Source organism: Xyrauchen texanus, chromosome 44, assembly GCF_025860055.1.
Source record: "Xyrauchen texanus isolate HMW12.3.18 chromosome 44, RBS_HiC_50CHRs, whole genome shotgun sequence".
NCBI lineage: Eukaryota > Metazoa > Chordata > Actinopteri > Cypriniformes > Catostomidae > Xyrauchen > Xyrauchen texanus.
Genome location: NC_068319.1, coordinates 7,046,524 through 7,118,612, shown reverse-complemented (window position 1 = coordinate 7,118,612; position 72,089 = coordinate 7,046,524). Strand labels below are relative to the sequence as shown.

The 72,089-nt window shown below is 40.9% G+C and overlaps 4 protein-coding genes, 1 long non-coding RNA gene and 2 pseudogenes across 6 annotated transcripts; 6 read left to right on the top strand and 1 right to left on the bottom strand.

The window, feature by feature from the left end:
- Nucleotides 1-2,297: 2,297 nt before the first annotated feature.
- LOC127636353 (trace amine-associated receptor 13c-like) lies at nt 2,298-4,680 on the top strand. The gene is made up of 2 exons (XM_052116805.1): nt 2,298-3,290; nt 4,639-4,680. The coding sequence occupies exons 1-2, from the start codon at nt 2,307-2,309 to the stop codon at nt 4,678-4,680; spliced, it is 1,026 nt and encodes a 341-aa protein (XP_051972765.1). The 5' UTR covers nt 2,298-2,306.
- Nucleotides 4,681-7,246: 2,566 nt separating this feature from the next.
- LOC127636352 (trace amine-associated receptor 13c-like) lies at nt 7,247-9,522 on the top strand. Its single transcript, XM_052116803.1, has 2 exons — nt 7,247-8,239; nt 9,481-9,522. Exons 1-2 carry the CDS (start codon nt 7,256-7,258, stop codon nt 9,520-9,522), a joined length of 1,026 nt encoding a protein of 341 aa, XP_051972763.1. The 5' UTR covers nt 7,247-7,255.
- Nucleotides 9,523-9,530: 8 nt separating this feature from the next.
- LOC127636351 (trace amine-associated receptor 13c-like) lies at nt 9,531-14,897 on the top strand (annotated as a pseudogene).
- Nucleotides 14,898-39,576: 24,679 nt separating this feature from the next.
- LOC127636350 (trace amine-associated receptor 13c-like) lies at nt 39,577-40,577 on the top strand (annotated as a pseudogene).
- Nucleotides 40,578-53,930: 13,353 nt separating this feature from the next.
- Nucleotides 53,931-54,989, top strand: LOC127636349 (trace amine-associated receptor 13c-like). The gene has a single exon (XM_052116802.1). The coding sequence runs from the start codon at nt 53,931-53,933 to the stop codon at nt 54,987-54,989; it is 1,059 nt and encodes a 352-aa protein (XP_051972762.1).
- Nucleotides 54,990-55,634: 645 nt separating this feature from the next.
- On the bottom strand, nt 55,635-62,048 carry LOC127637133 (uncharacterized). Of its 2 annotated transcripts, none has more exons than XR_007969671.1 (3): nt 61,938-62,048; nt 58,251-58,375; nt 55,635-55,863 (listed from the first exon to the last, which is right to left on the bottom strand). It is a non-coding gene; the product is annotated as an uncharacterized LOC127637133 (long non-coding RNA). The 2 variants fall into 2 exon arrangements; XR_007969670.1 differs by having other exon boundaries at nt 58,258-58,375.
- On the top strand, nt 59,387-60,458 carry LOC127637132 (trace amine-associated receptor 13c-like). Its single transcript, XM_052118053.1, has one exon. The coding sequence runs from the start codon at nt 59,402-59,404 to the stop codon at nt 60,398-60,400; it is 999 nt and encodes a 332-aa protein (XP_051974013.1). The 5' UTR covers nt 59,387-59,401; the 3' UTR covers nt 60,401-60,458.
- Nucleotides 62,049-72,089: the final 10,041 nt, after the last annotated feature.

Below are 72,089 nucleotides of genomic sequence, written 5' to 3'. Positions count from 1 at the left end.
TTGAAACACATTGAAGGCTGATATCAATTTGTGGAATTAAGTGATTACATTTACATTTACATTTATGCATTTGGCAGACGCTTTTATCCAAAGCGACTTACAGTGCACTTTTTTCAGGGACAATCCCCCCGGAGCAACCTGGAGTTAAGTGACTTGCTCAAGGACACAATGGTGGTGGCCGTGGGGCTTGAACCAGCGACCTTTTGATTAACAGATATGTGCTTTAGCCCACTACACCACCACCACTCCAAGTGATTTAAAGTGATTTATGCACCTGAGAAAACAACGGTTTCAGAGATTGAAGCAACCACAGATTCAGGTAAAGTTTAGGTGTAATTTCAGAGGCTTGTATAAATCTCACATGTTTCATTTTATTTTTATTACAATTAATTGTTAGGATTAATCAAGTATTATGAAAATGGAAACATAAGAATGAACACATAGGCTATTACTGTTGACAAGATAGTTTAAGGCAGCTACAAGTATTATGCCGTTAAATCTCAATATAACTTTTCTAAACTGCTTAATTGACCTAAATTCACTTTCAATAGATATTAGAGTTGTGTGGGGGTGGGGTTAATGAAGCTCGATATGCTGTCACATTACAATTGAGTTGCATTGTGGTATATGGAGCTGCCTGAATTGTACATCAGAGTAGGCTCGCTCCCTCTGTCAAAATCGAGGAGTTGAGGGTCTGTCAGTAGAAACTTTCATTGCTCACTGAACAAAGTGGAATGGACTTCCAAAAATGTGGTGGGGATTCCCCTGAGGGAAGTGATTAGGGAGTCGATGTTAAAAGGGAAATGGAACGCAGCCCCAGAAATGTTTTGTTGACTTGTTGTTGGGCTCCATCCTATGACGTTTGTTATTCCGTCTGTTCCATGCACATGCGCACTCTTCAAAAACCTGCTAGAATGCCGCTTATGTGTTTACATGGAAACATAAGCAGCAGCATTCTCTGTAAGAAACCTAGGTGTGTTAAACGGCTTTGTCTTAATCCCTTAAAGGGCGTAAGGGAATCACTGTTCTCTTTTACATGATATTTCAAAATGCCGCTTTCTAAAAAGAAAACCATGGAATGACCCACTTTCTTAAGTGCATGTAAATGTGGTCAATGAAAAAGTAGATTTTGCATTAAAAAGATGTTGGGAAAACCTGGATGTCAGCTGGAATTATACTGCATACATTTTAATATTATAGATCTGCTTTGGGTGTCTGTTGGCTTTAGATATTGTTTACGCCGTCATTTTGTTGTTGTTATCTTTGAAGCATAGTGTACATAAAAACCTAGGCTAATGAACACATTTTAGCCAAAAGTGGCTTCACTTCAACAATCTGAGCTATTAAATATTTTTTACGATTACTTTATTAATCATCATAAGAAATGTCAGATTTATGGATAACCAAAAATATTGACAGTGATAGCCTTAGTTACAGCCACACAGCAATGGCAAAAGTCTTTTATTGCCCCCTGCTTGAAATCATGAGCACCTTGTGCATGCAGCAGCAAATAGAGGACACAGGTGCTTTGATAATGTAATCTTGGAGCAGAGATTCATTCACATGCCTTCACACAAATATCTACATACATGATGCTACATATACGCCATTAAAATCCATGAAAAATAAAGACCATCTGTATATGTGGTAGATGAAGGCCAGAGGTCATAAGGTCAGGTCACAGCTACCTAAACAACAATGTTGACATAATTACTGAAACTAAAACGAACATTTATAAATTAATGTTGGGGTAACTGAGTAGTACTGTACATGAGACCCCAATAACAGAACAATCCATAGATTATATTTACAACCTGTTATTGACAGTAAGATTATTCTCTGTACTTCTTCAGAACTGGCAAGTAAGGAGGAAAATACCTTTTCAAAGGAAATGAAGGTAATAAAATATGTTTTTTTACATTTACATGTTTACATTAATATTATGCAGCATCAGAATGGGTGTTACATGGGTGGGCCAGACACTATTTAAATGTGAATACAAGCATGAGAACAGAAAGAAACTTCTAACAGGAGAAAATGTATTCATGGCCAATAAGACAGAGTATCACACGACTCAATACTGCTTTCCTGCCTTTAACTCATCATGCAAAAAGTGAATGAATACAATGTAGAATATACTGTAACACATTCAGCTGAAGTGTTCATCATTTTAAATATTTAAAAAGTACTTGGCCAATTCATTTTTGTTTCAATTAAAAAGAAAATGCAAATTCTGTAGCATTAGTGGGTGGGTGGTAGATGGGTTGGGTAGTCTGATCCAGATACTGTATAAAAGAAAGGAAAATATGGAGAACAAAGTCCTAACAGAAAGAGGCTTACTCATGGCCAATGAGACAGAGGATCATGAGACTCAATACTGCTTTCCTGCAATTAACTCATCATGTATCAAGGGAAAACGTTCCACACATGAATACAATATCATGTATGTGTTTTTTTCATTGCTGTCAGCATGGACTGTGTTTCTGAACCTGTTGGTGATCATCTCCATCTCTCACTTCAAGAAGCTCCACACTCCAACCAACCTGCTCATTCTCTCTCTGGCTGTGGCCGACCTGCTTATTGGACTTATTGTCATGCCCATTGAGGCTACAAAATTGATTGAGACCTGTTGGTACTTTGGAGACACTTTCTGCAGACTGTTTTTCATCATTTTTGGTCTGTGCTTCTCAGCATCTCTCAGTAATTTAGTTTTAATTGCTGTTGATCGTTATGTGGCTGTGTGTCACCCTTTACTGTACCCACAGAAAATAACCATGACTAGAACCTTAATTATTGTATACATTTGCTGGTTTTGCTCTTTTGCTTATATCATTGCAATAGTTATCAGTATGTCAAACAGAATATATTCATGTTATGGAGCATGTACACTTATGATTAGTTTTGCCTGGAAAATCACTGATTTGTTCATGTCTTTCTTATTTCCCTGTACCGTCATCATAACTTTATATTTGAGGATATTTTATGTTGCACAACAGCAAGTGAAAGTTATAAACTCTCTGTTTAAAAGTGGAAATTGTGTAACTGAAGGTTCTGTGAGGAGGAAATCTGAGAGCAAGGCTGCTCTAACATTAGGAATCATTGTGACAGTTTATATTTTTTGCTGGATTCCATACTTTATTTTGACTTTAATAGACAACACAGAAATGGCTTCAACTACAGCCTATATTCTATTGTGGATTACTTATATTAATTCAGGTCTGAATCCTCTTATCTATGCTTTATTTTACCCCTGGTTTAAAATATCAGTTAAACATATTCTAACCCTTAAAATATTTAAGACAACATAATTTATGTTGGACTTGACCTTAATAATAATTATAACTCATGATTTACAGGTATTGTTTCCTCACAGATGTTTTTCAATGTGTTTACTACAAATTATTATTATTCATTCAAGACTAATTCCTTTTTAGAAATTCTGTATGTCTAAATTTGGAATGTTTCAAATCGTTGTTTGGACAGTTATTGATAAACCCATAGAATCATGAGAACTGCAGGCCAAACAGAGATAAATTATAGGCAAATTAAATAGGTAAACAGTATATAATCATTGATTTCTGCCATTTGTAATATATATGTAATAATATAAAAACTTCAACAGTAAAAGTAGTGTCAGTTTTCTCTTATATCAGGAGTTTTCAACCTTTTTCAGGCCAAGGACCCCTTGGTGGTATTTGTATTATTTGCAGTATTTGTAGATTATTTTTTCACATGTTTCTATGGTATACTGGAAAACAATGATAAGCATTTCTTAAGATTTAAAGGCTTTTATTGGCAAAAACATTCAATGTATGCAAAGAGTCAATATTTACAGTATTGACCCTTGTTCTTCATAACCTCTGCAATTCACTCTGGCATGCTGGATATCAGCTTCTGGGCCAAATCCTGACTGATGGCGATCCATTCTTGCCTTATTAGTGCTTGGAGTTGATCACAATTTGTTGGCTTCTGCTTGTCCACTCGCCTTTTGAGGATTGACCACAGGTTCTCTATGGGATTAAGATCTGGGGATTTGCCCCTCCAAGCCACTTCATTATCACTCTTGCCTTGTGATATGGTGCTCCATCATGCTGGAAAATGCACGGATCATCACCAAATTGCTCCTGGATCATTGGGAGAAGTTGCTCTGGCAGGATGTCTTGATACCATTAATTGTTCATGGCAGTGTTTTTGGACAGAATTGTGAGAAAGCCCACTTGGATGAAAAGCAACACCACACATGGATGGTCTCATGATGTTTCACTGTTGGCACGACACAGGACTCATGGTAGCGTTCACCTTTTCTTCTCCGGACTATCGATATTCCAGATGTCCCAAACAGTCGGAAATGGGCTTCATCAGAGAAAATAACTTTCCACCAGTCTTCTGCTGTCCAATCCTTGTACTTCCTGCAGAATTTCAGTCTGTCCTTGATTTTTTTCTTGGAGAGAAGTGGCTTCTTTGATGCCCTTCTTGACACCAGGCCATTGTCCAAACGTCTTCGCCTCACTGTGCGTGCAGATGCACTCACACCAACCTGCTGCCAATATTGAGGAAGCTCTGCACTGGTGGTGACACGATTCCGTAGCTGACGTTTCAGGAGGAGACAGTCCTTGCGCTTGCTGGACACTCTGGGACGTCCTGAAGCCTTCTTCACTGCACTTGAACCTCTCTCCTTAAAGTTCATGATGATCCGGTAAATGGCTCTTTCAGGTGCAATATTCTTTGTAGCAATGTCCTTGCATGTGAGGCCATTTTGATGCAAAGCAATGATGGCTGCATGTCTTTCTTTATAGGTAGCCATGGCTAACAAGAACACAATGATTGGAAGCACTTTTTCCCTCATTTTATAGCAATCAGTCTGCTCTTATAATCCAGACAGTATGATAGAGTGATTTCACCTGACTAGTACTCGTTCACACTTTCCCAGGTGCTGCTGATATGTTAGTGAAATGATGTTAGCTGGTAATTTTGTGCCAGGACCAAAAAAACGTGAAATTTGGTTTTTTGTGATAAATCTTTTTGCAATTATTTAAAATGCATTTGATCACTCTGCACAATAATCTAGAAAAATGTGAATCAACACCACAACAACTGAAGCAGAAAATGTGAAACACAAAATGTATGTCACTGCCAATACTTTTGGACAAGGCTGTACTTCATTTTCAAATTGTTCTTTCAATTTAGTTTAGTTTTATCTAAAATTATCCCAATCTCAAGAAATATTAGCCTATACTGAGATTTCTTTATGACTCTATCTGCTAACTTTTTTGGATAAATACATACAAAAGAGTCAACACAGTAGAAATAATTACTAGCTGAGGAGTTACATCTCAAGTTTTGACACTGGAAAAGCCCAATGCTAATATTAAAGCCATTTAACATGGACATAGTTTATTAGTGGAAAACGGCACAATGCGAGGGAGTTCTGCACGCTGCTCGTGCACCTACAATTAGAATGTGTCATTAAGCGTCTCGCAGCAGCAGATGCAGAAGAGTGGCTTGAGTGGCTATGTCTTTCCTTCTACAGCAGAATTGAAATGAAGATTTTTATAAGCACATCTCAGTTCTATATGTCCATACGTGAATGGGTGCCAGCTGTTTGACAGTCCAAAATGCATATTTAGGCAGCATAAATGTAATCCACATGACTCCAGTCTATCAATTAATGTCTTCTGAAGCAAAAGGTTTGTGTAGAAATCAAATCGACAATTAAAACTTAAAAAAAATGCTTCCTGCCATTAGTCGATGCATTACGAAGCTGTTGCATGATGTAAGTGAGGGAAGTCAGAAGTGTCCCAATAGAAAATGAACATCACGCAAGAGTTAGGTAATTTAAAAAAGTATCCCAGCGCTGGCAAGAAGTAACGATTTAAAGTTAAAAAACATTTTAATTATCGGTTTCTCTGTAAGAAACCTAGGTGTGTTAAACGGCTTTGTCTTAATCCCTTAAAGGGCGTAAGGGAATCACTGTTCTCTTTTACATGATATTTCAAAATGCCGCTTTCTAAAAAGAAAACCATGGAATGACCCACTTTCTTAAATGCATGTAAATGTGGTCAATGAAAAAGTAGATTTTGCATTAAAAAGATGTTGGGAAAACCTGGATGTCAGCTGGAATTATACTGTATACATTTTAATATTATAGATCTGCTTTGGGTGTCTGTTGGCTTTAGATATTGTTTACGCCGTCATTTTGTTGTTGTTATCTTTGAAACATAGTGTACATAAAAACCTAGGCTAATGAACACATTTTAGCCAAAAGTGGCTTCACTTCAACAATCTGAGCTATTAAATATTTTTTACGATTACTTTATTAATCATCATAAGAAATGTCAGATTTATGGATAACCAAAAATATTGACAGTGATAGCCTTAGTTACAGCCACACAGCAATGGCAAAAGTCTTTTATTGCCCCCTGCTTGAAATCATGAGCACCTTGTGCATGCAGCAGCAAATAGAGGACACAGGTGCTTTGATAATGTAATCTTGGAGCAGAGATTCATTCACATGCCTTCACACAAATATCTACATACATGATGCTACATATACGCCATTAAAATCCATGAAAAATAAAGACCATCTGTATATGTGGTAGATGAAGGCCAGAGGTCATAAGGTCAGGTCACAGCTACCTAAACAACAATGTTGACATAATTACTGAAACTAAAACGAACATTTATAAATTAATGTTGGGGTAACTGAGTAGTACTGTACATGAGACCCCAATAACAGAACAATCCATAGATTATATTTACAACCTGTTATTGACAGTAAGATTATTCTCTGTACTTCTTCAGAACTGGCAAGTAAGGAGGAAAATACCTTTTCAAAGGAAATGAAGGTAATAAAATATGTTTTTTTTACATTTACATGTTTACATTAATATTATGCAGCATCAGAATGGGTGTTACATGGGTGGGCCAGACACTATTTAAATGTGAATACAAGCATGAGAACAGAAAGAAACTTCTAACAGGAGAAAATGTATTCATGGCCAATAAGACAGAGTATCACACGACTCAATACTGCTTTCCTGCCTTTAACTCATCATGCAAAAAGTGAATGAATACAATGTAGAATATACTGTAACACATTCAGCTGAAGTGTTCATCATTTTAAATATTTAAAAAGTACTTGGCCAATTCATTTTTGTTTCAATTAAAAAGAAAATGCAAATTCTGTAGCATTAGTGGGTGGGTGGTAGATGGGTTGGGTAGTCTGATCCAGATACTGTATAAAAGAAAGGAAAATATGGAGAAAAAAGTCCTAACAGAAAGAGGCTTACTCATGGCCTATGAGACAGAGGATCATGAGACTCAATACTGCTTTCCTGCAATTAACTCATCATGTATCAAGGGAAAACGTTCCACACATGAATACAATATCATGTATGTGTTTTTTTCATTGCTGTCAGCATGGACTGTGTTTCTGAACCTGTTGGTGATCATCTCCATCTCTCACTTCAAGAAGCTCCACACTCCAACCAACCTGCTCATTCTCTCTCTGGCTGTGGCCGACCTGCTTATTGGACTTATTGTCATGCCCATTGAGGCTACAAAACTGATTGAGACCTGTTGGTACTTTGGAGACACTTTCTGCAGACTGTTTTTCATCATTTTTGGTCTGTGTTTCGTAGCATCTCTCAGTAATTTAGTTTTAATTGCTGTTGATCGTTATGTGGCTGTGTGTCACCCTTTACTGTACCCACAGAAAATAACCATGACTAGAACCTTAATTATTGTATACATTTGCTGGTTTTGCTCTTTTGCTTATATCATTGCAATAGTTATCAGTATGTCAAACAGAAAATATTCATGTTATGGAGCATGTACACTTATGATTAGTTTTGCCTGGAAAATCACTGATTTGTTCATGTCGTTCTTATTTCCCTGTACCGTCATCATAACTTTATATTTGAGGATATTTTATGTTGCACAACAGCAAGTGAAAGTTATAAACTCTCTGTCTAAAAGTGGAAAATGTGTAACTGAAGGTTCTGTGAGGAGGAAATCTGAGAGCAAGGCTGCTCTAACATTAGGAATCATTGTGACAGTTTATATTTTTTGCTGGATTCCATACTTTATTTTGACTTTAATAGACAACACAGAAATGGCTTCAACTACAGCCTATATTCTATTGTGGATTACTTATATTAATTCAGGTCTGAATCCTCTTATCTATGCTTTATTTTACCCCTGGTTTAAAATATCAGTTAAACATATTCTAACCCTTAAAATATTTAAGACAACATAATTTATGTTGGACTTGACCTTAATAATAATTATAAATCATGATTTACAGGTATTGTTTCCTCACAGATGTTTTTCAATGTGTTTACTACAAATTATTATTATTCATTCAAGACTAATTCCTTTTTAGAAATTCTGTATGTCTAAATTTGGAATGTTTCAAATCGCTGTTTGGACAGTTAACAATATAACAATATAAAAACTTCAACAGTAAAAGTAGTGTCAGTTTTCTCTTATATCAGGAGTTTTCAACCTTTTTCAGGCCAAAGACCCCTTGGTGGTATTTGTATTATTTGCAGTATTTGTAGATTATTTTTTCACATGTTTCTATGGTATACTGGAAAACAATGATAAGCATTTCTTAAGATTTAAAGGCTTTTATTGGCAAAAACATTCAATGTATGCAAAGAGTCAATATTTACAGCATTGACCCTTGTTCTTCATAACCTCTGCAATTCACTCTGGCATGCTGGATATCAGCTTCTGGGCCAAATCCTGACTGATGGCGATCCATTCTTGCCTTATTAGTGCTTGGAGTTGATCACAATTTGTTGGCTTCTGCTTGTCCACTCGCCTTTTGAGGATTGACCACAGGTTCTCTATGGGATTAAGATCTGGGGATTTGCCCCTCCGAGCCACTTCATTATCACTCTTGCCTTGTGATATGGTGCTCCATCATGCTGGAAAATGCACGGATCATCACCAAATTGCTCCTGGATCATTGGGAGAAGTTGCTCTGGCAGGATGTCTTGATACCATTATTTGTTCATGGCAGTGTTTTTGGACAGAATTGTGAGAAAGCCCACTTGGATGAAAAGCAACACCACACATGGATGGTCTCATGATGTTTCACTGTTGGCACGACACAGGACTCATGGTAGCGTTCACCTTTTCTTCTCCGGACTATCGATATTCCAGATGTCCCAAACAGTCGGAAATGGGCTTCATCAGAGAAAATAACTTTCCACCAGTCTTCTGCTGTCCAATCCTTGTACTTCCTGCAGAATTTCAGTCTGTCCTTGATTTTTTTCTTGGAGAGAAGTGGCTTCTTTGATGCCCTTCTTGACACCAGGCCATTGTCCAAACGTCTTCGCCTCACTGTGCGTGCAGATGCACTCACACCAACCTGCTGCCAATATTGAGCAAGCTCTGCACTGGTGGTGACACGATTCCGTAGCTGACGTTTCAGGATTAGACAGTCCTTGCACTTGCTGGACACTCTGGGACGTCCTGAAGCCTTCTTCACTGCACTTGAACCTCTCTCCTTAAAGTTCATGATGATCCGGTAAATGGCTCTTTCAGGTGCAATATTCTTTGTAGCAATGTCCTTGCATGTGAGGCCATTTTGATGCAAAGCAATGATGGCTGCATGTCTTTCTTTATAGGTAGCCATGGCTAACAAGAACACAATGATTGGAAGCACTTTTTCCCTCATTTTATAGCAATCAGTCTGCTCTTATAATCCAGACAGTATGATAGAGTGATTTCACCTGACTAGTACTCTTTCACACTTTCCCAGGTGCTGCTGATATGTTAGTGAAATGATGTTAGCTGGTAATTTTGTGCCAGGACCAAAAAAACGTGAAATTTGGGTTTTTGTGATAAATCTTTTTGCAATTATTTAAAATGCATTTGATCACTCTGCACAATAATCTAGAAAAATGTGAATCAACACCACAACAACTGAAGCAGAAAATGTGAAACACAAAATGTATGTCACTGCCAATACTTTTGGACAAGGCTGTACTTCAGTTTCAAATTGTTCTTTCAATTTAGTTTAGTTTTATCTAAAATTATCCCAATCTCAAGAAATATTAGCCTATACTGAGATTTCTTTATGACTCTATCTGCTAACTTTTTTGGGTAAATACATACAAAAGAGTCAACACAGTAGAAATAATTACTAGCTGAGGAGTTACATCTCAAGTTTTGACACTGGAAAAGCCCAATGCTAATATTAAAGCCATTTAACATGGACATAGTTTATTAGTGGAAAACGGCACAATGCGAGGGAGTTCTGCACGCTGCTCGTGCACCTACAATTAGAATGTGTCATTAAGCCGCCTCGCAGCAGCAGATGCAGAAGAGTGGCTTGAGTGGCTATGTCTTTCCTTCTACAGCAGAATTGAAATGAAGATTTTTATAAGCACATCTCAGTTCTATATGTCCATACGTGAATGGGTGCCAGCTGTTTGACAGTCCAAAATGCATATTTAGGCAGCATAAATGTAATCCACATGACTCCAGTCTATCAATTAATGTCTTCTGAAGCAAAAGGTTTGTGTAGAAATCAAATCGACAATTAAAACTTAAAAAAAATGCTTCCTGCCATTAGTCGATGCATTACGAAGCTGTTGCATGATGTAAGTGAGGGAAGTCAGAAGTGTCCCAATAGAAAATGAACATCACGCAAGAGTTGTTGCAAGCGCTGGCAAGAAGTAACGATTTAAAGTTAAAAAACATTTTAATTATCGATTTCTTTCTTAAACAAGCTTATCGATTTGCTACAGAAGACATTAATTGAACAACTAGAGTCGTGTGGATTACTTTTGTGCTTGGAGGCCTTTTGGACAGTCAAACAGCTGGCACCCATTCACTTGAATTGTATAGACATACAGAGCTGAAATGTGCTTATAAAATTCTTCATTTCGGCTCTGCTGAAGAAAGAAAGAAAGACACACATCTGTGGTGGATTAAAGGTGAGTAAATCATACGAGAATTAACATTTTTGGGTGAACTATTCCTTTAAGTTTAACAGAATGGTCCTTCGAAATGTCAATAACAATATGTGCATAAATTACCCAGTGGTAAAAATAAAATAAAAACTTTACAATAAAGATGTCATAAACAACTAAATTCAACTTGCTGCATGAAGTAGCTTCACACATAAACTCTCGAATAATACATTTGACATTTTATGCTTTGAATGCTTTGAAAATAGTTAATCAGTAATAAATAGTTGCTGTTTATCTGTTTAGAGTTGCTGTCTGCGTAACAGTGGCTCGGTTCAGCGATGTGGCTGAGAGGAACAGAGGTTACAGGAGTTACCTAGACGTTCCCTGTCTGTCGCTCACTTTACATTGTGTCGAAGAAGCGACACTAAGGGTCCATATTTAATCACGCCATGCGCTGAACCGTGTATGTGCGTTGCTGATGCAGAAGCGGGCAGGCAGTTGTATGCCATAGCGACAGGCCACGTCAGACTGCACATACCCTTCCCCAACGCCCCATAAAATCGTCATAACCTTCTGGTTCCCTACACCCCGAAGGAGGGAACAAGGCGACATGCAAAGCATGGGAGCAAGCCGCGCCAGCCAGATACCAGAGTGTGCCCGTCCCTGAGAAAGAAGGTCCTTCCTCAGGGGATTTCGCAAGGGAGGGGCTGTTGCGAGGAGCACAAGATCCGAGAACCAAATCCGAGTGGGCCAGTAGGGGGCCATCAGAATTACTTGTTCCTCGTCCTCCCTGACCTTGCAATTCACCTGTACAAGAAGGCTCACTGGGGGAAATGCAGTAAAGCATTTACCTTAAAAAACATAATCTTTTTGTATAATATTTAACTTGCTTTTACTGCCCCTTAATGGACATTTCACGACACAATTGCAGCAATAAGTGTAATGAACCATGTCATTTCATTTAAAAAAAATAATGCTTCAGTCAGGCTGAAATAAAGGCAGAGGCTATTTACTCTTAGTCTAAACAGTCGTAGTGGTTGACCGATATATCACAGAGGCCGATATATCCCAGAGACTTTTTTCATTATTGCATCTGCCAATAATTTTTCTGTTTGTCCGATATCTTTCTTGAGGTCGCTGAAAATCGCCTGCTTGCACGTGAAGCGACTGAGACATGTAAACGTCCAGCCACAGTTTGTGTTGTTGTTACGTGCCACCGTGTTACTACAATAATAGTGTGCAACACAGTCTCGTTTTCAACGGTCCGCATAGCAGTGGTGCAGCAGACACGTTTGAACTCATAATGTTAAAGTGCTTGCCCGTTTCATTCTCACTCTCTCTCCTCAACAGTTCCCTGTAAATTTTCCCTATTCAGTTCCCTATTTGAATATATTGTAAAATGCAATTTGTGATCAAAGCTGAATTGTCAGCATCATTACTGCAGTCTTCAGTGTCACATGATATTTCAGATATCAGATATTATAATGATATTTCATTATAATATACTGATTTTCTAATATGGGCATTTTACTCATTTAACCTGAACACATATTTGCAAGCACAAGCTTTGTTGATGATAATGAGGCAGCATAAACACTAGTTAAATTATCATATTATTTTTCTATCATATTACATATCATATTTATATCATACAGCATACAATTTAAATACCTGCTTTAGCCAAAACAGCATTTAAATGTAACTAAAACTTGCTTATTAGGACATATTTCAAATTTCAATATTCTGAATCCTGGCTGGCAAGTCTGGAAACAGTCCCACTAGTAAAATATGTGCATGTTTATATAAAGTAGCATGTCAACTAATTAAAACTAAATGACTTACTCGTCCGAAATTGTATCCTCGGCTGAATCAAGTCTCTCTTCAAAATACAAACGTTCATCTTCTGAGGAAACTCTTCGTCACTATCCAGGAGTTTTCTCACTTGTGTATTGTGCGATCTTCCAAATACGCAGAAAAGTGAATGAACTTTGTTTTTAAGACACAGTAGGGGGAGTTTACCATTTGCATTGATCGTCTCAGCACATTAGCGTATTAATGGCACCCTCTGCCCGTGGATGTGATCACATTAGAGATAATTCGCTGAGGCAGGAAAAATTGTACATCGCTTTGTTTCATACCAATTACATTGCAGGAGAATATTTAATGTATATTTGAATTGTTTTAATTGAATTGACATTTTAAGCTTTCTTTAGACATATGTTTCATGTTTGTGTGATAAGTATTCACGGAGTTTCAGTTCATTTTAGTGACGTGATTCTGAAATATGCTCGTGAACACAGAGACTGAAGGCTCACCCTTCTTATTTTCTTTATTTTACAAAAGCACAAGATTTTGTTGTTATTGTGAATGCAAACAATTCAAAGTAAACCCTTTATAGTCTCTAATGATGTCTTACAATTATCTGTATGTGCCAAAATGATGGAGAATTTTATGTAGTTTCCGCTGTAATCCAGCAGGACGCGCCGGCACGTCCGTCGACCCCATAGGGTTTTAAGTCATTCCAAACCTATTCAATGTCTTCTTTGGAGCACAAAGGAGCTGTTCAGCTGATGAACTGGATGCTTTTTTGTTTACATACATTGACGGTGAATCGTTACTGAGGCTGTAAAGCTCCAAAAAGGACAAAAAAAACACCATAATAATAGTTCATATCACTTGTGTGCAGGACTGAAATTTAAGTCATTCTCAGAAAATCTTCCCTTGTGCTATAGTTCTAAACTCTTAAACATCAATCCAGATTTGACTTCAATGGTATAAAAACATGTTTTTGGTAATTATTGGAATTGGCTGACCAAGACAGAATCTGCAAAACTTTTGTTGGTGTACTTATCTTGGAAATTAAACTACATGATTAAAAAATACGATGTCATTATGTTGAATCAAAGTGGGTGTGAGAAAGGTGGGCTAAAGATTATATAAATGAAAAAAAAAAAAGACAAAAAGGAGAGCAGAACAAACTTCCAGCAGGAGGAGACTTAGGAGCAGGAGGCCTATGAGACTGAGGATCATGAGACTCAATATTGCTTTCCAGCAATTAACTCATCATGCATCAAGGGAAAACGGTCTATACATGAATACAATATAATGTATGTGTTTTTTTCATTGCTGTCAGCATGGACTGTTTTTCTGAATCTGCTTGTGATCATCTCCATCTCTCACTTCAAGAAGCTCCACACTCCAACCAACCTGCTCATTCTCTCTCTGGCTGTGGCCGACCTGCTTATTGGACTTATTGTCATGCCCATTGAGGCTATAAAACTAATTGAGACATGTTGGTATTATGGACACACTTTCTGCAGACTGTTTTCAATCATCTTTGGTCTGTGCTTCTCAGCATCTCTCAGTAATTTAGTTTTAATTGTTGTTGATCGTTATTTAGCTGTGTGTCACCCTTTACAGTACCCACATAAAATAACCATGACTAGAACCTTAATTATTGTATACATTTGCTGGTTTTGCTCTTTCGTTTATATCTTTGCATTTGTTATCAGTATGTCAAACAGAACATTTGCATGTTATGGAAATTGTAACCTTCTGATTTTTGGCTGGAAAATCACTGATTTGTTCATGTCTTTCTTATTTCCCTGTACCGTCATCATAACTTCATATTTGAGGATATTTTATGCTGCACAACAGCAAGTGAAGGTTATAAACTCAATGGTAAAGGCTGGAAAATGTGTAACTGAAGGTTCTGTGAGGAGGAAATCTGAGAGCAAGGCTGCTCTAACATTAGGAATCATTGTGACCGTTTATATGTTTTGCTGGATTCCATACTTTATTTTGACTTTAATAGACAACACAGAATTGTCTTCCACTACAGCCTATATTCTATTGTGGATTTTATATATTAATTCAGGTCTGAATCCTCTTATCTATGCTTTATTTTACCCTTGGTTTCGAATATCAGTTAAACATATTCTAACTCTTAAAATATTGCAGCCAGCTTAATTTTGGTTGGAAAAAAAAAAAAAACAGGACTCATGATTTATATATTCATTAATTTATTTAATTGTTTATGTAAATGTACCAAAATAAAATAAACCACAGTAAAATATTGTCAGTTTTCTTATATGGGGGTTTAAGTCATAAATCCCTCTATGTCAGTCTGCAGCTTAATGATTAACAAAGTGATGAAAGAAGCTAAAAGAAATTGAAGGGTGAGGGTCAAAATCCCTTGTCTCTTCAGAGATATATATATATATATATATATATATATATATATATATATATATATATATATATCCTTTTATATCAATATCTATCTGTATTCTGTTGCTTCACTTCTTTAATAAAGTGATGAATTAACTATATGCATGATCACATAATCAATTCTATTTTCTTATGCATAACTGAAATATACTTTGAATCATATGTGTGTTGAATGCTAACTAGTCTCTTTTAGGAACATTCCAGAGTCTTTCTCTCTGTCCTGCACGTAGGCTGAAGGTCTTTTGGGGATAAGCTTATCTGTGATGCTCTCCAGCCTCTCAAGGGAGAATGCGTTAAACATAGGTTCCAGATGTATTCTGTGTTTGATTGTTACCTTTCCATGACTAATTATATGGTTTAAAGTCCTATGTAATAATACCTGAATAGTAGAAGTGTGATTTTCTCTTATTATTTCTTTAGGGAAGAAATGTATGTTATTTCTACCCCTCTACTCTGCCCGAGGAGTGAATATTTTATCTCTCTGTTTTGGTTTAAATGGCCTGATAACGTTTTGCTCTGGCTCTCTTGTGCCCAGAGAAGAACTGTCGTTCGTCAGTGTTTTGTGTGTGCGTTTGACCCTCTACCCAGGTTTTGAACCCAGGGATGCACACCAGGCCGACTCGAAGACGCCCCGCGACCATCTGCGAGGTCACTTCAGATGTAAATCTCGGGCTCGGACGACAAGTGCGCTGATTAATGTTGATAGGCCGCATAGCTGTCTATATGTTGTGACTTTATGGTCTTTTAGCCAGTCAGGAGTAAAATAATGGAATGTACGTCCTTGCAAATGGTATAATTGATGTAAGATTTTGTGTAAGGTACGAGTTGGCTTTCGATCTCCTCGTGAGACTTTGCCACTGGCTCTACCAATTTCACTGCAGACTATACTTCAGTAAATTTTTGATTCTTTAATTGAACTTCTCAACTCCTGGTCTACTGTCTCCATATCTGGTCCGGGTCATGACTGTTATACCCCTAACAGTTTGGTGGAGGATTCGGCGGGCAATCACTCCGTGGTGACATCTCTGGCAAATCAGCAACAAGGTAGGAAGCTTTTATTAATTGTTAGGGCTGTCTGACTGGAAGAGATTTTGAAGGGGAGCGGGAGAGCTTCACTCCGACGAGGCGAGTGAAGAGTAATTTAATTATACTATTGAAAGTATAAGAAGTTGCTGAGAGAGCTGTTAAGGGTTAAAACAGCAAACAGCGCAAGTGAAGCGTGCTCTGTGGGGGGCCCAGGTGGGCACTGGTGTAGCACCACCCCGGCAGAGTGCGTCCCTGGACGGGAGGTCCAGTGGCACCGTAAACCTGCTCTATCTCTTCCACCTCAGATAGTGGTACCCCGAGCTTAGTGAATCAGGCAGTTAGGGATTCAGCTATTAGGTATAAAATAAAATAAAATACAATAGGGATTGTTTTGCCAGGGATGCATCAGGAGCGGTCCCAAGTAAATAAATAAATTATGACCCGAATGGGTATGGATCAGTATATGTGACCAGGATGTTTGTGAAGAATACTTTGTGGTGTATTGTGTAGAAATCCAGTATTGTTGCTGCTATAGTTAATTTATCCGCGTAAAATATTTGCTGCTAAAATCTTTTCGGTAGTGATTTTCAACTGTGACCAAGAAAAATGACTGATAAAGGGAATTTTCTGAGTAGTCCTGACCAAAACGAGGAGGGCACACGCTGTAAACAGCTCTGCTCTGACGAGCTCAAATCAAAGAAATGTGCACAGCTCATTAAGAAAATGGTCAGTCAGGGGTTTGATTCTGATTGGAACGTCATGCAGCAGATTGACTGGCTGCAGAACAAAAAAAAACGCTGATAGGGCCAAATATCTATCCGTGTTTGCCTATTCATGGATTTGTAAACTGGGTGGTATACCTTTAAGCCATGAAAAGGCAATTCCAAATATGATGGACGGATGGTCTAGTTTGATTGCCCAGCGTGATAGAGTGGCAAAAATTATTGGGCAGGAAGTCGGCTGTGATCTGTGTAGTTTGAGTAAGGGTTTCGAGGCTGTTTGTGAGAAGGCAGAAAATGCTGTGAAAAATGAGACAGTTCCCCGGCCCCTGGTAGCAGAGGATGGTTAATGGGTCAGACTCACAGCGGCTGAGAAAAACAGTTTGCTTGCAGGGTTGGAACCTTTTAAGTTGTATAACCCAAACAAAATTCTATGGGACAGGCTAGAGGCCGTTGCTAGGCAACAGAATCTGGGGATGGCAGATATACAGTCTTTGGTTGAGGGTTTGGTTCCCACCAGCAAATTAAGGGCGGTTCAGATTGCTCCTTTCCACCCCAGAGTCCCCACAGATTGGCCTGAGTTTTGTGAAGCTTACTCAGATTACAAGTTACGTGTGAAATATATTTTGGGTCGGGGGTCTTTTCCCTGGACCAGTGTGACACAGATTAAACAGAGGGCTGGCGAAAACCCCTTAGAATACATTCAGCGCTTTCGCATAGCCTATGAAACGTACTGTGCTGCAAACAACAACGCAGAAGATCTTGATTCTGCCATAGTGATAGAATCCGCTACAGGCGGATTGAATAAACAATACCGAGACATGTTGTTGAACAGTGCCATTGACATCAGATATTGGGAGGATTTGCTTCGTTGGTGCTCTGTAAGCTGGAGCCGTTTGCAAACACGTGATGATGTTAATGTGGGTAAAGTATCTGCTGTGTCAGTTGAAGTGGAAATGAGTCCCCGCAATAACATAACCTGCTATAATTGTGACGAGAGAGGTCATACCTCTAGAGATTGTACCAAGCCTGTTGCCAGATGCAGAAATTGTAACAGAGAGGGCCACATTGCTAGACATTGTCGTAGTGGTAAACAAAAAAATAAAAAAATCACAGAAATGAGAAAAAGGAAGGTCCTAAAAATGATGTTTCTGTCAACAGTGATGCTCCGAAGCTTAACTCTCTGACTACAGCTGAGCTCAAAAAGCTGAGGCAGCTGATAGGGGATGAATAGGGGTCAGCGGCCTCCGGTTCATGTAATTATGCAAACACCCGCCCATTCATACATGCGTTGTTAGGAGGCCGGCAATGTCTTATTTTGATTGACACAGGCGCGACTGTATCAATTACAGATCTCGATCTTGAGATCACTTCTGAAACTTTGTATATAGAAGGTCTAAATGGCACAAATGTATATCATAAATCTGTTCCTATCCCTCTAACCATTTCTAACTCTGAAAAAGTCTATTGGACTGAATTTCGGGTAGGGAAAAATACTGTAGGGACTCTAATTGGTGTTGACATTCTGAAAGAACTCGAAGCTGATGTTTTGCTTTCTCAAGATAAGCTAGTGCTTGGCTGCAATGAAACAATTCAGCTTATCTCAGAGTGGCCCCCACCATGAGCAGAGATGTGCAGTGGCTGAACCTGCTAGTCTAACTGAAACTCGCCCTGAGTGGAAGTTTATAATTTCCAAATTTCCTGATGTATGGGCAAAAGATAAATATGATTGTGGTTTAGCACAGATTCAGCCACTGAGCATCCCAGGTCCTTTGCATGAAGCCAGAAGACAATATCCTTTGAAAAATGAGGCTCGAGGGGGAGCTGACACTGTTGTAGATGAACTATGCAAACGGGGGATTGTGATTCCCTGCTCCTCTCCCACTAACTCTCCAATGTGGCCTGTCAAAAAGCCGGATGGGAGCTGGCGTTTGACCATTGATTACACTTCTCTGAATTCAGTGTCTGAGAAAATGCACCCTCTGGTGGCCAACCCCGCAACTATCCTACACGAGATAGGATCTGAACATTGTCTTTTTACTGCTTTAGACATTTCTAACGGTTTTTGGACTTGTCCCCTAGCCAAGGAGGACCAAGGCAGATTTGCTTTCAACAGCAGGGGTCGCCAATGGACATGGAGTCGTTTGCCACAAGGTTTCTGCAACTCACCCACACTGTTTCATCAGGTACTAGCATCCTTCATCGATCCGGTAAGAAAACAAATTTAATATGACGGATCTGTTGTCCTACAATATGTGGATGACATTTTAATTGCTAGTCCAACCAAGTTCAAACATTTGACTGCTGTACAGACTGTTTTGAATGCCCTCCAAAACGGGGGATTCAAAGTGAACTTGAAGAAAGCACAGCTAGCACTGCCTGAAGTGACTTATTTGGGGCAAATTGTGGGTGTGCACGGCAGACGCATCACTCCTGAACGAGTTAAAGCTATCATTGAACTTCCAAAACCAAACATGGTTACTGGTCTAAGGCAAGTAATGGGTCTTCTGAATTATTGCCGCCAGTATGTTTCTGCTAGAACTGAACTAATGTCTTTGTATCATGGTTTGGCACATGCAGGTCCTGAAAAACTACATGCAATAATTTCCAAAACCTGGTGGTGGCCCCGACTGAGGGCTTCTTGCAATGATTTTTGTAAGAGATGTCTAGTATGCCTTAAGGTTAATTCTTCTTCTAAGCTGAAATTTCCCTTAGGACATGCCCCTCGACCTCAAGGGCCGTGGACACACCTCCAAATTGATTTCATAGGTCCACTGCCCCCTAGTGGAGGTTTTACATACATTCTAATGATTGTTGATCTGTTTTCCAGATGGGTTGAGGCATTTCCACTGAGAAACTGCACCGCAGATGCAGCTGCCAAGATTATGTTGAATGAAGTTTTCCCAAGATGGGGTTTGCCCTTACAAATTGATTCAGATCAGGGTACACATTTTACTGGGAAGGTGATGAAAAATGTCATGAAATTGATGGGGGTGAGGCAACACTTTCACATTCCATTTAGGCCCCAATCTAGCGGATCTATTGAACGCACTAATCGTACGCTTAAAACTTCATTGAGAAAGAGATTGTTGGAGTGGGGGAAAGGGTGGCATGCGGCTGTCCCAGCGATTTTGTTAAGCATGAGAGCCAGCCCTAACAAGACTACACAGCTCAGCCCTTTTGAGGTAATGACAGGTCGCTACATGCGGCTGCCCTGGGATGCCCCCTTGCAACATGAGGGACCATCCGGGCCTTTGAAAGACGCTTTACAAAATTATCTGAAGCTTTGGATGACAGTCTGCGAGACACACGGGTTAGTGTTAGCACACGACAAGCAGATCGAGATAATGTTGAGCAAAAAGACATGCCTGCTTTGCCTGAAATAGGTGACAATGTAATGTTACAGCGGGAGATAGTTTCCCCCTTAGGGGGAATTTGATGGGCCTTATCAGGTGGTATTGACCACTAACACCTCTGTTCTACTGGACAGGGGGGGTTTGGGTACCGTATGGAGACATTGGTCACAGGTGAAACCACTTGAAAAGTGTAACAACTTACTACCTCGAAATCATTAAATGTCTGTCGTGTATGTTAAAATTCTAGAATTCTAGAACAAATGTTTTATCATTACAGATGGCTGAATCCGACGGACATACTGAAGTGATTGGTACTTCCGCCTCGTTGGTATTTTTAATTCTGATCGCTTTATCATTTTTGATGTGGATTCAAATTTCAATTTGGACAGGGAGATTCCATGCGTTTTCAACTCATTGGGATTGTGAGGAGATCGATAACCATCCATCATGGGTACAATACCCATGTCTAAATTCAACTGAGGGTCTAAATTTAATTCCGACCATGTACCAAAAGGTAAATGATCGTTGTTATCGTCTGGACGGAAATGAGACAGTGACCTATTGGCTTGGTCACTCCCCAAATTATCCCGATACTACCCTCATTATGCAAAAAGGTCGGTGGATGAGGAGTGGAGGCGTTGACCTGTTTGATGGAGATTTCAGTTCAATGAGCTGGATCCCTGACCACATAGCTCGTGAAAACATGAGTGCATGCTCTATACTGAATGGATATGGTTAATCGATATTTGTTAAAATCTAGAAAAGGTGAGAGTAGAGCAGAACGAAGGAGGCGTCAGGTAGCAGATGTGAATGACTCCCACATGATTTTTGGTGGAAAAGCAGTGAAACTTCCGTTATACCCAAGTGCTCCTGATCCTCGCCACATCATGTCATACTATCTTCCCAAAGCTAAGAATGAACTTGGTTACAACAAAGTCGTTAAAGATGTAGCCCAAAGCTATATATACAGCAATATTGTGATTAGAGAAGAACCGGGGTCTGATGAGTATCAAACAGCAATAAATGATAACGATTTGATGAGATGGGGAGTGTTAGCCCCAACTAAATGCCACATGATCCGATGGGACACTAATAGGGCTTACGGTGCAGTCTGTGATAGGTTAGGACGGATAGATAAAACTGACAGGGACAAGTTCGATCTGAATGGCAGTAAAAATGGTTTGCCTGTTATTAATGCTTTGTTCCTCTCTTGGCCCAGGTACACTAGATTCGATGACCCTTGGAAGGAGACTGCACATGTTGAGCGTTGTTTAGGTAAAGAAATTCAACAGTGGTTTGTTAAGATGTTTCCTCCTGGAGATGTTGATAAATGTAGAGAAATTTCTGAGAAGCTCACCGGTGTGAAGATGATGGAGATACCCTGGGAGGTGTGTAATGCTTCTTTTGTTAAGTCAGGGTACACTTGGGCTAGTTTTTCTGATGTGTTGCACCAGTATGAGTTTGCTAGGAACCTTGCTAACAGAACTGTTTTCAACATGGATCACTTGCATGATTACCTTGAAGATAAATGTTATAATCCTACATCGATGGCTTATAATGTGACAGCATGGATGCACTTGCAAGTGTTTAAACTGAATATTGAAATGATGTACACTCGAGCAAAGACTAGTCTGGTACCGTTAAAGTATGAGGAGCTGTTGTGGGACAATTATAAATCATTTCAGGTGAGGATGTGGCCTCAGTTGTCCGATGTAGCTATTGGAGATGAGTGGTTTGACAGGGCAAAACAATTTAGACAATTTCTGAGTCCAATTCCTTCAGTACAGGAAATCAGAGATCTAGAGTCTAAGACTCCATCAGAGGACTGTGCTAAACACAGGTTGACACACCCCATGGGTCCTGCATGGCGTCCAGTTGATAAGAGTAAGAAAGCTAACGAAGCAGAGCTGTCTCTTTGTGTTGCAGAGTTGAAGCAGAAGACTGAATATTTTCCTCGGTTGAAGGCGCAAACAGCTCGGCAGAAATTTATCACTGCATTTCTGGAACAGATAAAAACTAATGATCCATTTGCAGGTTATGAGTATTTGAATTCTGTATGGCTTAAATATAAGGGCACTCCATGGTATACTGATTCGAACCTCCGCCTGCTATAGCAGTAGCATTGGTTTTGGCTTTTTCGGTAGGAGCAATATTTACTGACATGACGGAAACAGTGGAGGAATATGTGGAGGAAGCTTGGGAGGAGTTTGTGGCTAGGCCAGAGGATTTGGTCATGGGAGCTGTTAAATATGTGTTATATGCTTTTGGAGCTCTTTTGGGAGTGGGTGTCCTCTGTCTGTGTGTGTGGATGTGTGTTCGTTTCTGTTTTTCTTATGTATGCAGGTCTGCTTGCAGTAACTTGAACCCTTCCGAGGAGGAGAACCGACTGAGAAAACTGACGACATGCTTGAAAGAGAAACTTAAGAAGGATAACATCCATCCCCTGTTGTGAGTGGAAGGTGGGAGAGTCTTCGTGTGGGGACTGCTAATTTTTAGTATCCAGCATGTCCGCAATGAGGCGAAGAGACAAGTGTGACCTGTCAGGGAAGTTGCGTTACCACTCCACCTTCCGTAGTGACCTCACTTGGTAGACCAGACGTGGCGGTATTGGACCCCACATTGGTCTAAAACGGGGGACTGAAGGGTGAGGGTCAAAATCCCTTGTCTCTTCAGATATATCAATACACATATATATATATATATATCCTTTTATATCAATATCTATCTGTATTCTGTTGCTTAACTTCTTTAATAAAGTGATGAATTAACTATATGCATGATCACATTATCAATTCTATTTTCTTATGCATAACTGAAATATACTTTGAATCATATGTGTGTTGAATGCTAACTAGTCTCTTTTAGGAACATTCCAGAGTCTTTCTCTCTGTCCTGCACGTAGGCTGAAGGTCTTTTGGGGATAAGCTTATCTGTGATGCTCTCCAGCCTCTCAAGGGAGAATGCGTTAAACATAGGTTCCAGATGTATTCTGTGTTTGATTGTTACCTTTCCATGACTAATTATATGGTTTAAAGTCCTATGTAATAATACCTGAATAGTAGAAGTGTGATTTTCTCTTATTATTTCTTTAGGGAAGAAATGTATGTTATTTCTACCCTCTCCGCTGCCCGAGGAGTGAATATTTTATCTCTCTGTTTTGGTTTAAATGGCCTGATAACGTTGTGCTCTGGCTCTCTTGTGCCCAGAGAAGAACTGTCGTTCGTCAGTGTTTTGTGTGTGCGTTTGACCCTCTACCCAGGTTTTGAACCCAGGGATGCACACCAGGCCGACTCGAAGACGCTCGCGACCATCTGCGAGGTCACTTCAGATGTAAATCTTGGGCTCGGACGACAAGTGTGCTGATTAATGTTGATAGGCCGCATAGCTGTCTATATGTTGTGACTTTATGGTCTTTTAGCCAATCAGGAGTAAAATAATGGAATGTACGTCCTTGCAAATGGTATAATTGATGTAAGATTTTGTGTAAGGTACGAGTTGGCTTTCGATCTCCTCGTGAGACTTTGGCGCTGGCTCTACCAATTTCACTGCAGACTATACTTCAGTAAATTTTTGATTCTTTAATTGAACTTCTCGACTCCTGGTCTTCTTTCTCCATATCTGGTCAGGGTCATAACTGTTGACACTTGCACAAAAAATGTATTTGCATTTGTGAGTGAATAATCACTACATATTCATTAATGTGCTAGGGAATAATAAAAATGTATTTGCTGTGAAATTCAGCTAATTTATATAATTTAATTTCATGGGCGGCTGTGGCTCAGTTGGTAGAGCGGGTTGGCCACTAATCGCAGGGTTGGTGGTTCGTTCCCTTGGGCAAGACACTGAACACCAAGTTGCTCCCAATGGCAAGTTAGCGCTTTGCATGGCAGCTCTGCCGCCATTGGTGTATGAATGTGTGTGTGAATGGGTGAATGAGTCAACAGCGTAAAGTGCTTTGAATACCGATAAGGTTAAAAGGTGCTATATAAGTGCAGACCATTTATAACCTATTTCTAACCTATGCAATTTGTCAATCTGTGAAAAAAATTATATATATATATATATATATATATATATATATATATATATATATATATATATATATATATATATATATATGTGATTCTAAGATTAAGATTTTATCTGGATATCTTTTGAAAGACTTTAAGTTTATTGTACTGCTGAATTTAATTTAAAATATGAATGTTTAATTTGAATGAATTACTACTGGTTAATTAAATAAGCAAGGCATATCATTACATGTCTATGCATTTGTACGTTTGTTTTACACTTTTCATGCACTGAATGTATCATCTTTGCATGCTGCACAGATGTTTAGAGGACATTCTGGTCCATAACCTGAATGACTACAATTGAATTTGATAATTTGCTGTAATTGATTACTCAGATTGTTTATTTCTGTCTGATTCTGTCAGTAGGAGGGAACGAACAAGAGGTAAAATGAACAAAACACACAATTAGACCAGCTGATCTTTCTTTCTGAGAGGCCAACACTGTTATACATTTATGGAAGTTGGTTGTAAATATGAAAACGTCACATTCATGTGTCTGTTTTACGTTCTGTCTGGTAAAGTTTATGAGAAAATAACATTTTTAACAATATTAAATTAAACACTGTAAAGTTTTGATATCTAAATGTAAGAACCCATGATTATTTGTTTTGTTTTTTTATTTTCTATGTGTTTAAGTATGTCTGGAGAACAAATTTACATGTGAGTTGCAAGTTTATTATCAAAAAAAAAAGATAAGTACAGTTTATTATTTTGTTAGACACTGTCTGATGGAGAGATTGAGTGAGATACTGTTAGTGCCCTGAATAAAAAGATACCTAAGACTCCCCGCGCTCTGTAAGGAGAGTGAGCGGGAGGGGCTACACGCAATACTCTGTGAGGATGGCATGCAAATGATAGTCTGTAGACTTTGAATGGGAAAACTCGTCTCTCTTGGTGTCTCCACTCAGACAGGGGCTACCTGAATTTAGCAGATTATTTTAGTTTAGATTTAGATTTATTTTATTTTATTGTTTTATATACACAGTGTAAAATGCTATAAGTTCTGCACTCTAAGAATACTTTTATTAAGCTCAAACAGGAGATCAGCTGTCTGCCTTCGTCAGTGTAACAATTAACTTGTTCTCAATAGTTAAATAGAAAGAGCAGGCTACAAATCTTCAGGTGATCATAATCAAACAATCAATCCACAGACTCCAATTCAACTCCATATGGAACAACAAATAATAACTGAAAATAATAATGGGCACAATAACATATCAGGCAATAATGCCATTCATAAACATTGTGCCCAGAACATAAAAAAATACAAATGACAAAAAACATGCAAGATGAAAGTCATAGTCTGTAAATTAAAATGCCTCTCTTTATAAAAGTGTTTTTATCGATATCTCCACCACGGCGAGAATTCTTTACTTTCTCAATGCCTATACATTTAAGTTGTTCGATACTGTAATTAGACTCAAAGTGTCTAGCAATCGGAGAGGTAACATAATGTCTGCGGATAGCTGATATGTGTTCACTCACTCTAATCTTCAAAAGGACTCTATGCTTTTCCAATGTATATCAATAGACATGGACATTGTTATACAGGACTTAATATGGTATACTTTTTTGTGGAAGAACACATTAAATGTTTACATTGTAATATAGAAGAACATGCTGTCGAATTCCACAGTGTAGGTATTGGTTGATCATAGGTACACTGAGATCTGCCTTTGAGATTACAATTAATGGAAAAAATACATTTAAGAATGATTTGGATAATTTCATGGTCTCTGCTTTTTCAGTTCGCTTGTAACACTGAGGTAAGTTGGGATCCATAAGCAGTCTTTATTGATAAACACAGGTGATAACGGGCAATGGTCAAGCAAAGGGTGAACAGGGCAATCGTAGGCAGGCAGAGAGCGAGGTGAGACAGGCAGAAGGTCGGGGCAGGCAGCAAACAGCAGTACGAGAAGACAGGCGAGAGTTCAGGTAGGCAGGAAGCAAACAGACGTGGTCAAACAGGCAGAGCAAGGTCGGTAAACAGATAATCAACAGGGAAGGTAAACTAGAACGCTCAGTAGTGTAGCCGGAACAAACAAGACTTCGCAGTGTGAGTGTAACTGCGCGTGGTTAAAATAGAGGGAGATTAATGGGGAGCAGCTGTGGGTTAATCAAGCCCGGTATGTGGGTACGGGGAAAGTTAGTACTCAGGTGAATCCGATCTCCGGTGGCCGATCGGGGAGGCGCCTTCGTAGGCGTTCGTGACATCGCTGAAGTTGTGCTCTTAATATCTGTTCTCCTGATCTTTATGTGTGACAGCCTTGCCAGTATTTTGATGCTTTATTCTTGGGTTTGATCTGTGACCAATCATGCCAGATAAAATGGAAAATAAAGTCCCAACCTCCAACAAGGAGGCAGACCTAAGCAAACATTGTAAACAGTTTTGCTCAGATGCTCTGATATCTAATAAAATATAAGTTTTCTTCTTTTGGAAGTGCATAAAATTACAATTGATATTTGTGCTAGAAGTATATGATTTGAAGATTTAAGGAATATTTTGGACCTATTTGATTGTAAAAATGATCGAAAATGCTAAGGAAAAATTGGTCATTGGTAGTAAGTGAAACCCATAAAGAAACATCAAGATAAAATTTAACATTGTAACTTCCTCAACTATGCATATTAATAACTTCATATTAATAAGTAAATTAATGTAATGTAATAAATTCTATGTGTGTCTTTGATACTATCTATGTTCTACCCTTTCTTTTGTCATCATTATGTGTATATTGTTTCACTAACTCATTCTGGAACCAGTCTCCAGTCATTACAGATGGCTGGGCCAGATGATTTATTGAATCTGTTAATACTGCAGGAGGAAGTCTGAGGAAAGAAAATTGAAAATAAGGTGGGCTTTTATCCAATTGGTCCTCCCACTGTCATTACTGCTGGTAATCATTACTGATTTGACATTTCAAATGTGGATAAAAATTTCTCTGAACAAGTTGATTTCAGTCTTATAACACCTATTGTGTTTATGATTTTCCAGACTGCCATCCATGGGTTCAATACCCATGTCTGAGGGTCTAAATTTATCTAACTGATGATTTATTGATTTAAAGAGTAAATATAACAAACTTTATGCAAAGTTAGAGCTACCAATTGGATTGGTTTTAAAAATCAGCGTTCCCATGGAAACAATCAGGGTTCCCATGGAAACTGATTCAGCTTGCCAGCGGCACCTGAAATACATAAGGGCAAAACGTAAACACGCTTTGACAAAAACAGACAGGGAACGATGATGCCACAGTCCTCAAAAGATGAAACTCACAACCTAGAAAGGTGCCAGGACCATGACATCACCAGAGGGCGCACAGCTGCAATTAGCACTGCGATATCCCACCACCAGACCCGTACCCACACACAGCATGAAACACAAGACAGACAGGGGACGATGATGTCATGGTCCTCATCAGAAAAAACACACCTGACCAGTTGACAGGACCATGACATCACCGGAGAGCACACGGTGGTAACACGTGGACAGCGGCCGCAATCAACCAGACCCGTGCACTCACACAAATGGAGAACTCAAATCACGGAGGCAGGCTGATACTGCCATGGTCCCATCAGGCAGAACCTCAACCTGACAAAGTGACTAGACTGTGACACTGAGTTTGTTATAATGCAATGTTTACTTTTGGCCCACGGCCCTCAATCAAGATTGATTTTTGGGCCTTTGTAGGAAAAAGTTTGGGCACCTCTGCTCTAAGAGGAATAGCCATAATTTATTCACCTTCATTTTGTTCCAAACCTATGCCAAACATTTGTTCTATGGAACAAATAAGATGTTCCCTATCTGCTACTCACTCAACGTTGTGTCGATATAGTGACACTAGGAGTCACTCTTGGGAGCCCAAGACACCTCTGATCTTTGATAAAAGGCCAATGGGAATTGGCGATTGGTTTTGCATGCCACTCCCCCGAACATATGGGTATGAAGGAGCTGGCATGCAAACTGCTCTTTCAGATTTTCTCTTAGGAGTCGAGCAGTCGATATTCATTGAGCTGAATTCCCATGGCTTCCATTCACCTCTGCTGGATTCTGACAGCGCATTACAGCGGACCTCTGCACTGATGCACTGCAGAGATCATTGCAGATAAAAGAGTATACATGCTAAAAGAGTAATTTCTAAAACAGTGGCACACACGGAAACATCTTTTTTAAGATGCCTTTCCATCTGTGTCGTATTCCTGGTTGCGGTCACTTCTCACTGCAAGAACATGACCATGGCAACGTTGTGGTTGCGGCTTGCCTTAATAAAAAAGCAAGCCACCCCAGTGGCTCCCCTCCTCGGTCCTTAAACCTATGGGTATGAGGCCAGCGCGGCTAGCATTGGGGCGATTTGGGGACCTCAATAGGACCACCTCTGCCGGGCATTCCTCAACGAACCTCCCATTCCCCAGCACGCTCATTTGTCCCGATTGGGTTTATGGATGAGTGCCCCTGCTCGTCTCAGGGCGAGTTCGACCTCTTGTTCAGGACCCGCGAAGGTGATGAGCTCTCAAGCACAGCATCGGAGTGTGGGCTCGTCCAGTCGGAGTTGGAGGCCTCGGCTGAGATTCCCCCCTCGGGTATGGTTGCCCAGTCACAGGCTGATGTGGAAATGACGGACATGCTTTCCCTGGCAGCTGCTAGGGTCAGGCTAGAGTGTAACCTTCTGCTCTCCACTGAACCCTCGCCGATTGGTTCCTGGAAATGCGGTGCCTCTCAAAGCCATGCCCCGCCCCAGTCAACAGACAGCTAAACACAGAGAGGACATTTTCTCTGTTTTCCTCCAATTTAAAATCTAATGTGGACTGGCAATTGCCGAGTTTGAGAGTACGTTCGGCTAGAATAGCTGAAGCAGAAGAGGAGAGAGAATTAGAAAGGATATTAATAGAGACGAGGGATTAGTAATCATTTTGAGAATTTTTTTTTTAGCATATATTATATTGGACAGACAAGGGAATTGACAGAACAAAAAGAAGAGTTTCTGAACAAATTAACTACAATCACAAATTTAAGGGAAATAGAACAGGAATGGCCATGAGTGGATTGGCAAGCCGTAGTGAATAAACATTTGAACGTTGAGCATTGGTAAAACAACTGGAGGGACTTATATGCTTAATTGGGGCAATTAGCAGTGTCAACAAAATACCCATTAACTCAGTGTACATCCCCTATCTTATCAGTGAGGTTCCCTATCTCAGAAGGAATTTAGGGAGCCATCAGCCAGAGAGACTAGAAGAAGGAGGAGTAAAAGTTTTAAAAAATGTTTACCATGCTGTCAGCAAAGACATACGACCAAGTACATTGGAAAAGTAAGATAATATTTCATACAGAGCAAGATGAAGAAATAACACCAGTTTACACATCAAATGGGAATTCACATTGGTTAGGAGCAAAGGAATTACCTGTAAAACCATTGACTAGAAATCAAATAAATGTTGTTTTGAAATACCTAAGAAAGACTAACAAAATACTTAAAGAACTGTGACAAGTCCTCAACCCAGTAAAAGCCAAGGGGATGTCAGGAGCTGGCTATAGTGATCCTCGTCTTACCAACCTGGTGAAGACGAGTTAAAATAGATACAAGCTGTGGTTAGAGTGGTACGTTAAATTAACAACACATATTGTGACAATAAGTTCAAGCAACAATGGCAGCAACACCAGCAGAGCTGATGCATTAAGAATATCCAATATTTAAAGACGTCACAACAACAAAGATTTTAAACTCAAAATGGCCAGTAGAGGGAACATTTGATGTGGCTATTTGTAGAGAAATGGAGGCATTGATTAAAAATCATAAAACCAAATATAAAGGCAAGAAAAGAGAAGAAAGCTAAGGATGCCCCCAAGTGTGACCCCTAGTGTCAATCTTTGCTTCATCAGAAGGTATGAGTTCTGAAGTTGTGGAACAATGCCCAAGCAGTCAGACTTGTTTCTGCCTTATGTGTTAACATGACATAATTTCATCAAAATTAAACAATCATATGATGATGCAAGATGATATGTGTTAATTTTTAGATGTATGATACATTTTCTGATTAGTCTCATCATTACATTTTTAACAGCATCATGGTCAGTCTTCTCTTATGGGGTATAAGTGTTAAATCCAATGTTGGAGAATAATGCTGCTTTACCAGATTTGTGGTCAGTTACACAGATAATTGCATGTAATAATGATCAGCTCTTTTTATTAGCATTATAGAGATGATTGTTTCAATTGACAACTCTTCATTCAGCAGATTGCCAAGGATTATGACTATGAAGAGGAATTAAGGCTAACAATATTCTATTATGATAATTTCATGTTTAGTTTGTTCACTGTTGTCTTGACTGAACATCTAGTCAGCGTCAGTATCTCTGATAATTTTTATGACTATTTAATTGTATTTCTTGTATTAGTTTAGATGATGAATAAATTAGACTATAAACTCATTAGCTCATCAAAAGACATCAAAACAAAACATAACTGAGCCATGACTCAAGAGCAGTGAGTAGCAGCTATTGCATGAGTCTGTTTCGAGTGCTTGCTTGTGTTTCTTTAACACCTTTAATGAATGGATCAGCAGAGGATTTAACAGCACCCTCAGGTGCACATTTCCAAGCCAAAACGACTATAATTGGCCTTTAGAGTTTTTACTGTGATGGATTTCTAAGATGATTCATTTCTGAAGTGCAAAAAAAAAAAAATCCCATGAGATTAAATATCATCTGGTTATGCTCTGTTAACATCAACGGGCATGTGAACTTTCACAGCTGCATCAACAACAGCACTAACAAGCAATAATGTGCTAGTCATTAAAGGTGCATTAATTAACTTTTGTCTTTGTGTCATATTGGATTTACACTGACACTTAGCGGAGAGGATACAGCATAATTTAAAATCAGAAGTTTTCAGTTGCAGATGTCATTGTAGAAATGTAGTATTTACAGTCAGCCATGATTATTTTAATCAATGAGAGAAAGTGTTGAATAACAGGACAGCTACTGAGATTAATCAAGTAGTATTCGACTAGTCATTTGATTCTAACATGATCGCCCCATGTGCGGACCCTCTCCATGCAGAACAGGTTTTATAAGGTTACTGATATGACTGGAGTCTTCATTTTAATGTGAGTGGTCAAGTTTTCCTACATATACTGTAAAATTACAATTCTTGTCTTTAGGAGTTTCAAGCTTTTTCAGTGAGGAAAGTGACCGCACCTTTAACAGCACAAAAATCCTTAACAAATTGGTTGAGAGTTTTTTCGAGAGTTGGAAGTAAATGGATTGGCCACTCCACTACATGTATAAATGTAAGGATAAGATGAAGTGCAAAAAAATAAAATTTGAACAGGATACTTACTCATGGCCTATGAGGATCATGAGTCTCAATACTGCTTTCCTACAATTAACTCATCGTACATCAAGAAAAATACACTCCAAACATGAATTCAATATCATGTATGTGATCTTTCCATTGCTGTATTGTGTTTCTAAACTTGCTGGTGATCATTTCCATTTCTCACTTCAATACAATTATTCTTTCTCTGGCTGTGGCTGACAGGACTTATTTTTAAAAATCAAACTGATTGAGAAACATTGGAAATTTGGAGATACTGTTTGTTCACTCATTCTAGGGACTCTGGACTGCTCCTCTCAGCATCTGTATATAATTAAAATAGCTGTTGATTGTTATATGGCTGTAAGCTAGGGCTGGGTATTAATACAGATTTCCCTAAATTACAGTGGCTAAATTGGTTAAGAATAAAGCATCAATTGAACCAGACATTCCGTCGCAGCACAATGGTAATGACTTCATGAATTTCATTACTTATAAAATTTAAATAATCAGAAATAAAATGAGAAATATGCAATCAACTGTCACATCACCTGAGAAAACAGTGTCTCATTATTTTGCTCGCAAGCAACTTCAATCCTTCGCTGTCATAGGTTATGAAGAGCTAAATATCAAAAGCCACAACATGTATGTTAAATCCAATACCAACTAAGCTCTTAGAAGAGTTATTCCCAGTAATCTCAGAACCTCTCCTTAATATTATTAAGTCCTCGCTATCTTTAGGACATGTCCCAAGAAACTTTAAAATGGCAGTTATCAAACCGTTTATCCTAGAGAATTGTCTAATTACAGACCGATTTCAAATCTACCATGTATGTTGAAAATACTAGAAAAGGTAGTGTCCACCCAACTAATTTCATTTCTGCAGAAAAAATTGAATATATGAACAGTTCAGTCAGGATTTAGGCCCCATCACAGTACAGAGACTGCACTTATCAGAGTTACAAATGACTTTTTTGATGCTCTTATCATCTGATCGGAGCTGCATTTCACTTTTAGTGCTTTTAGATCGTATTGCTGCCTTCACCATGATTGATCATGACATTCTCTTGAATAGGCTGGAGAATTATGCTGTCATTAATGGACTTGCATTAGCATGGTTTAGGTTCTATTTATCAGACTACTACCACTTTGTATGTGTAAATGAGGAATTTTCAAATCATAAAAAATGTAAGTATGGAGTGCCACAGGGATCAGATTTAGGACCTCTCCTTTTCTCTTATACATGCTTCCCCTGGGAGATATTATCAGGAATCATGGAATACGTTTCCACTGTTATGCCAATGATACCCAAATTTATAATATAATAACTTCATAATTCTCCAAATTAGCAGAGTGTATCAGTGAAATCACAGATTGGATTGCCAGAGATTTCCTTTTACTCAATTCCAACAAAATAGAGGTACTAATGACTGGACCAAAAACCTCAAAAAAAATAAGCTGGTAAAATATAATTTGACTCTGTACTGTTTTGTCATCTTCTTCAGCAAAGAACTTAGTTGTTATATTTGATACAAATCTGTAAATAACATTTCCATTGTTTGCAGAGCAGGATTTATCCACCTGAGAAATATTGCTAAATTACGACACATGCTCCCTGTTGCTGATGCCGAACAATTAATTCATGCGTTCATGACCTCAAGACTAGATTATTGTGATGTATTACTGGGAGGATGTCCAGCAAGTTCAATAAATATACTTCAACTGGTTCATATTAGACCAATTTTATCATTGTTACATTGGCTACCTGTTAAATTTCAGATTAGTTGAAAAATTCTGTTAACTACGTACAAAGCTTTGAATGGTCTAGCTCCACAGTACTTAAGTGAACTTCTGACATGCTATATTCCATCAGATTCATTACGAGAACAAAATTCTGGCTTGTTAATAATTCAAAGAATATCAAAATCCACAAAAGGAGATAGATTATTTTCATACTTGGCTCCTAAACTATAGAATATGCTCACTAACACTGTTCGGGATGCAGACACAAACACTCAGTTCAAGTCTAGACTAAAGACTCATCTATTTAGCCAGGCATACAACTAATGTATCCTTCAACTCACAATTAGGCTGCTTTAGGTAGGTCTGTTGAACCAGAAACATCCATCATGATCTATAACTCTCTAATCTATAAAAATGTAATGGCATCTACTTTATTAATATTATTCTATTTGTTTCCGTGTCTCAACCTTGGTATTCATATTCCGAGGTTACCAGAGCCTGCCAGATCCAGCTCCGCTCCTGCTTAGTGTCAGACTCCACTGCTACATGTCACTGAGTGATGACGACAAAATACAGCTAGTGCTAGCCAGACATCACTTCAGTTTTTTGACTTCAGAGGATGAAATGATGCCAACTCCAAATGTAAATCATCAGATACTTCATATGCCACTGCCTGAACCTTGGTCATAGGATGGACCCCACCGAACCTCACCGCAAAGACCTGCTGGTTGAACTGCAATACAACTCATCACTTATATCTGCCTGCATCACCATTGTCTACTGATGGACTTCATTCTTGAAATGGAATACATTGACTATAATTTAGTTGCCAACAAATGTCTTCATCGCCAAATTAACTAAGGACAATGCATCCATGTAAACTTCTGCAGTTAATCCTGGATGGACATCAAAGACATAAGTCATTAATCTTAAAGTTCAAAAAAAATATTTTTATTTTTAATACACTGGACCTTAACATTTACTTAATTTACAAATTTTAAACCATGACTTGCACTGCACACAAATAACTAATATTGTGTTATTTGCATTATGTTCATGTTGTTTAGCCAGAGGGGAACTGGCCCCCACAGTGAGCCTGGTTTCTCCTAAGGTTATTTTTAACCAACATCTTTTGGAGTTTTGTGTTCCTTGCCACAGTCACCTTCAGCTTGCTCTCAGGTGTTCTAAATATATGTATTATTTAATAAAATGTATATTCACATTTTACAATTATATTTAATTAAACTACACAATGATAACTGTAAGACATTATAGATATTACAGTTCTCTTCTGTCACTCACTCAACGTTGTGTCGATGTAATGACACTAGGGGTCCCTCTTGAGAGCCCCAAAACACCTCTTTGAGAAAAGGCCCATGAGAATTGGCAATTGGAATTTGCATGACACTCCCCCAGACATACGGGTATAAAAGGGAGCTGGAATGCAGAGTTTATTCTGATTTTTTCTTCGGAGCTGAGCGGTTGTGTATCAGCGAGCTGTTCTACTTCTGTTCCCCTGGGCAGTTCGACAGCGCAAAAATGTCTTGGTTACGTATGTAACCTCCGTTCCCCGATGGAGGGAACGAGACGTTGTGTCAGAGAAGCGACACTAGGAGTCTCTCTTGAGCGCCGATATACACCTCTGATCTATGAAAAAAGGCCAATGAGAAGTTGGCAGCCAGTATTTGCATATCCCGCCCCCGGACATACGGGTATTTAAGCGGCGCAAATACGGGAGTTCATTCAGGATTTTTCTGAGGAGCCGGAAATGGTCCGACCACAACAGTGGCTCGGCTCAGCGACATGGCGGGGAAGACACAATGTCTCGTTCCCTCCATCGGGGAACAGAGGTTACATACGTAACCTAGACGTTCCCCTTCTGTCACTCTCTCCACGTTGTGTCAGAGAAGCGACACTAGGGGACCACTTATAAACGTGCCATGCGCTGAGCAGTGTACGTGAACTGCTGATACAGGAGCAAGCAGGTATTCTTACGTGCAAAGGTGACCAGCTGTATCAGGCTGCACGTACCCTTCCCCAATGCCCCATTCAAGCCATCAGAGTCCTTCTGGTTACCCTGGAGGGGGGAACAAGGTTATGGCCAGCCTGGCTGGGCCTCTTTTCTCTCTATGTTTCTCGCATAGAGCAACTACGGCTGGGGCCCTTACATGCATTGAGGGAAGGGGGTCTTAGCCCTTCTTTCAGGGGGAGAAAACCCTGCGGAGGCCACACCTACCCTGCAGGGGAGGCAAAGTGTGGCAAATACATCACATGGCCTGTTAGGACCTATGTGGAAAAGTTGGAGGAAGCATACAGCACGGCGACCGAGGCAGCTGTAACTGCCTAAGGGAGACACGGGGGTCCGCTCGTGAGGGGACAGTATCGTGGAATTACACACAGGGGGAGTCCGAACAGGAGGCCTTACCTGTGGAGCACCTATTCCAGTACAGGGTAGATTGGGTACCCATAGTGGCTTGGGTCGGCGAGTTCCTCCGCTGAACTGTGGATCCAAAAGGGCTAGGGAGGAGTCAACCAGCGACCCGAAGATGGGATCTCCGGGGGAACGGAGGTGCACTATTTTACCTCGGCTGAGGGAAAGGGCGCTAGGCGCAAGCGATTCACCCGGCCAGATCGTCAGCATGTTACCGAGTTCTACGGGCTCGGACCTGAGAAAACACGGGATGATACTGACTCAACTCGGAGATTGTAAAATCTCGAGAAAGTGTTAGGTGTTGCCCACCCTGCTGCTCAGCAGATGTCTGCTAGGGAGGTGTTCCTGGCCAGTGCCCACGAGGACGCAACACCCCTGGTGGAGTGAGCTCGGACCCGCAAGGGGGGGGCACGGCCTGGGTGTGATAAGCCAATGAAATGGCGTCGACAACCCAGTGGGCAAGCCTCTGTTTGGAGACAGCGTTCCCTTTCCGCTGTCCCCCGAAGCAGACAAAGAGCTGCTCAGAGCGTCTAGTGCTCTGCGTGCGGTCCAGAGATCCCAGGAGGGGAATAGGTTAGGCCGGGAGGGAGTTAGCCTCCGGGCACCTTTTAGGAACCTGACAATTAAGTCGTGCTTACCAAGAGACTTGCCATCTATTGTGTCGTGGTGAGCCGTGATGACGGCGACATACATCTTGAGGGTGGAGGGGGACAGCCTCCTCTCCGACATACACCTTGAGGGTGGAGGGGGACAGCCTCCTCTCCAGCCAGTGCTGAAGTGGTCTCATATGCATCAACCCCAGCTGCGCGGCCGCTGCGGAGGATGCCATATGCTCCAGGAGCTGTTGGAATCCTTTTAGAGGGACCACGGTACCTGGCTTGAGGGAAGCGAGGCATTTCAGCACCGACTGAGCACGCTCGTTGGAGAGACGTGCTGTCATTGAGACTGAGTCTAACTCCAAACCGAGAAAAGAGATGCTCTGAACTGGGGTGAGCTTGCTCTTTTCCCAGTTGACCTGAAGCCCCAAACGGCTGATGTGCCTGAGCACCTGGTCACTGTGCGCCCATAGTAACTCTCGCGAGGGGGCCAGGATGAGCCAGTCGTCGAGGTAATTGAGTATGCGTATGCCGGCTTCTCGGAGCGGGGCATTTTGAACGGGAGTTTGGACAGGGTCCGATTGAAAACTCGCAGGCCCAAGATCGGTCGTAAGCCGCCGCCTTTCTTGGGTACAACAAAGTAAGGGCTGTAGAAACCCTTCTTCGTTTCGGTTGGAGGGACAGGCTCTATCGCGTCCTTGATTAGAAGGGAGGCTATTTCTTCGCGCAGGGACTGGGCATGTTCGCCGTGTACTGCGGAAAAATGAATGCCCACGAAGGGGGGCGGAGGCCTGGCAAACTGAATTGCGTAACCGAGTCGAATGGTCCGGTGCAGCCAGCGTGACGGGCTGGGCAGTGAAAGCCATGCCTCTAAACTCCGTGCTAGGGGCACCAAGGGGACGAGTATTTTGGACGTACCCGGCGGGGCTTCGCAGCGGTGCAGAACAGGTAATGTGGCGTCATTCCAGGAAGAACGGGACTGGGGTGGGACGAGGCTGTGAGCAGCGTCCAGACCCCAGGAACCAGTCGGTCATCTGTGCCTCGGCCTCAGCCTGGGCATGCAGGCCCGAAAGCAGCAGCCCAGGGGAGTCCTCAGCATCAGATACCATGCCCTCCGATGCCGCGGCGAGCTCATCTGCTTTGGTGTCAGGAGGGTAGGCGGACTGGCTGTAAGGCGAGTCGCCGTTGCCTGCAGCACGGACGGGAGTCAACGAGCGTGCCAAGGTGCGGGTGGTCCGAGGGGGCGTACCCGGCCGAGCTGCACCCCCTGCCATCCCCAAATCGCCTCCATCGCCAACCGCATCGTCCTCAATCCTGTAGGAAGAAGGAGCAACGCGGGGGGTGGCTGGATTGGCTTGCTTACGGTTGTAAGCGAGCCGCGACCGAAATGTTGTCATGGTCATGTTCTCGCAGTGAGAACATGAACCATCCACAAACACAGCCTCGGTGTTATCGCTACCCAGACACATGAGACAACGCCTGTGGCCGTCTGAAGCGGAGAGCACTCTACCGCATCCAGGAACAACACAGGGGCGTTGGTGATGCCTTGGTGATGTCAGATGCTGAGGACTCGACCGGGCTGGCCGAGGGTTATGCCGTGATACCCCAGGTAGATAAGGTGATCGCGGCATACCTGTGCCTGCTGAGTGGCACCACCTGGTGGAGTTGCCCGGCACCCCCTTTCCGAGCTTGTAGGACTACATCATCTCTGGTGACCAAAGCCTACAGCACTGCCGGGCAGGCTACTTCTGCCCAGCATTCCATGGCCCTTCTACAGGTTCATCAGGCCAAGGCTCTAAAAGAGCAGCACAAGGGTAGTTCTGATCCCGATGTGCTAAAAGAAATGTGTTCTGCGACCAATCTCGCCCTTCGTGCAACGAAGGTCACGGCACGTGTACTTGGGCAGACGATGTCCACTCTCGTGGTCCAGAAGCGCCACCTGTTGCTGAACCAGGTTGAGATGAAAGATGCAGACAAGGCATGTTTTCTTAACGTGCCCATTTCCCAGTTCTGCCTTTTCAGCGACACCGTCAAGGACTTTGCCCAGCAGTTCTCGGCAGTGAAGCAACAGACAGAGGCCATCCAGCACATCTTGCCCGGTGCGGTTCAAGAGTGTGCACCCCATCTGTTTGCCAAGGATGTCCTCCTGCGGTGACAGAAGTTCAAGCGGCTCTGCTCCAACCTGAACCAAGCTCTCGGCCAAGGCGTTGACCCATCCCCCCCGCCTCTCGACCCGCCGCTAAGACCCCCAAAAGTGCTCCTAAGCGCTCCTGAGACGGACGACCCAAGGAAGGAGACGACTGCTGGAACACAGGAGCTGGTGAACAGACCACTCTGTCCCCGGTGGAGGGCTAGAAGGAGAATCTTTTGTTCCCCTTTTCTTTTATGTTTGCCACATTGTCAAAAAAAGAGTAGTCACACCACAGAGCGCTTGCAGCCAGTGCCTCGTGAACACGGATCCCCGCCTTCATGTGCCCTGCTGCACCACGTAAACCACACCCCCAGCCAGCCGGTGGGGACGAGTTTGGAGGACGGCCCAAGAGGCCCTCCGCCTCAGTCGCTAGCCCTCCTTATGCAGGGTATGCAGAGGTGCCACCGGCCTTGAGCCCATGTGACGTATTTGCAACATGTTTACCCCACCCCCCTTCGGGGCAGGGTGTGGTCTCCGTGGGGTCTTTTCCCCCTGAAAGAATGGGAATGGAAAAGAACACCTTCCCCGACGCATTTAATGAGCATTAAAATGCCCCAGCTGTATATAATACTCAGAAATAATAATTTTCTAATAGAAAAACTTCTACAATCAATAAGATATTATATTTCATATTAAATATTTTGTGGCATGATTAATGTTTAATTGTATAATTTGCTGAATTAATTGATTTGTTGAAAATGTTGAAAAAGAGATATTAATCAATATCAAATGGGTCGCATGGATCTCATCTTAGGACACATCAATGACAACTTTTACTCTCAACATGCAGTGTAAGGATCTCGCTTTACTATATCCACAGAAAAATTGCATTAAAAAAAAAAAAAAAACTCATTATACAGCATCAAAGTGGGTGGTAGATGAATTGACTAATCTGATCCAGAAGCTATATAAAGTGAAGCACAAGAAAAAGAGCAGGACATACTCCTGAATTGAGGAGACGTATTCATGGCCAATGAGACAGAGGATCATGAAGCTCAATACTGCTTTCCTACAATTAACTCATCATGCATCAAGAGAAAACGCTCCACTTATGAAAACAATTTCATGTACTTGTTTTTTTCATTGCTGTCAGCATGGACTGTGTTTCTGAATCTGCTGGTGATCATCTCCATCTCTCACTTCAAGAAGCTCCACACTCCAACAAACATGCTCATTCTCTCTCTGGCTGTGGCCGACCTGCTTATTGGACTTATTATTATGCCCTTGGAGGCTATCAAGCTGATTGAGACATGTTGGTACTTTGGAGCCAATTTCTGTGGACTGTTTATGATGATCACTGGGTTGCTCCTCTCTGCATCTCTTAGTATTTTAGTTTTAATTGCTGTTGATCGTTACGTCGCTGTGTGTCAACCTTTACTGTACCCACAGAAAATAACTACAGCCAAAACTTTAGCATGCATCTGTCTCTGCTGGTTTTGCTCTTCAGCTTTCAATGCTGCTCTTGTGACCAGCAGCGGACATTTTGACACGCACAAAACATATTTATGTTATGGAGAGTGCTATTTTGTGGTTAGTTTTGCCTGGAGAGTCACTGATCTGTTATTTTCCTTACTGTTTCCATGTATTTTGATAATAACATTATATTTGAGGATATTCTATGTGGCACAACTGCAAGTCAAAATTATAAACTCTCTGGTGAAGGGTGGAAAACATGTAACAGAAGGTTCTGTGAGAAGAAAATCTGAAAGCAAGGCTGCTATGACATTAGGACTCATTGTGACAATTTATCTGATTTGTTGGATTCCATACTTTATTTTGTCTCTATCAACAAATTCACAAATGGCTTCTACCACAACTATTCTATTATGGACTTTGTATGCAAACTCTGGTCTGAATCCTCTGATCTATGGTTTGTTCTATCCCTGGTTTAAATTGTCAATTAAACGCATTCTAACTTTTAAAATATTTCAACAAGGATCATCTCTGGTGGACTTTTTTAATGATTAGAATTCAATTTTGTTTTTGTTTTTTCAAGATTATTATTAAAATCTTAAAAAATTATTAAAAAATTATATTATCAAATCAATTTCTTATGTAATATACTTTTGTAGATATAACATTCAAAATGTTAGAAACAACTTTTTTGTATTCAAATTGTTTTGTACAATTGCACAGTAATTCAGTTTTATTTTTAACAATGTATACAAATCCCTTGTTGCCAGTCTCCTGATATAAAAAAGGCTGATATTAAACATCACAGCTACCCGATTTAAATATAATTGACACAAAATCATCCAAGTGTTGTTAAAAGAACAATTTATAATTATATAAGCTTAAACACTAATGTTGTGAAAATAATTGAACATTTATTTAATCTAGATTCACAGCTGCAAAGGCTCATAATATTATGTTGAATAAATTAAAGCAAATCCCCAATGTTTTAACTTTGTCATAAAGACAAAGAGGCATGATTAAGGAGATTTCTCAAATAAGTGTTGATAAAGTAATTATTAAAAATGTAATGACCTTAAAATGTGAATAAGATTCACAAACACTATCAAAATATATGTCAAATACTTTTGATCAATGTGCGCATGTGCTGGCAGAGCAAATGCCTCAGTTGTTTGATTTTTCTCTGCAAGATTTCTAGGAATCCCCATATATTATTTTTAAAAAATGATACTTCACATGACAAAAATAAAGAATACACATGGTGCAAGGAAAAGATTACAGATGTGCAATGAAAAATAATGTAGTACAAAATGTTAATACAGCACAGACAAATAGTAATGCAGTGAAAATTGCAGCAAAACACAAAATAGAGCACTTCATCTCATGTTAAAATGGAGGGCGCCCCACTAAACCTGTAATCCCCTGCAATATATTAATTTGGCCATTCATTTGTTGGATTAAAAACATTACTTGTCCCGAGAGAAAAAGTTAAAAAAAATCGTCTCGGGTTACATGTGTAACCCTTGTTCCCTGAAAAAGGCGGAACGAGATGTTGCGCTGCTAAGCGCTACGGGGAACAGCTTTCGCTGTGAGCCGAGCTGAATAATGTGTGGAACACGTCAATGGACATTGACCGGAATTTATAGCCTCGGCTGATGTAATCACTAGATGCACCTGAGGCCAGGCTATAAATGGATACGCCACCAGGTGTCGCCAGATACTTCTTTTGAAGAGCAGTCCTGGGACGCCCCAGTGCGGTAAGCAGCGCAACATCTCGCTCCGCCTTTTCAGGGAACAAGGGTTACACATGTAACCCAAGACGTTCCCTTTACAAAAGGCTTCACTACGATGTTGCGCTGCTAAGCGCTACGGGAACGCAATACCCACGCCGCCAAGACTTGGGGCTGTCCAGACCCCTACGGTTGTGCAGTGTACTCACAAAAACACGAGAGGTCTCAGACATGAGCTTGAGATGTCGATTCAAGGGCATAAGAGCCCGGAGTAGCATAAACATCTAAACCATTAATTTTTTGATGAATGTGTGCGGAGAGGACCAGTCTGCCGCATCACAAACCTGTTCAGGCATGAGCTGAGATGTCGACTCAAGGGCATAAGAGCCCAGAGTAGCAAAGCATCTAACCCACAAAGTTCGATGAATGTGTGCGTAAAAGAACCCTATCGCAACACAAACTTGTCATAAAAACTGATGAATGTGAGCGGAGAGGACCAGCCTGCCGCATCACAAACTTGTTCAGGCATGAGCTGAGATGTCGACTCAAGGGCATAAGAGCCCAGAGTAGCAAAGCATCTAACCCATAAAGTTCGATGAATGTGTGCTGAAGAGAACCCTATCGCAACACAAACTTGTCATAAAAACTGATGAATGTGAGCGAGAGGACCAGCCTGCCGCATCACAAACTTGTTCAGGCATGAGCTGAGATGTCGACTCAAGGGCATAAGAGCCCAGAGTAGCAAAGCATCTAACCCATAAAGTTCGATGAATGTGTGTGAAGAGAACCCTATCGCAACACAAACTTGTCATAAAAACTGATGAATGTGAGCGGAGAGGACCAGCCTGCAGCATCACAAACTTGTTTAGGCATGGGCTGAGATGTCGACTCAAGGACATAAGAGTCCGGAGTAGCAAAGCATCTAAACCATAAAATGTGATTAGTGTGTGCGAAGAGTGCCAACCTGCCGCACCACAAACTTGTTCGGTGTCAACTCAAGGGTGTAAGAGCCAAGAGTGGCAAGACCATCCAAACTATAAAAGTTTAATGAATGTGCGCGGAGAGGACCAACCTGCCGCACCACAAACTTGCTGCAGAGGGAGACCTCTAGCCAAGGCTTTAGAGGAGGAGAGCCCTCTGGAAGAGTGCGCTCTAAAACCTACTGGCTAAGCTTGAACGCTACTCGTGAGGCCCGGCAGTAAGGTCCCTCACCCAAAGTGACAACCCGGTCACGGCTTCAAAGTGAAGAACTGCTGCCCTGACTTTACGCCACTAGCAAATGCGGTGGACATAATTCTGAAGGGCACAGACTGGACAAAGTCTGAGTAGTCTTTAGCTGCTCCGCATTACAAACGGCAGGGAGCAGAAGGCTTAGAGAATGACTGGCCAAGGGTCGAGAAAGGCACCTTGGGCAGGTAGTCAGGGTGAGGGTGCAAAGAATGCTCTTGGTCCTACCTGGGGCAACTCAAAACAGGCCGGCAAAAGAGACAGAGCCTGTAGGTACCCAAGTCTCCTTAGAGACGTAATTGCCATATGAAAAACCATCTTGAGAGTCAGAAGTCTACCAAACGCTGACTCTAGAGGTTTTAAAAAGGGGGGTCTTACCCTATGAAGAGGTCCTAGTAAGGATGCCTCTTAGAGGGCACCCCGCCCACCAAGGCGTGGCAAGCCGAGTGGGAGCCACATAGAACCTGGCAGTGGCGAGGCAAGTGCCCGCTGACAGTTCTTTCCACAGAAAATCCAGAACTGAAGAAAACTGGCAGTTAGCTGGTTCTGTAATTTGAACTTATTAGAAGGAAATGCATGCAGGAGCATTTGTGCCATGTATGCGCCACCACGATCAGCACCCCGAAGGGGGACTGGGTGACTCGGGAGAAGTAGAGGAGACATTGCGCTTATCAACAGAGGCTAAGAGGTCCTCTTCTGCCCTGTAAAATCTACCCAGATCAGTTCCAAGGAGGGAGCCCTAGCACTTGAAATGGTCTCGATAACTTCAGGAGAAAGCCCTGTGAACCTCAGTTGATACCCTACAGGGGCCAAGCATGAAAGGTTTCACAATTCGGGCCGGGGATGAATATGTCCCCCGAGCCTGAGAAAGAAGGTCCTACCTGTTCAGAATCGCCCAAGGCGAGCCGTCGAGGAGAGATATTAACTCTGAGAACCATATCCTGTTCAGCCAGCGCAGCACCATTAATAGGAGGCAAGACCCTTGCTGGTGAACATTGCCAAGACTCCCGGAGCAGAGAAACCGGGAAAGAAATGCATACAGACGCATTCTGGGTCATGTATGTGTCTTAACGCCCAGACCCAAGGGGCTGGGTGATTTCAGGGAGAAGTAGAGGAGACATTGCGCTTATTCATAGAGGCTAAGAGGTCCTCTTCTGCCCTAAGATCTCACCCAAACTTGTTCCAAGTGGAAAAAGCCCGGCATTTAAAAAGGTCTCGATAACCTCAGGAGAGAGCCCTGTGTCCCTCAGTTGGTACCCTTAGGGGCCAAACATGAAAGATTCCACAATTTGGGGCAGGGATGAAATATTGCCCTGTGCCTGAGACAGAAGATCCTTCCTGTTCGGCATCGCCAAAGGCGAGCCGTCGAGGGAAGAAATTAGCTCCGAGAACCAAGCCCTGTTCGGCCAGCTGGTGCTATCAGTAAGAGGCAAAAACCCTTGCTGGCTAACTCTGGGCAACTACTACCTTAGGGTGGAGTTCTTAACTCCCCGCTGGTATTTTCTGTCTGGACCGTGAATCTGCTCCCATATACGGGCATCCAGGGATATAACTGACCTGAGTGACAGGAGCTTGCCCTGGGCCCTAAGGAGAACCCAACGTGTCAGAAATACAGCTGACAAGAACGTGGGTCTCCTTGATGATTTATGTAAGAGGCTACCGCTGCATTGTCCACCAAGCACCAAGACATGGCAGCCTCAGGAGGAGGTATTCCAGGGCCAGAAATACAGCCATCAACCCGAGACAGTGACTGTGACAACCGAGCTGACGACCCTCCTATCCCCTTAAGCTGGACGACCACTTAAGGCCGCTACCCCGCCCATCAGGGAGGCGTCTGTCGTTAGCAGCCTGCGACAACAAGACGCACCTAGAGTGGGACCCAAGAAAACCGGGGTCTGAACCATATAGAAAGGGAACGAAGTCTGAGGCGCGTAACCCTATTTAGCCTAGGGGTTTTGGCCCTTGGAAGAACCCCCTGGCTTTTGGCCACAACAAAAACGGTCTCATGAGCAGAAGGTCCAGAAGGATCACTGTGGACACATTCGCCCTGAGACCTGGAAATCATTGATACTGATAACAGTGCAACCTTGACCTAGCCTGACTTTGCTCAGGGTGATCTAAATGGACTCAATCCTAGCGGGAGACAGTTGTGCCCGCATTGAGATTGAACTCCATACGATGCCCCGATAGACAGTGTTCTGAGTGGGAGACAGGACGCTTTTCTTGGCGTTGAGCCTCAACCCCAGAGAAACAGATGAGCTAAGACGATGTCCCTGTGCTGAACTGCCAGTTCCTGGAACTGCGCTTAGGATCAGCCAGTCGCCTACATAATTCAGAATGCAGATGCCCCGGAGTCGCAAGGAGCCAGCGCTACATCATGCACTGTGAATGTGCGGGTAAAAATGGCTAGGCTGAGTGAAAGAACCTGACCCTGGAAGACTTCAGCCCCAGAAGTGAACCTCAGGAACTTTCCATGTTGTGGCAGAACTTCTAAATGAAGTATAGAAGTGCGCCATAAGATCGATGGTGACCAGCCAAACGAGTTGTAGGGCTTGAGACACCGACCGCCTTGACAGGCATCATCTTGGACTTGAACACCCACGGGTAGTTCAAGCTTTAAGATCTAAGCCAGACGCCACTCCTCACCCTCCATGGGTAACGGAAGTATTTAATGTAATAACCTAACTCTCTCTCTGGAAGGGGAACACATACCGTGGCCCCTTTAACCAGGAGAATGAGTTTTTGTTTTTACAAAAAAGAAACCGGTTTACGGTAATGAGAACACGCCGTTGAAATATGGAAAACGCAGAGTGAATTAAATCCTGACGCTCTTATAAGACCCACAAAAGAATATATCCGCAGGAGTTTCCACGCTGCCAGGATCTCTGAGATGGGTATTATATTTTAACACTTCCTGTTGAGGGTTGTCGGGTGCTTCAGGCCCTGAATAAGATGCAGGAACAGCTGAAAACACCCAATTTTGGTGGAAGCCTCTGCAACCCGAAACACCAAGAGGTGGCGGAATGGGGGCTTCGAGGGGGTACCGTGAGGGGTGAAGTGAAACACGCACCCCGTCCCGAGGGAGCTACCCCTAATCTAGGTGCAAGACCGTCAGGGTTTCTCTTGGGTCTTGCTTCGGGCTGGCGAGGGCGGCGAGACTGTCCCCAATCCCTGGGAGGAGGAGCACGACTCGCCACGCTTTGTTTTTGAGCCTCCCTTCAGTCAGGACCGAGGCGGTCTGCGGCTTGCTCGCCAGCGCAGAACCCACACTCAGGTCGCCCAGGGGTCAGCCTGGTACGCCTGTAAAACAGCATAGTGTGCAGAGCAGCACCAGCCTGACCTGCTGCTTGATAAGCCCTTCCCACTAAAGTGGAGGTTGTCCTACAAGGCTTTGAGGGAGAGAGGGCTACTTAAGTGACGCATGCCGAGCCCGGCGAGAGATAGCCCGTAGCGTCTCTTCGACCGGGCGGCATCACTGAATACCGCCGTGCCTCAGCACCCACGACAGTCGAATATAATGACGCCGAGGGTATGTGAACACGGGAAGAAAATATATATATATATATTTTTTTTTATTATTTTTTTTTTTAGGGGTTCTCCATGAGCGAAAAAGCTCTTAATGGAGATTTATCAAAGAAGGAAGGAACCCATGAGGCGCTCCCTTTCTTAGACTGGAAGATAAAATCTATCCCCTAATTTGGAGCGTTTGGGGTCTCTTTTTCGCGTGGCCAGACCAATCTGGCAACCGCACGAGTAACAACATCGAGCAATTCCTCCGTAGATTTTTTATCGCGGACGGAAAGTTCGGAGGCGGAAGAGAATAGCGATCCACCTCATGATCCGAGAAGCGCCGAGATCATGTGAAGAAACAGCTGGGTTTGGGGAGAGAGTGAGAGAAAGGGATCAACCCGCCTCTTGCTCCTCAGCCAAAACCATGCAAGAGCCCCACTGAACGATCTTCTTTTCGAGAGTGCTGACTCCGAAGCAAGCGTAGGCGAGCACGACGCACTCTGCCTGTTAAAGCAAATCGCAGTGCTCGCGACCGCCCTGCTGCAACGCCAGAGCAGCGTGCTCCCAAACAAACAGCAAAAACTGATGTGTGTCGCCTTCAGCTATAGCGCGAGAAGAGGGGAACACGCACCGCTTATGGCTTTCAGTCATTCTCTCTTTTAGAAATATATATATAATATTTTCTAAACAGAAGAGAAAAGAGAACAAAGAACAAAGTTCACTGCACACTGTTTAACTGATTCTAACTCCTAACTGAGGAAAGAAAGTTTTGACAGGGTGTGTGAAACACACAGAAACAGAATCGCTCTGAAAAAAGAGTTTCTGACGACACCTGGTGACGTATCCATTTATAGCCTGGCCTCAGGTGCATCTAATGATTACATCAGCCGAGGCTATAAATTCGTGTTCCACACATTATTCAGCTCGGCTCACAGCGAAAGCTGTTCCCCGTAGCGCTTAGCAGCGCAACATCATAGTGAAGCCAATTAGTGATTCTTTTCCCAGGAAAACGTGATGCAACAGCGTAACAACTTTTTCTTGTTGTTCTTGGCAAATACCTTTAACAAATACTTAAACAGTTATTTAAAGGAATAGTTCACCCAAACATTTTAATTCTGTCATTCTGACCACCCAACCTCATGTTGTTGTAAGACCATAGATGAGAAAAATTAAAAAGGAATACAAAAGGAGATGTTAGGCAAAATGTTAGTTCTAGTCACCATTCACTTTAATTAATCTTTTTCGCATACAATGAAAGTGATGGTGACTGAGACTAATATTTTGCCGAACATCATCTTTTGTGGTCCATGGATGAAAGAAAGTAATACTGGTTCGCTAAACAATAGGCGAGTAAGTTATGACAGAATATAAATCTTTGGGTCAGCTGAGGGGTTTATGAGTTCAAGTCAGTTCTCACCAGATTAAAGTTGACAAATTGCACTGAAAATTAATAGAATGAATCCTGAAACAGGGGAACTTGCTGCTAAATCAGTTATAATTTTTATGAAAAATAAGTATTCATACATTAAAGACAGTTAATAGGATGATATTTTAAATGTATTATTAATATTACATAAATCGGAACGTGGGCATATATATTATTAAAATGGACTGATCCAAAAAGCAAAGTAAATACCATGTTAGAGCATAAGAGAGATCATATGAGAAATGTAACAAGTGTTTATCAAGTCATATTTATTTGTATAGCATTTTTCACAAAACACACAATTTCAAAGCAACTTTACAGAAAATTGTGCTATGACAGAAAATGAAGCAGTAATGTATGCAATGTCTTAAGAGTCATCATTGTGCGGTCTGATAAATATGTAATTTTAGATTACACCTTAAAAAATACAAGTAAATAATATTTATATTTAATAGCATCGCTTACTTGCAGAGATGCGGTATAACATCATTAGCATGTCAAATTAACAGGTAAAACATAAGTTCGTGCTCACACTGAACACAACACATGTCCATTGAGCAGCAAAATGCTGCAAGAGACAGAGATAGACTCAGTAGCACTGATTACTTCTGCTGATTTTGAATATTATGAAAGAAAGACAAAATTATTGATTTAAATTGTACTTCAGTGTGCTTTTGTTACAAATTCTAAACTCCTGTAAATGTTAATGAGAAAATTTTTTGTTCACGAGCTTGCAGCAATCTGCCTCCAATTTATGACACAATCTCATATTTCCTTCATGTTTTATATTGATGATTTGTATATGCAAATTAATGGTAAAATTGAGAATTTTACATGTAAATAAGATCAAAATAGCATAAAATCCAAAAAGAAATTCCTAATATTATTGTTCTTACTTCAGGGAAGAAAATGTCTAGGATACGGATGTATACGTCGAGTTCATTAAGGAATTTTCTAAGGAGCCGGAATGGTCCAGCCACTACAGTGGCTCGGCTCAGCGACGTGGCCAGGGGGACACAAAGTCTCGTTCCCTCCATCAAGGAACAGAGGTTACATCCGTAACCTAGACATTCCCCATCTGTCACTCACTTCAACGTTGTGTCGAAGAAGCGACACTAGGGGTCCAATTCAAATCACGCCATGCACTGAGCCGTGTACATGTACTGCTGACACAAGAGCGGGCAGGTATATTTACGTGCAAAGGCGACCAGTTGTGTCAGACTGCACGTACCCTTCCCCAATGCCCCATAAAAAGACGTCGGAACCCTTTTGGTTACCCTAAGCAGGGGAACAAGGCGACGCTTGCCAATCTGGGAATGGATCGAGCCTAGCCGGGCCTCTTTTCTCCCCATGTTTCCCGCATATAGCCAAAGCGGCTGGGGCCCTTAAACGCATCGTGGGAAGGGGGTCTTACCCAGTTTCCTATTCTTTCAGGGGGAAAAGACCCTGCGGAGAACACACCTGCCCAGGAATGGGGAGGTAAGTGGCGAGATACATCACATGGGCCCCTCAGGTCACATGTGGAAAAAATGGCGTGGTGGAAGATCCAGCCTCAAGGAGGAGGGAGTTGCTACAGGACCTGAGAAAACACGGGATGATACTGACTCAACCCTGAGATTGTAAAATCTCGCAAAGGTATTAGGTGTTGCCCAACCCGCTGCTCTACATATGTCTGCCAGGGAGGTGCCCATGGCCAGAGCCCACGAGGACGCAACACTCCTTGTTGAGTGTGCTTGGACCCGTGGGGGGGGGCCTGGGTGTGGTAGGCCAATAAAATGGCATCCACCACCCAGTGGGAGAGCCTCTGTTTGGAGACAGCATTCCCTTTCCGCTGTCCACCAAAGCAGACAAAGAGCTGCTCAGAACGTCTAAAGCTCTGCGTGCGGTCCAAGTAGGTACGCAAAGCACATACCGGACATAGCAACGAGGTCCAACCCTCTTGATGGAGTCGAGTGCAAAGGGGGTCTATGAAAGTCTGTGAGGACCACTGAGAGATCCCAGGAGGGGAACAGGCTTGGCCGGGAAGGATTTAACCACCGGGTGCCTCTTGTGAACCTGATGATTAAGTCGTGCTTACCCAAAGACTTGCCGTCTACTGCGTTGTGGGCCGCGATAGCAGCAACATACACCTTCAAGGTGGATGGGGACAGCCTCCCCTGCAACCTCTCCTGCAGGAATAGGAGCACTGACCTAACTGCACACAGCTGCGGGTCTTCAGCCCGGGAAGAACACCAATTCACGAACAAGTGCCACTACAGGGCATAAAGTTGCCTGGTAGAGGGGGCTCTGGCTTTGCTGATTGTGTCTACGACGGCAGGTGATAAGCCAACCAGATCTTCCGCGTCCCGTCCAGGGGCCAGATGTGGAGGTTCCAGAGGTCTGGATGCAGGTGCTAGAGCGTGCCCCATCCCTGAGAAAGAAGGTCCTTCCTCAGGGGAATTTGCCAGGGAGGGGCTGTTGCGAGGAGTACGAGCTCCAAAAACCAGGCCCGGGTGGGCCAGTAAGGAGCCACTAGGGTGACTTGCTCCTTGTCCTCCCTGACCTTGCACAGCACCTGTGCAAGAAGGCTCACTGGGGGAAATGCGTACTTGCGCAGCCCCAAGGGCCAGCTGTGTGCCAGCGCGTCTGCCCCGAGGGGAGCCTCTGTTCGGGCATACCAGAGCTGGCAATTGGAGGTCTCTTGGGAGGCAAACAGGTCTACCCGAGCCTTGCCAAATCGTTCCCAAATCAGCTGAACCGAATGGGGGTGAAACCTCCACTCTACACCGGGCCAATGTTGTTGTGACAGCGCATCCGCCATCGCATTGAGGTCGCCGGGGATGTGAGTGGCGTGAAGTGACTTGAGTCGCGACTGGCTCCAAAGGAGGAGACGACGGGTGAATCACGACATGTGGCGGGAGCGCATGCCGCCTTGCCGATTTATGTGCGCTACCGGGATGGTGCTGTCTGATCTGACTAGGACATGTTTGTCTCGAACTAACGGGAGAAACTTCCGCAGGGTAAAGAATACAGTCAGCAACTCTAGGCAGTTGATTTTCCAGCACAGCCGGGCCCCTTTCCAACAGCCCGCGGCTGCGTGCCCGTCGAACACGGCGCCCCAACCCGATCTGGAGGCTTCGGTCGTGACCAGGACACATCGGGACACCAGCTGCAGGGGGACTCCTGCCCGTAAAAACCAGTGGTCTGTCCAGGGTTTGAACGTTTGGCAGCAGGCGTGGGTGATTGTTACCTGGTGCATGCCGTGGCGCCATACTTGTCTCGCAACTCCAGTCTGAAGCCAGTGCTGCAGCGGTCTCATATGCATCAACCCCAGCGGCGCGACCGCTGCGGAGGATGCCACATGGTCCGGGCCAGCCAGCGTGAAGGGTTGGGAAGTGAAAGCCATGCATCCAAGCTCCTTGCTAGGGGCACAAAGGGGATGATTATTTTTTAAGTACCCGGGAGGGCTTCGCAGCGGGGCGGAGCAGATAGTTTGGCGTCAGGAGGCGCGGACGCGTCCCAAGGAGCCTCTGGAAAAGTTTTAAAGGGAGCCCCCAGGAACCAGTCATCCAACCGCGATGGCTGTGGGGAGGACGGAGGGTTCCAGTCCAGCCCCACGCTGGCGGCAGCCCGGGCAAGCATATCGGACATCTGCGCGTCGGCCTCAGCCTGGGCATGCAGGCCAGAAGGCGGCATCTCAGGGGAGTACTCAGTGTCAGACGCCGTGCTCTCTGATGCAGCGGCGAGCTCATCCACCTAGAGCTCTAGAGGATAGGCAGGCTGGCCATGAGGCGAGCGGCTGTTGCCTCGAGCACGGACGGGAGTCAACGAGCGTGCCGTGGGGCGGGTGGTCCGAGGGGGCGTAATGCGGGGGGCAGCTGGAGTGTTGTGCTTTCTGTTGAAAGCAAGCCGCAACCGCAACGTTGCCATGGTCATGCTCTCGCAGTGAGAACATGAACCATCCACACACTCTGCCTCAGTGTGATCACAACCCAGACACACGAGACAACGCCTTTGGCCGTTGAGCACTCTACCGCATCCAGGAACTATGCAGGGGCGGAAGGCCCTCTTTATAAAGACACATTCTCTTTTAGAGGAAATAACTCTTTCAGAGAAAATCACTCTTTTATAAACTCTTTTAGTTTCTTGTGCTGTCGAAGCGCCCAGGGGCAAACTGCACTGCCGTGCAGAGAAGGAGAAAGCCGTTGTAATGTGCCGTCGAATCCAACAGGCAAGTGTCAAAGGAAAACAGGAACAGGTGTGTGACCCGCAGCTGACTGCAACACGACCATCGGCTCAGAAGAAACTTTCTGAATGAACTCAACATATTTGCCCGCTTTTATACCTGTATGTCGTATGCGGGGTATGCAAATACTGTCATAATACTTTTCATAGATCAGAGGAATATTCGGCACTAAAGAGACACCCCTATGTCGCTTCTTCGACACAACGTCGAAGTGAGCAACAGACAGGGAACATTGTATCATTAACATCATTAAAAAAAGGGTTATATCTAAACCCTCTGGTCAAAATTGACAGCAAATACCAAAGGAAGGTGCCTTTTTTTTATCATTGCATGGTTAACTACTGTATCTAAAACAAAATCAAGTGAGCTTTACACCATATCCTAACCAAATGCGCACTACATGCAATTAAAGGTGTCCTTTCCATGTTGATTAGGAAGCAATTCATGGAGTAACTTTGCTCTGTGAATGTGTGTGATTGGTTTTGAATCCCTTCGGGGAGAGATTTATGCAATGTTATCAATAGGGCTGGGCGATAAAACAATCTTGACGTTTATCAGAAAAATAAAAAGAGAGAGAGATGGATGGATGGAAATCAATGATAAACTTACATGTTTTTACATTAATGCATTTGGCAGACGCTTTTATCCAAAGCGACTTACAGAGCCCTTATTACAGGGACAATCCCCCCGGAGCAACCTGGAGTTAAGTGCCTTGCTCAAGGACACAATAAACTCCCCCCGGAGCAACCTGGAGTTAAGTGCCTTGCTCAAGGACACAATGGTGGTGGCTGGGGGGATCGAACCTACAACCTTCTGATTACCAGTTATGTGCTTTAGACCACTACAACACCACCAGTTATGTGCTTTAGACCACTACACCACCAGCACTCCAACTTTTGAGTAATTTTCTATACTTAGACTATGTTCTACATCAAGAAAAGGGGTGTTCATTACATTAATCGCTATAGCAAGACAAACACTGGTTGTTTGATCTAGATAAAATATAAAAGATTGTCTTTTTATTTCCTGACGTCTGTAGCTGCGTGCTGTTTGATTGACAGGCGGCTGCCGGCTGCCGGCTAATGTTTGAGCGCTATTGCGGGTTCAACCCTAAATTATCAAATACACTTAATAATTCCGCCAGTGCTCATCTTGGTGAGGCATTAATATAAACACAGTCAGTTTGGTCTACAGTTTTGGCTGAATAACTGGAGTAGCTTTAAAAATATTTATGTAATAGAATAACTGTGACATTTTTTTATAATATATATTTTTTTTTTGTAATACCGTCATGTAATAGGTCGTGGAGGTAATCTTTTACTTCCCGGAACCGACCCCTCCGCTCTTCCACTCTCACCACCCTGGATGGCGGGGCGGCCCACGGGTACTCAAGAGGTTTCCCCAGGTGGACAGAGCGGTTGCGATCCACTTGTGTACCGAGAACACTGCCACCTGGCTGGATCGCACGGTACTCCTCTCCAGAGCCTGTAGAATGACGTCATCACTGACCTTGAAAGCCTACAGTGCCACCAGACAGGCCGCCTCCGCCCTGCATGCCATGGCTCTCCTGTAGGTCCAGCAAGCAAAGGCACTCAAAGATCTGTGATTTGCGTATCTATTTGAAATATAGCAGTGTAATTTACAGACATTCTGTGCAAGTTTGATTGTCCCCCGGTTACCCAATAGTTGTTTGGCCAAATAACTAAATAAAAATGTATTATGTGTTGCAGAATGTTGCATCAAAAAGGGGCGGTAGATGAGCTGGTGAACCTGACTGAGACACTGTATAAATGAAAGCACAGGAAAAAGAGCAGAACAAACTCCAAAACGGAGGAGTCTTATTCATGGCCAATGAGACAGGGGATCATGAGACTCAATACTGCTTTCCTGCCATAAACTCATCATGTATCAAGAGAAGACGTTCTAGATATGAATATGATTTCATGTACTTGTTTTTTTCATTGCTGTCAGCATGGACTGTGTTTCTGAATCTGCTGGTGATCATCTCCATCTCTCACTTCAAGAAGCTCCACACTCCAACCAACCTGCTCATTCTCTCTCTGGCTGTGGCCGACCTGCTTATTGGACTTATTGTCATTCCCATAGAGGCCTTCAGGCTGATTGAGACCTGTTGGTACTTTGGAGACACTTTCTGTGAACTGTTTCAAATGACCCTTGCACTGCTTCTCTCAACATCTCTTAGCACTTTAACTTTCATTGCTGTTGATCGTTATATGGCTGTGTGTCATCCTTTAATGTACCCACAGAAAATAACCACAACTAAAACTGTAATAATAATCTGTCTCTGCTGGATTTGCTCTTCAGTTTACAACACTGCCCTTGTAAGCACTAGCAGACATTTTAACACTATAAACAGAACAGATAAGTGTTATGGAGAGTGCATCTTTATGGGTCATTTTATCTGGACAATTATTGACGTGTTGCTGTCTTTTCTGTTACCTTGTACTCTTATCATAACTTTATATTTGAGGATATTCTATGTTGCACACAAGCAAGTCAAAATCATTAACTCTCTACTTAAGGCTGGAAAATGTGTAACGGAAGGCTCTGTGAGGAGGAAATCTGAAAGCAAGGCTACTCTAACATTAGGAATCATTGTAACGGTTTATCTGCTATGTTATATTCCATTCTTTATTTTGTCTCTATCAGGAAATACAGAAATGGCATTAACTTCAACCATTATATTATGGCTTTTGTATGTTAACTCAGGTCTGAATCCTCTTATCTATGCTTTATTTTACCCCTGGTTTAAAATGTCAGTGAAACACATCCTTACTCTTAAAATATTTCAACCAGCATCTTCTCTGGTAGATTTTTTTAGAGTTTAGCATTGATAAACTACAAAGACATTAAAACTATTTCATATCAGTTGCATTTCTCATGTAATTTACTACTGCTGATATGACACACGCCAAAGGTGAGAAACAAAATTTTTCTATGAAACTGACTGTATGAAATGTGCATTTTTTTTTTTTTTTAATTCATATCTATTTTAAACAATGTAAATAGACCTTATTCAGACTAGCACCATATATGATTTTTGAAGGGAATGAAACAAGGTTGTGAGGAGCAGACTTACAGTCTTTTCAATGGTATGCACTGTATGAAGTTCCCATATCTTATTTTCACAACTCGTGTTTTCTGGAGTTTTCTGTCTACTGAAATTCTTTGGAAAGATGTATTTTCAATTTGTCATCAGCTTAGCTATCAACAACAAAACTAACCAATGGTACAACCCTTTTAAGGGACTGAAGATCTATCTCTCACAGCCTCGGTTTCAGACTGTCAGTTACCTTAGAAAAGCTTTATATTAAACATCACAACTCCCCTGATTTAAATAGTTACAACAAATACATTTTTGAGAGTTCGTAAAACTAGAATCTAATTTTTTTTTACATTTAAACAACAAAGAAGCAGTTATACAATGTATTTATATATTTAATATTTTCAAGCACATTATGAAGTGAGACAGTCAAAACAATTAAAATTAAATGATAATTCTGAGGAAAATATTATGACATTTATTAAAACTAATAAATAAAAACTACATTCAAAAATGTGTTGAATGGAATATGTGCACTTGTGATCCTGCATGAAGGCTGTTAGATGTGAAATGTGCGATGCTTTGGCAGGGGAGGCGGAGCTCCACGTCGGGGTGATGTGGGGGAGGTGGCTCCCACCACATCGAGACCGAACCTAAATCTGACAAAAAAAAATGTGAATTTTAGAAAAGAAAAAAAATCTGCCAATGGGTAAGCAGAATAAACTTGTTTCCTCTTTGAAATACGTTTAATTTTCTTACCTCATTGGCAATTTAATTTTCTTGTTTTAAGCATAAATCTCATTAAATTTTATTAGATTTCTCTAAAAACAAGAATTAAAATCTTATGTCGTTTGCTTGTTAAGTAAATAAATCTTGTTTTAAGAATGTTTAGATATTTTTACTGAAAAACAAGACAAAAATACTTTTTATACAAATACTAATTTTTTTTTTGCAGTGAATGTATTACAAAACTGTTAATTGTTCTGACACCGGTCCACAAATTGTTTGTAGGCTCCAGTTTTCATAGTATAATGTATATATATATATTGTCCTCATAACATTTTTGTTATGAAATTTTTTTGGGAGAAAACTGCATTGTTTATCCACCTCACAGGTGTGCACCATTTCTAGAACAACATATGTCGTGGCTGCATATCTTAGGGACCCTTTATTTTCACTTTATATTATACATTTTCCAGAAAGACAAGGAATTTTCTGAGAAAAGTAAACACTCACATTTTTTTGTATATTATAAGAGCCACATTTTTGAGGTTGCTTCATTTCAGTGCTATGTCACATTTGTAATGTTTTAGAGGTTGTTTATATCACTTTAACAATATTCATTCAAATAAGTATGATACTTACTGAACATTTTACATCAATGTTAAGTATAATAAACTGATATATAAAGTAAAATAAAATGAGACATAATTGCATTACAGAAATCCGTATTGTATTGTCTGAGATTTTATGTCCAGAATTAGACCGCTCTTTGGGCTCACAGCATTCTACTTCGCCATCTTCTTTGTCTATTAACTCCTTTCTTGCCGATATTAATTTAGTTGACCTTTGGCGCCTTAGAAATGATAACGTGAAGGCCTACACATTCTATTCTAGCCGTCATGTCTCCTCTTCCAGAATGGATTATATCTTTGTTAGGCCTTCTTTGATAAATTATATATCCCATATTTATATGTTCCTTATCTAAATATCTGATCATGCTTTGGTGGGTTGTACTGTAGTGCCATTTGCTGAATATCATAAAGTGCCCCGATGGAGATTTAATGATTCTTTACTTACTAATATAAACAATATATCCCTGATGGAACAACAACTTATGGTAGTTTTAGAATGTTTTATAAGAGGCATAAAAATCAGTTGTTTCGCTTCTAAATTAACTTCAGATCGTAATAAGCGATTACGGGAAATTAAATACAAAATACAGAAATTGGAGTGCACTCAACGAGGAACCATTTCTAAAGCTAGCGTTAACATAATGCATTGAGGGGAGAATATAGAAGTCTATCCCTGCATAAAGCAGAATCAATTCTACATGGAACAAAATAGAGATATTATTATGAGGGGGATAGACCAAGTACATTTTTAGCCCTGCAACTAAGACATAATGAATCAAAAGCTGTAATTAATGCTATTAGTACAGCACAGAGCAGGGTGGTCTCATCTCTCATTGCTATCATTGATGCTTTTAATTCCTATTAAAGTAATATACTGTATATACCAGACCATCCCACTGACATTCAGAAGTGTACTTTATTTCTTAAAAATGCAAGTTGACCAACTCTAGATAATTCACAAATATCTGAATTAAAGAGTCCTATATCACTAGAAGGACTTGATCCTGCAGTAAAATCACTCTCAAGTGGCAAGTCATCTGGTTTAGACAGCATTCCTCTTGAATTATTTCTAGCTTTATGGGATCAGGTGGATCCACTGATACTAGGCTCTATAAATTTAGCTATTAAGCAGGGATCATTCCATAGGGATCAAATAAATGCGGTTATTACTGTTTTACTTATGGACAAAAATCCAATTGAATGCTCAAGTTATCGTCCAATTTCTTGATTTGTAGGGATATGAAGCTGTGTGCAAAAGGTATTAGTTACTTCTATGGAGTCGATAATCAGGAAAATTATCAATTTTGATCAGACAGGGTTTATAAAAGTAAGGGTCACTTCTGACAATGTCAGAAGACTCCTACATCTTATTGATGTGGCCAACACAATACATGTTGATTATGCTAACAACTTTATTGTTATGATAAAAACATTATATGGAAATGTCACAGTCTCAATTTTGACAGGATCCTGCCTGTCATCTGCAAGGCTGTCCTTGCTTGCCTCTCCTCTTTGCCATATCATTAGAGCCATTGGCACAGGTCATTAGAGAAAATGATAAGATTTTCCTAATTACAGTCGATGAAGCAAGACATCATCTTTCATTATATGCAAATGATATACAAATTTCATCAGAATGTCTGCACTATGGAATAACTACATACAATTTCCAATCAGGGGAAACAATTTACCTCTTACCATTGGTCCTCTAGGGGAGTGCATACTTTTGACGATGTCTTAAGTACAGGCCTGCACTCGTTTCATGATATCCAGGAGGAATGTGACTGAGGAGGCAAGGGTGTGGTCGAGTGTTCGTCTGAGGAGAGAGGAAGTGGTAAGGATGATATGAATTGCTGTTTCTTTGTTCATAGTGAGAGACAGTGGAAATAAAAGGAGCCAAGCCTCAGAGTGAGGCAGAGCAAGACCCAGCTGACAAGCTTTGTGTGTTAGCACTGCCATTGAGTTTTGACTGTTTATATATGAAGCTACACGTTACACAGGAAAGTGAACAAGTCTGTGTGTGTAAATAAATGTACTATTTTTTGTTGGATTCGCAGCTTCCCGCTTCCTCATTCCTCAAACCTTGTTACACTGGTGCCATCCAACAGGCCAAACACCAGGCCCTCATGGAGCTTCAGAGAAAGCAGCTACAGCACTGTGAGGTGCTTCTTCGGGCCCAGGAGGAGGAGTGGCCGGTGCTGCAGAGCTTAGTACCCAAAGAGGGGGCGGCCTCCCTGTCCCAGGCAACAGTGCAACTCCATGTATTGCTCACCAAGATGGGGCCTCAAGATGATCCGGAAGCCTACCTTAAGCTCTTTGAGCACAGAGCCGAAGCTCTAAAATGGCCGTTGGAACAGTAGGTGGTCCATCTTCTCCCGCCTGCATGTTAAAGAGATGATTCAGGTCTGGATGACAATAGTGGAGCGATGCTGTACAGTCCCTGCAGAGTGAATCAGGATGCTGACCGCACCCTCCGAAAAATAATGCTCAGAACCATACCGCAAGATTGGAATTGCAGCATGCAAGTTGCGTTCAGCACAGATTTTGTGGGCAAATTTGTGCCGTTGCCTGATCTGCATAATTTATTTAGCAAATAAGGTGCTAAACCTGACAGCACAAAACAGTCAGGACAGGCAAACAAACAGTGCTTTCACCAGGTGCAAGTATTCCCCCATGGTTTCCATGCTGTGTGGCCAAAAAATAAAATAAATTAAAATTGACTGAACCAATATGTTGCATCAGAGTGGGTGGCACATGGGTTGGCGAGCCTGACTCACACTTTGTATAAATTAAAGCACAAGAAGGAGAGCAGAACAAACTCCTAACTGGAGGAGAGTTACTCATGGCCTATGAGACAGAGGATCATAAGACTCAATACTGCTTTCCTACCAATAACTCATCATGTATCAAGGCAAGGCGCTCTAGATATGAATATGATTTAATGTACGTTTCTTTTTCATTGCTGTCAGCATGGACTGTGTTTCTGAATCTGTTGGTGATCATCTCCATCTCTCACTTCAAGAAGCTCCACACTCCAACCAACCTGCTCATTCTCTCTCTGGCTGTGGCCGACCTGCTTATTGGACTTATTGTCATGCCAATTGAAGCTATCAAGCTAATTGAGACGTGTTGGTACTTTGGAGACACTTTCTGCAGGCTGTTTTTAATAATCTTGGGGCTGCTCCTTACAGCATCTCTTAGCAATTTAGTTTTAATTGCTGTTGATCGTTATGTGGCTGTGTGTCACCCTTTACTGTATCCACAGAAAATAACCACAGCTAGAACATTAATTACTGTCTGTCTTAGCTGGATATGCTCCTCATTTTATAACTTTGCAATTGTAATAATTATCTCACACAGAACAGACATGTGTTATGGCGAATGTATTGTAATGCTTAGTTTTGAAGGGAGAGTTGCTGATTTATTTGTTTCCTTCCTGTTTCCTTGTATACTGATCATAATTTTACATTTGAGGATATTTTATGTTGCACAAAGACAAGTGAGAGTTATTAACTCTCTAATGAAGGGTGGAAAATGTGTAATAGAAGGATCTGTGAGGAGGAAATCGGAGTACAAGTCTGCACTGACTTTAGGAATCATAGTGGCAATTCATTTGCTTTGCTGGATTCCGTACTATATATTGACTCTAACAGACAACACAGTGATCCCACCCAATACAGCATATTTTCTAATATGGGTCTTGTATGTTAATTCATGTCTAAATCCGATTATTTATGCTTTATTTTACTCCTGGTTTAGAAAGTCAGTTAAACACATCTTAACTCTTAAAATATTTCTGCCAGCATCCTCTCGAGTCAATTTTTTTACAGATCACCGTTAATTATTTTTTTTAGCACAATTTGTATTTAAAACTCGTAAAATCCAAAATCTGGACTAAATTTCTTTATGAAATTGCACCATTGCATATGCTGCTATTTAGATTATATTGTAGATGTAATTCATAATAGATAATACACAATTAATCTATTTGGTTATTTACAGAAAATTAAGTTTCTTTGAATCTGTTAGTAAATGAGTAGAACTAATTTTAAGTAGAGTTTGCTGTGTAACGGTCACATGTCAACCAAAAGGAGACACTATTATCAAGCACAAACCACACAACACTGACAGTGAAACCCAAGATATGACTTTTAAGCAACAATAAGGCAAAAACGAATTATTCTCTCAAAAAATATGTTATTGTGCTATTTAATAACTACAATACACTACCAATTTAACTACAATGTAAGACAGTGTCAAAGCCCAATTAGTCTAAGAATGCATTGTAGTTGCCTTTAACTTATAATGTAGTCATGTTTTAACACCAGAGATGAAAATGTCTTTGTCATTACCAATTCAAAATAAAATTTTATTTTATCAATCATCTCCATTCGGTTTATCCCCGATTGCTGAGGTCATGCAAGTCTGTTTAACTCATTACATTTGTGGTCACAATAAATGTATGTCATTCCGTCATCATAAGAGGACGGTCTTGATGGATGATTTTATTACCTTGACAAAAGGACTTGCTGCTTTAAAATCTGCCATCTATGACAAGTTAAGGGCATGGTCACATGGGAGGCCCAATTATTTCAATTAAGTAAAGGTGCATTTTCGACCCTGAAGTAATTAAAAAAGACATACTGGGAGAGCTTTCTGATCAGAGCATGTATTCACAGACCTGTATTCAGAGAGGCTGAATGCTTGTCCAAATAGGAACTTCCTGTAAGTAGATGATAAAGTAAGTTTTTCATGCATCTAACATACAAATGCACACTTCATACTTGAATTAATTTGAAAGACACTTGAATTTGTGCATTCCTGTAGCTACAAGGATAAAGGTATCAAAAATGTATGTGACTTATTTAAAGATTATTTGCTTTTGAATTGAGCGAAACAACAAATGTCGTTCAAGTAACCACAATTTTAGCAGACCAAACATTTATCTTTGGAAATATCAAATCAACTCCAGGCCATTTTAATAAGTAATATAATAATTTGTCCTGAAGTTGCAGTGTTTACATTTCAGTTTTGATACCTGAGATGAGCTGACTACAAATGTAATGGGATGATTCATTCTGTCCGTTTGTTTGGGTGTGTCTCCCTCGTGCTGTTGCAGGTGAGGGGTTAATCACTCGGCGACGTTGCACAGCAACGCTCATTACCAGCCAATGCTTGATTTGCTCGGCACCTGCACACTATTTTACCTTTCCATTTATAAGCAATCCTTTTGTGAGTTCAATTTGGATCATTCTCGTGTTGTGTGCTTTGTTACTTATGTGTCACACGCTATTCTTTTGTATTTTTCTAGTCTGGATATTTTGCCAATTTTCCTGTGCTCCAGCCATTACCATCTCCCCATTCAAGGGATCACTCACCTCTGTTTCTATTTGCTCCAGTCACCGTCACCTCACACTCTCCTTGGAATATTCTCTGTCCCTGCAGCGAGGAAATGTGTGGAGCTTACGTCTAGCTCCCCCTCGCTAAACATCCAGCGAGGAAGAGCTACACGTAAGCTCCTCCTCTCTTGACCTAATCTAGTTCCACCTCTATGGATCTAGTGAAGCGCCACTCATTTCGCCACTTAGTGGCTGTTAACGTTAATGCAAGCTTTTTTATTGTTGATGCACAAAGATTAGGTCAAAGTAACCATAAGACTTGCATGGAACTGGAGATGCTTGCATAGCTAATATTGCCTGACCTTTCTTTAAAATGTTTGTTGCGAATGTCCACTTAGGTCCGCATTTGGTTCGCTTTGTAACGTTCGCTGGCGGACAGCTGAAATTTCACTTACTGCCCTCTGGAGTAAACGGGTGGTACTACAAGCTGCATTTCTCAAGAATCTTCCTTATGGTCCGGGGGCATGGCCAGGGGCGTGTCTAGAGCATTTTCAGTTGGGGGGCCATGCTGGGGCACTGCCTCCAAACGGGGTGGCTGCCAGTGACCAAAAAAAAATGTAGTAATAAAGCACATTTTTGATTAATTTAGTTTTTGTCATCCCTGTATATATCCATTAATTTAAATTTGAGAGCCAGTGTTTATTATTTTTAGTGTTTTCATAAAACTAACAAGTTTATAAAATAAAAGTAATTTTAATAATGAGCCATTTTAAAAACCCAGAAGCAGAAACGATGTCAACTATTTTCTTTTAATTAGTTTGGCCATTACAATATACAGTAGTTTTATTCACAATCTCTTTCTAATAATAATAATAAAAAAAAAAAATTCCCCCCACTGTAATAATTCAAATGGTTTGGCCAAAACATCATAGTGTTTCATTCAATATTTCTTTCAGATTAATTTACAAAAAAGCTGAGTAACACAGAGTTAAAGTTTTAGCACTGTAACAGTTCAAATGAAAACACCACAGTTTAAAAATAAAATATGGAACCATTACATTGTGCTCTGCTAATATATTAAAGAACAGTCTTTAGTTTAGAAACAATAAAAACAGTAGCAGAAAGAGAGGAAAACAGTCGAAAAAGAAAGAAGGCAGACCTCAACTAAAACAGCTGGATTCTTCTGTTTCGGTGGTGACTGGCAAACCGTCTAACAAAAATCATCATTCAAGACATTTGGCTCTCCTCACCTCAATGCTTAAGACTCCAAGATTACTGAGCCTGTCATCAGTCATGGTAGTGCGTAAATGTGTTTTTATGAGCTTAAGTGCAGAGAAGCTGCGCTCACAACTTGCACTGCTGACTGGTAAGGCCACAGCAGCACAAACGAAAAAGCTGATAAAACACTTCTTTGAATGGCTCAAGGAAGATGGTAAACTCTAGGAGACTAGACAATTCAATTCCAGTCTGGAATTTCCTTTCTAACACCCTCCTCACTTGATGCAGTTCATGTTTTATGTCATCAGTATCACATTCATAAATCCTAGCAAAGCTAAAAATGGTCTCTTCATCCAAAAAGTTTCTGCTTTTAGGGTTCAGTGCTTGTATACCTTGCATTATACTGCAGTTTGACTTACTGAAACGCCTCTGCATCTCCCCACTCAGACAGTCCAGAATGGGGAAGAATATACCACTTCTGAACAGTTCCATGTCTCCTTCCTTACACCTCCACTGTCCAACAGTGGATTCAACAATTGACCTGCTCAATCTAGAACAAATTTTTTGTGGTCTTTTCACCACAGTTTCTACTGCAACATTGCACTGCTTTCCAGTGTCTACAGTGTCTTTCCAGATTTCATCAAAAGATGAATCACTTCTTAGGTCTTGGAGGGTGTCTTGAAATGCTTCAACTAAGTCCACGGCCTTCGCTAAATCAAGAGATGTTGACTGAAGCATGTCTGCAAGGAATTTTGCCTCTCCAAGGACTTTTGAAAAGTGTTCCGATAAAGGTAAGATCCAGTTGGGCAAGTAAACCCTGTGCCTCCACAGAGCGTTCTCCTCTGTTCTCCACATCAATATCATGTAGCACACGCAATACAGCAGGCAGTCTGTCCTTAATGTTTTTGCAAGCCCACCTGGTGTCACTGAAACTTTGTAGCTCTCTTGGGGCACCTTGATACATTTCCTTTTGCACAGAGAGCCATTTATGGTACACATAGGAGCCTGACATGTACATATACAATTTCTGTAGCAAAGAAAAGAAGGTTTCAGACTCAACCTTGTTCTCGTTGACTCAACAAAATCAGTGCCTAAGACAACGTGCGTTGCAGTGCACATAAAAAGCGTGATTTGTTTTAGCTTTAATCCTTGCTGCAACTCCAGAGTGTCTCCCTGACATGACTGAGGCCCCATCGTAACCTTGCCCCACTAGATTTGACCTGTACTCAAGTCCATACGTCTCCAGGCATTGTATTATTTTTGAATGAGTCCCTCTGCATCAAGCTCAGTAGCTTGCTTGAAATCAAGGAAGCTTTCATGGACTGCACCATTATAATAGTACCTAAGTACTAATGACAGTTGCTCTTTCTTTTTTAAATCCTTTGTTTCATCTGCAATGATGGAAAAATATTTGGTTTTTTTGACTTCACTGATGATGCTTTCCCGTACCATATCTGACAGACATTCAAGAATTTCGTTTTGTATAGTGTTACTTGTGTATTTTGCATTCCCCACAGCTTTTAATTTCTTGTCAATTAGTGGACTATGCTTAGCAATCAAATCCATAATGCCTAAAAAGTTTCCTTTTTTGTAGATGCATCGGTCTAAAGGTGTCCCCTTTGTGAAATGTTTTGTTGCAGTAAACAAAAGTACCTCAGCAACTGTTTTAATGTAGGTACGATTTTGTTCGACTACTACTTGGTGTTTCTTATCGAGGGCATTTAACATTGAAGTGTCTGTCGAGATTCTTTTTTTTGTGTTCATTCCATGCTATCATGGCATTAACATGATTTTCAGATTTTTCATGTCCCCTGAAACCTCCATCTTTATACATTTGCCTTCTTCCAGTTAGAATAGCCCAGTGATGATGTGAATGAAGTCTCTTGAATACCAGGGAGAGAAAAGTGTCGACACTGAAAACAATATGCAGAGTCTCGGCTTACAGAATACTCCAGCCATTGGTGTTGTGTGTACCACATTTTGTTGAAGGCTCTTTTCCGGTCGCCCTTCATGGTTCGAGGGAACACCTTCAAGTGCGGCTGTGTTGGTCCTGCTGCCCGAGACTGTGAAATGTCTGCAAATAAAGAGAATGGTCTTCTTATAGCGATGACTAGCCTACCAGGGGTCCTCAATCAATTTAAACAATGAGTAATAATTAAAATAATTATCAGTGCAGAAGGTGTAGTTTGTCAATTAAATCAACCTAGAATACATACAATTGATTCTGCAAATTAAGTTTGAATGAAAGTTAGTTATATGAAGGCAATCGGTCATTTTAAGGTTTTAGGAATTTAATTAAAATACACAAGCTCATCATTAACACTCATTTAGACAATACCTTCTAGAAATATGTCAGTAAAAAAAAAAAAAACTGGAGCATACCATGTGGTCCTGGCAGAATGCGATCTGTGGAGATGTTGGCATGTAGTGCCTGAGGTCTGTCACCATCACCCCCTGACCTATGCTGACACAAAGTTTCTTCGTGGTCTTCAAATTCAGACAGGTCACTTACAGCTGAATTATCTGCAGATACAGTAAAATAATAATCAACAGAGTAGACATCAAACATCATTTAACATCACTTGCTGAACATGTGCAAAAGAACTTTCAGGTCTCAACTACAACTATACATACCTTTGCATTCTGTTGGGGATGAAGGTGCTTGTTTATCCCCACCAAACATTGATCCTGAGAAATGATGAAATGTCACAAGTAAATATTGCATCAATGAGAAAACAAAACAAGCTCTGTGAGTACTATAGCAGAATAAATACGCTCATGGTATTTTTAGGGCAAATTCATGTACATGCAATGATTACTACCGTTTTAGTTTGCTTCATACAAATGAAATGTAACATTTCTCAAATATCCCTACAATTCCCTCAACACTTCACATACTTGAAGTTGCAGCAAGCACAGAGGAAAATGAAGGCCGCTGGGTCCACTGGCATCACTGGCTGTCTGGCCTGTTGATTCCTTGCTGGCTGATTCTGTTCCAGTGACAATTTTTTCTTGCTGCCTGACATTTTCTTCTTGGCGAGTAACATTTTCTTCAGTTGCTTCTGCCTCTACACTTGTTTTGTTTTCTTTGAAAGAAACTCCCTATATCTTTACTTCTTTTCATGGCTTGGCACTGCTCTCTTCCCTGCCTTCAAAAAAGAAACACTTATGTGTGTCTGTTATTCTCAATCTCAACAAAAATTGTTCAAATTGTGAATGAAATGCACAGAATGCATCCATGTCATTTCACGTGTAAATGACTAAGTTAGACCTGACAATTTAATTGACTATCTAACTTACTTACTCTCATCATGCATTAACAAGTAACGTACGTGTCACCAGACAATTATTATTATTATTATTATTATTTATTTTTTTGGAACATTCTTGCTATGTGGTCACTGTAGCGACTGGGGGAATCAATGAAGGAATCATTAACTCGGCAGGTTCCGAACAAACAAGAACTTACTGTTGAAACTCCCCTAATTACTGAAATAGCGCCAACTAGTCTCCACAAGCACAATAAATGTATTGACAAAGAGACAATGAACCATTGACAGAGAACCGCATGTGACATCCGCATGCTCACCACGTGCTTATCGTGTGGACCGGAAGGGGGAAACTTTTGAACGTAAAAATGTGTCTTTCTTATAAAGCCTAAAAGGGCTTAGTTTTAATGAAATATGTTGTAATCCCTGTGTGCTATGTATTTTGGTGTAGATCAAAATTAGTAGAATTGTTTAGTAGTGTAGGAGAACTCATTATATCTAATAAGAGGCTTTATATTTAATAGCCTGAGTGTAAGAATGTTAAACCCACTTTTAAAGGTACCAAATATACCTTTCTTGGTATCAAATTAAACCTTACGATTTGTCCGAGCTGAATTCGAATATAAGATCTCTGTAGAATGATATTACGCGATGTTTTACTATCTTTTGAGTCATTCAGCCCAAAATCTCTTACTGTCATAAACATGCAAATGAGCCTTGACAAAGGAATCATTCTCCTGTCCCAATGGAAGGAGAATTTTACGACCTCCAAAGGAATGTTCAGAGAAGTGCTGACCCTCACTTCATTCTCTTACTGAGAAAGAGAAATGAACCCTGTTAATCCTATATATATATTCTATATATCCATGTGATAAATATTGACATGTATCTAATGTGCCATCTCACATTTTCCCTTAAATGTGCTTGATCTATGTTTTCTTGCAAACTAATGGGTTAATGTTTCAGACTTTGCATACTATGGTTAACCAAAATCATATGTGTGGCATATTTGGTCTCTATAACTTGGTATTTTGAAGATTGAAATGACTGTGTACATGATATGTCGATAACAACAACATATTAGTATTACAAGTATATTTCCTATTTTCTTTCTTGCACATGCAATGGGCAATTTTACAACAAAGAGCAATAAACCAAATTCCCGCCTAGAACTCAAACCCTTCTCATTGGTCGAGCCAATAAGAGGTGGGACATGTTTCCTAAGGGTATAAAACTACTGCGCCCACTTCCTTAGCCCTCTCTTAGCCCTCTCTCTTAGCTCTTATCTCTTATCTCTTGTTTTCTGGTTCTCTGAGCCTTGTGCTCTCTTACTCTCTTGGGCCTTCCGGAGAAGTCCTAATGAAGATGATGCCAAACTAGAAGGCCCCAAGGACTCCCAAGCGTGTGCCAGGCTACGGCCTTGTCTCTGACTCCCACTGGTTCTCTCTCTCATCAAGACAACATCATAAAAGATCAACTGGAGCCTCAACAAATTGCATCAGGACAGTTTAATTCAAATGGGACATGCAAGTATCAAACTTAGTCTCATTATTTGATACATTAAGTATCCTCACCCCTTTCTAAAAAGGGCGTGTCAGAACTAATATGATGGTTTGCTCAGGCTGTTGATCTGCTGAACTTCAAACAATGCTATAACTTCTTGCCTTCCTGTATTCCGCTTCAGCCCTCTTTCCCTTGGTAAACTGTATGAATGTATGTATATGTATGTTAGAGTAGTTTAAATGTTTAGTCTAGTTAATAAAGTCTTGTTCATGTCACATGTAAAGTTGTCTGTGTCTCAAGCTCATATCTAAAGTCACTAATCATAGATTTTGACTACTTGCTCTTAATACTTAGTAAGAAAGACATTTCCCTTGCCCCGAAATGTACATTTCTATTAATTAATTAATTAATAACCAAAATTGAGTGTTCACGGGATGAACCGAGTATTTGGTTGTAATGTTAATGTAGCTACATCAAGTTAACCCGATTAACTGATCCAAATATTCATAATTGATTATAACAAGTTATGATTGATTATTAATATTTCATAGAGCTGATTCGCTACCTAATGGTGGAAGAATATAGAGCTGATTCGCTACATCACTGTCACAAAATAAACTGATACAAAATATGCAAATCACCATGACAGTGTTTATTCTTTGATAGCACCCAGTGTATTTTACTTTTATTGTGTTTTGTTAAACTTTGACTGAACATTGGATTGAAATCAACCACGACCAACGCGAGCAGAGCCTGACGGGGTAAAAACATTGATCTGAGAAAACCATACAAACATATTAAACTATACATAAAGGTTACCTACCAGCTCTTTGTTTGGTGTCTTGACTTCCCACACTTGATAAAGTAAAAGTCCAAGTCCGCGACGACCGTTGTTTCTCTGGCACTGCACTTCTTTGAATCACGAACTTCAGTAGAGTCTATAAACTGATTGGCGTAAAATTAACCAATCACAAGACATCTTATAGGGGGGGCACCTGGGGTGGGCAATCGAATTTCAGGGGGCCCCTGGCCACCACGTACACTCGCCCCTGGGCATGGCGATTTAATTGCGTTAATTTTTATTAAATTAATTGCGTTAAATCGACAGCCCTAATTAAAACACATCCTAACTCTTAAAATATTTGAGCCAACAACATCTCTGATGGACATTTTTATAGATTGCCATTAAAGTTTCTGTTGATTTAATTTGCCATTGATTTACAAAAGCATTGAGAAAACATACTCTTCTGTTTTCCTGTTCTTATAAGCTCTGTGATATATATATATATATTAGTCATACATTTTTATAGTTTACTTGCACAATTTCTACTATTTACTAGTATTGGCATTAACATTGATACAAAAAGCAAGTGAAAATGGTACTCTTTTTAAGAAAACCAGCAGTTCAGTGTTTTGTTTTGGTTAGGAATGTATCAATACCACTTGTTCTGTCCTATTTCGATTCCGATACCTAAACTATCATTATCAGCTGATGCCAATATCGATCTGGATCCGATTCCAGTTTTGTTGTTTTTCTGAATCAGTTCAGAATATCTAAACCTCACTGTGAGGAAATGTTCAGGTTTATGCTATTATATGACAAGAAACATACCTCTAACTTTTTATATATATATATATATATATATATATATATATATATATATATATATATATATATATATAGTTGACTTTACTAGTCTACTGGATAGTGCAGCAACAAAATTAACAGTAACTTCAGTGACAGTCAAGTACTGTAGAAAATAATCCTGTTCTCCTTGCATATTTCCAAGTTCTTTTTAAACTTGTATCTGGGCTTAAAAGGTTCAGATCTATTTTTTTGTTCACTTTTGTTGTAATAAGATATAATTCCACTTTTCTGGAACCCAGTCAACTTAAATATTGTTATAATTTGAAAACGCAAATAATAGGTTTTATTATTTATTGCCCAGTAAAATGAAATAAAATGAAATAAAATTTTTTTTTTTTTAGAAAATATAGTTCTTTGGGGGGAGTGGGGGCGACTCAAATTACAACTTGGCCAACTAAATTAAGATTTAGTGATTACAGGGTTATTCTTATAATGGAATACATAGACTATCAATGAATTGCCAACAAAACCCTTCATCAGCCGACTAACACAGGACAATGCATCTATGTGAACTTCTGCAGTCAATCTAGGATGAACTTCAAAGACATTAGTCATTAATCTTACAGTTCTTTGTTAAACACTGACCCTTAACTTGGTCTGTTTAGATATCTTTGGTCCATGCTGCATTCATATATCAGTCGAACCCCACCAGAGATCATTGGAAGCAGACCGAGGCCATCTATTCAGGGGGTCTCGGTCCGCTTGTTTGGTGCACACCAAGGTTCGGATGGCAGCATTCACATTTGTTCAAATAAACTAACAGAGCAATCGCACCAGAGTTCGTTTTAATCGAACCAACCCTGCCAAGTGTGAGCAAACCCTAAGAGAGAAATACAGATGGATATAGTGTCAACCATAAATATACATGCTTCACTGTGAACGGACCTAGTCATTATACACTTTATTAAAAAAATTTAAACATATTATATGTTTGGTTACACTTTGTAATAAGGTTGTATGTCTTAAAATTAAGTAATGCAAAACAGCATTTATTAAACTTTACAGCATTTATTAATGTTGCTTAATTACAATCTCTACATATACTAATAAATATTTAACATTAAAAGTAGTGGATGTCAACATCAGCATTATCATCAACATGTGCTTGCAATGAACAATACTATATTTGTGAATTATAATAAGGCAATATTAATACTATTAACATACTTAATAACATTTACTTATGGTAACATAATAAACCTTATTGTAAAATTTTGCTATATATGTGTATATCTATATATATATATATATATATATATATATATATATATATATATATGTATGTATATGTGCTATTAGTGAGAAGCCTATGATTAAGTGATCATTTAGCTTCTGGAAACCGCGCTAAAAGCTACACACCATTGAAGCACAGCAGGTTGAGGAGATTGAGAAAGAATATGTTACAGCTGTTCCATCTTCTGAAATTGCAGCATCTACTGCAAATATTGCCTTTATGAGTACATCTGACAATCATAGCAAAGGTTTATGAACCGGCAGTAAATGTTCTAAAGGAAAAAGATTGACAGAGGATCAAAACTCAAAAGATATGACAGGAAATGGAATTCTTGATTCCACAAGGTCAAAAGTACTGAATCATTGAGCTACTGAACATGTGCTAGTGAGACACACCAAAGGATACAGCTGGAGCATCTTGCATCATTGCATCATTACATCACAATCAGCATAAGTGCAACAGACAAATGGATTGAACATCCAACAAGGAAATAGTACTTACCTACAACATGACTTGTATTATTCTGCACAAAATTAATGTGGCAATATAACAATATCTCAAGCTACAAACCCTCTTCCATCTCAAGGTGAACCCCTGTATGAGATTCTGAAAAGGCAGGAGGAATTAACAGCATATATTTTACAGCAACCTCAACCTTACGCTCTTCCCAAAATAAATATTCCAGTTTTCGATGGTGATCCACTTCACTATATACCATTCATCAGAGCTTTTGAGCATGGTATTGAGAAAACAACTCTCAATAATAGGGATTGCTTGTATTTTGTTGAGCAGTTCATCACAAGGCAACCTAGAGAATTGGTTTGAAGTTGCCAGCATTTAGCCCCAGAAGGAGGTACAACAAGAGGTCCAAAAGTCTTCTGAAGGAACACTTTGGTAATGATTTGCATACATGGAGAAAGCCTTAGCCTGGTCCATGATAAAGATTGAGGATGCACAAGGTTTGCATGCATATTCATTGTTTGAGAACTGCTGTGATAAAGTTACCCTTCAAGCTGAGAGAACATTGGAGAAAAAAGCCTTGTGAGATACTGGAACTGAACCGATGTAAAGCCAACTTCTCATATGTTGTGGAGTTTACTGAAAGATGTATTCTGTATTTGGATACATTCAAGATAAACAACAAGGTGCAGTTAAAACTAGTAAGACACATAGAGGAAACAGTTTTGCCACAAATGTTGTTGCCTCAGTTCCGGTTAAAGACTCAACATTACAACAGGGGAATTGTTCTGCGCACAAGCCCAGTGGAAAAAAGACTTGTTTGTTCTGTCAAGGCAATCATGTACTAGAAAAGTGTTATG

Coding starts and splice junctions, on each gene's coding strand:
- LOC127637132 (XM_052118053.1), top strand. CDS start 59,402: ATGGCCTATGAGACAGAGGATCATAAGACTCAATACTGCTTTCCTACC.
- LOC127636353 (XM_052116805.1), top strand. CDS start 2,307: ATGGAGAACAAAGTCCTAACAGAAAGAGGCTTACTCATGGCCAATGAG. Junction 3,291..4,638: donor AACATATTCTAACCCTTAAA/ATATTTAAGACA, acceptor ACACTCTGGGAC/GTCCTGAAGCCTTCTTCACT.
- LOC127636349 (XM_052116802.1), top strand. CDS start 53,931: ATGAAAGCACAGGAAAAAGAGCAGAACAAACTCCAAAACGGAGGAGTC.
- LOC127636352 (XM_052116803.1), top strand. CDS start 7,256: ATGGAGAAAAAAGTCCTAACAGAAAGAGGCTTACTCATGGCCTATGAG. Junction 8,240..9,480: donor AACATATTCTAACCCTTAAA/ATATTTAAGACA, acceptor ACACTCTGGGAC/GTCCTGAAGCCTTCTTCACT.